This window comes from Heloderma suspectum, chromosome 4 (genome assembly GCF_057233095.1).
Source record: "Heloderma suspectum isolate Gila_16-S chromosome 4, 16-S_ref, whole genome shotgun sequence".
Classification (NCBI taxonomy): Eukaryota; Metazoa; Chordata; class Lepidosauria; order Squamata; family Helodermatidae; genus Heloderma; species Heloderma suspectum.
The window spans coordinates 56,753,055-56,825,143 of NC_139461.1; the positions used below are offsets into that span (position 1 = coordinate 56,753,055).

Genomic DNA, 72,089 nt, shown 5'->3' on the forward strand with positions numbered 1-72,089 from the left:
CGAGGGATGGGGCGCCTCCCTCCCAGCCTGAATTTCGGCTGGGTGAGGCGGGGCGCCTCCCCCCCCTCGCCTGAACTTCGGGGGGAGAACCGAAGCGCCTCCCCCCCCCACCGTGAAGCAAGCTTCGAGAACAGGTAAGGGACTTTCGTCCATCCCTAATAACAGAGCAACTGAGTAAGTCATGTGGAAATCTGACAGGGCATCACCAACCACATCACAACCCACTCTTTCCACCAGTAGCGAGAGCTTTGGTACTTTGCACATCCACAATGGAAAGGGCGGCACTGCAATTGCACGTATAGGGTGCTTCCAGAAGGAGGGCTCCTAGGCCGGATCTACACCTTGTGTTATATCATTATGATCCCATCATGGTAACACTGTATTCCTCTTGCCCATTCATACCTCATAGGACACACAATGACATTTGTTGTGGTATTTTAGATAATGTGGAACAAAAAGCAGGAAATAACACAATGGTAGTAGTATATAGAATGTGTAATGTGTCCCCACAGTTATCAGTGCACCTCAATACCGCTATAAAGCAGTAGTGTAGATCCAGCCTCCGTGTGACCGATCAGCAGGCATTGTGCAGCAATTTGGTCTTTTTACCTTATGTATGTATGTATTGCATTTCCATACTGCCCAGTAGCCAGAGGTTTCTGATCTCTTCACAAGTTAAAACCATGAGGTACAATAACATGATAAAATGTAATGTAAAACTTTTAAAAGTTTAAAACTACAATACAGAAGAATCAAAGGAAAAGCTAGTCACAGTAGAAAGATCTAAAAATACAAAAATACATTTAAAACCAACAAAAAACTGAAGAACTAAAATGGCTGGGAGAATAAAAAGATCTTCACCTAGTGGTGAAAAGACCACAAGGTAGGTGCCAGGCAAGCCTCTCTGGGGAGCGGGAACATTCCACAACTGGGGTGCCACCACTGTAAAGGCCCTCAGTGAATTTTCTGTGGTAAGAAAAAAGACAGAAGGGGTGGCAAAACAAGGGTGGTTATGAGTTGAAGACATCATCTGGAACCCTCCTGTAAAATGCCATTAATGAGTGCTATAAAAGCCTCATCTGAAAGCACCCAATGTCAGAAAAGTAACAGCAAAAAACGAACAAACCAGGTCTTCAAAAAGACAGGAAGACAACAGGGAAAACCACTAGAATGCAATATTTTGGCAGCAATGTATTCTGGATTATCTGTAATAACCGAGTGAACAAATGGTGTCAATTTCAGAAAACAGGGCAGCTAGTGTGGAAACAGCTCGATTTGTGAATCAAATACATAACAATGCATTCTTGCCTTAATATTTTAATGGATTTTACAATCAAAGCATATTTTTAACTGCAGCTTTAGGAAGCATTTAGCTATCTGCCTGTTTCTACTAGTTTATTAATCTTATCGTTCATAGTGTTGGTGTGTGTTGTGTCAAGAGAAAACACAATAGGGAATCCATCCACATCTGTAGAATTAACAACATTTACACTGGACTGAATGAGATCATCTTTTAAAAATATATATATATTCTTCAGAAAATGAGATACACACCATTTCCATAAATTATTTAGGTAGCTCTTTTAAAGTCTTACAGCTTCCTGCTAAAGGTCGCTTGTAAGTGTTGGACTCCAAAAACAAAACATATAGATATAATAACATTTGTTCAAAGTTGAGAAAGAAATGGCCAATGGCCACATTTCTTAAGATCATGTAATTGAATGGAGTCTTGGAATTCAGCAGATGACAAGTTCAAGGATGACCCTATTTTACTAAAGCCCAGTTGGAACACAAAAAGCCATCTGATTTTCAGTTTTCATGTGAAACGTTTTAGAGCAGCAGGATTAATGAATGTATGAGAATGTGTCCTTGGATTACGATGCATTCCTTCAGAATGAGAATAAGAAATATGAGAAATATTAAAAAGAAAACAAATGCTGCATTGTTAATTTCTTGCTATGTAGCTGAAATACTTGTAACTAAGTGTCCATAACATGACTTCAGTACTGGTGCATTTTCTCACAAATGCCAGGTGCATTCGCTGGAAACAGTTGTAAACAGTACATGATTCTGCTAAGAGACAGAAAAGAACATAAACTACCATTAAACTCTGTTTAGTCCCCTATAAATGCTGCGAGATCCTCTCTCCTGGAACTAACAAGATAATAAATTTAAATTGACTCACATTTCTAACATAGACAGTGGAGCTCTCTATTTATGAGTAGGTCTCTGTAAGAATATGAACAGTGTAATCTGATGTTATGTGGTTCATTTATGAAAAACTGTTGTTAGTTAAACCAAATAATCCAACTCTGTGTAATTTGAAACAAAGGCACAATGTCACAGCTGGTTCTGAGATCCTTATTTTCAACTAGCTGATGAGGGCAGTTACTGGCAGTTTGGGGAGAGTAACAGTCATCTTTGATCTGTTTATTTAAAATTATCAAATTGTGAACTTTAGAGTTAAACTTGACAAGCTTACCAGCTGTTCCATTAGATATCTTCTTGGCTAAAGGTCACTCTTATAATAAGAATGGGAATATATTATGTAATGGCAAAGCATAGCTACCAAAAGAAACTTGCACACATTCCAAACATCAAGAAAGGTTATTTTTTTAACCATCACTATATCTGTATTTCATGCCAGAAAAATCAGACATTGATGTATTTAGGCACTGCATTTCAGTGAAGGGAAAGGATTGAAACTGAAATTGATTGAGGAATCCTGTTTGCTAACAATACCTGAAGCTACAGTCACTGAGTAATTCATTCAGGGGAGTTTCTGTTTGTCAGTAGGGCTACTGGAGTAAGGTGAAGCTTGCAACCTGCTTCCTCTCATCTGCAAAGCAGTTAAGATGTAATACTTGTGTATAAAATATACATTCATTCATTCATTTTGCTCTATAGCCAAAACTCCCAGGGCTAGCATACAGAAATCCAAAATAAAACTCAATAAAATCCAGAGAAATGCAAAGAAACAAACAGCAGTCACAAATATAATTTAAGATAACAAAGACTAAAATATGAAAGACAAAAGACATACTAAAAGGATTTTTTAAAGAATATCCACAGAGATAAAAACAGCTCTAAGACACAACTGTAAGATACATCTAGGCCAGTGGAGTGTATAGTAAGATAAAAGGCCAAGGAGCATAAAAAGGCCTTTGCCTGGCACCACAAAATCAATGAAGTAAGGACTAGGAAGACCTCTCTGGGGAGAGCATTCCCCAGTTGGGGGGCTACTACTGAAAAGGCCTGCTCACACATAGCCACCAACTGAAACTTGATATGTGGGGGCATTCAGAGCAGAGCCTCTCATGATGATCTCACAGCAAGGCTGGGAATATATGGGAAGAAGCAGTGATTCATATACTATGGCCCTAATGCAGAGGTGGGCAACTTGTGGCCCTCCAGATGTTTTGGCCTACAATTCTCTTCAGCTCTAGCCAGCATAGCCAATAGTGAGGGATGATGGGAGTTGTAGGACAAAACAACTGGAGGGCTACAAGTTGCCCACTGCTACCCTGTGGTGTGAAGGGCTTTATAGGCTAAAAACCAGCACTTCGAATTGAGCCTGGAAATGAACCAGCAACCAGTGAAGATGGCACACTTACCAGTGTAATATAATCGGTTTCCAGACTGTCTTCAAAGCCAGCCCCAAGTACAACACATTGCAGTAGTCTAAATGGGAGGTTACTACCAGGGTATGGCTCCCTGAGTTCAGGCTAACCCCACTGAGGAGGCACCAAAGCTCAGTAAAAGAGCATACACTCTGCATGCAGAAAGTCCCAGGTTCAATCCTTGGCATCTCCAGGTAGGGCTAGGAGCGAATCCTTGCTGAAACCTTGGAGAGCTCCTGCAAGTCAGCGTCAATCCTGGGCTAGATGGAACATGGCTAAGGCTTCCTATGCTCCTATGCAGTTGGCATTCCAGCCTAAGCTGCGAAAAAGCATGGCGTGCCACAGAGGACACGTGTGCCTCTAATGATAGAGATGGATCTACAATCATCCCCAAACTATGAACTGGATCTTATAGAGGAAGTTCAATCTCTTCCAGAACAGATGAAACACTAATGCCCTAGATAGGTGAACTATCTCTGTCTTATCTGGAATAAGCAACAGAATTCTGGCCCTCATTCAGACCATTACTGTGGCCAGGCACTGATGAAGCACCAGCTCACCATAACCTGAGGAGAAAGAAAGAGAGAGCTACAGGTAATCAGCATACCAATGACACTGCACTCTAAAAGTATTCATCTCTGCATAACCTCACTCAGAGGTTTCATGTAGACGTTGAAGAGCATGGGGAATAAGATGGAACCTTGCACCACCCCAAAGCATTGCCAAGGAGTTGAGCAGAAGTCCCCCAGCATCACCTTCTGAAAACAGTTGTCCAGATATGGGTGGAACCACTGTACAGCCATCCAACTCAGACAACCTTTCCAGAAAGATACCATGGCTGATGGTATTGAAAGAGGTCCAGGACATTCAACAAGGACACTCTACTTGTCTCACTCCTGGCATAGGTCACCCACAGAGAAAACCAAGACAGCTTCAGTGTCAAAAACCAACTCCTAAACCCCAATTGAGATGGATCCAGAAAGTCAGTTTCATCCAAAAGTGGCTAGCCACCACATGCTCAAGCAGTTTGCCAATGAAGAAGATATTAGCCACCAGCCTATAGTTGTGAAGATCCTCTGTGTGTGTGTGTGTGTGGAGGGGGGGGGGGTTCAGCAGTGGTCACACTATCAGTTCCTTTAAAGAGGCTGGGACCACTTCCTTTCTTCAAGAGGAGTTTATAACTTCAAGGACCCAGCTGGTTTTCCCCTCTCTACGGATGTAATCAGCCATGAGGCTGACTGTTAAACCCATTGCTTTTAAAAAAAAAATAATAACACATGATCCTAAACATGCACAGCCCATGTTTACTCAGAGGTAAGTCCCAGAGAGCTCAGTGAAGGTTACTCCCAAGCCCCATAGAGTTCTGAGTAAGCATGCACTGGATCAAGTTGTAACGACGGGAGTGTGCGTCAGGTTGCAGTAGAGGTCCACAATCCAGAAATCCCTCTGCTTTCCCTGAGAGCAAGCTCCACACAGGCCTCAGGGGCTTCTTTTCTTTCTGCTTAGACAGCCTCTGCCAAATTAAGAAACCCTGTTTTAAATTTCCAGAAGGGATTAAAAGACCGCTTCACTTGTGATTCAACTGGAGAAGGGGGAAGGAAGAGAGGGAATGCTGAATCCAACAGAGCAGCACAAGCATCCAATGTACTTGTGGAGCTGCTTTAGTGTCACTGGTTTTGCCGGATTGTGGCCTCACTCTGGCCTGACATCTTTTGGGTGATGTGCTGGTGCAGCTGACAATACACCCCATCTTCAGCACGTTTCCTGGCACAACATGTATTTTGCTGGGGTCATAAATCAAGCTTAAATCCTTGTTCTCCAGCTAAAGTATTTTGTAATTCAGCTCTGGACGAAGGACTGGGTGTTGCTTCTGTCTGGCTGAGGTTTAACTAACAACTCTTAGTGATTCAATGTCTATTGGCAATATTTCATTGACTCAAGTTCTGGATTAAAAGAGTCCATTAAAAGTGTGTTCCTTCCTGGTTGTCTGGTTGGTTTGATTTGGAATTAATATTTGCCTGGCAAATTCAGTTCAGAATACTCATGGGGGCTTTCCCCCCTCCAATGCAAATTGCAGGCATGGTACTCCTGATCTGTTTTGAGACTGCAGTAGGAAGCAAAGGGTTAATGACCCCCTACTCCCACACCAGGATCTGGATCATGCCCCCACATCTGCAATTTCCTTTTTAAAGGCCCATCAAATAATTGCTAACTGTGTGATTGGCATTTTGTTTAATTTGGCCCTCATTCTCAGTAAATCTCTGGTTGCCAAATCCAAGATCAGAACTCACATCAAATCTTCAGGGGAGGGGGCAAATGCTACAGTTAAGATTTAAAATTACAAACAGAGGGGCAACCATTGCAGACACCGAAGTGGCTATCTCAGCAGCCATGTTTCCCAATCCCAAGCCAGGGATTGATAACTTTTTCTATGACAGAAAAGTGATCTAGCCAGCTTACATTGCCAACTTTTCATTTAAAAATACTGTCACTGCCCCCTGCCCCCTTGGCAGAACCAGACAATGATGCAGTCCATAGTTGGAACTTGGTGAGTCAGGGGAGAACTGGGTGGAATCTGGTAGGTCAATGACTGAGCAAAGGCAGAATCTGCCCAGCCAGGGAAAGGGGTCGACAACAACAATGAAAAAAGAAAAGCCTTTATCAAGTAAGCTTTGAAGTTTATTGACATTTCTAGACCTGTGCCAAATTTTAGTGTGAAAATAGCACAGGAAGGGCTGAAGGTTCCCAAAGGTACCATATTCAGTCCTGTTCATGGCTATTTCCACTCCTTCCACTCTGTTCTCCATCTCTTCTGCTAATTTTGGGCCATTTTATTCTTTATTCCAGCCAATCAGGGATCACACAGTAAGCATGATTATATCAGATAGTTGCATAGCCACATTTGGGTATGTGATGAAGCCAACTCATCATGAGAACAGAAAACATTGCCCTCCCTCTGAATGTACAATAGAAAAAGAGATGCACTACTCACACTTTGCCACTGGTTGTAGCCTCTCTGCCCTCTTTGCCAAAATGGACATGGTTTTTTTTGCAGGGGGGGGGGACCCCTGTGGGTGTTCCAGTTTACCTTTTATCCTTTTTTCAGAATCTGATGCTTTACCTCCCATCACCATTTTACTGCTAAGACCAGGAGAAATAGATTGTTGGTAACTCTAAAAACCAATAACTGTACAAACCAGATGGTTGCACATGGCAACACTTCAGTGTAATCCACAAACACATGTCTATGGTTAACTATGAGGAGGCAACTTACAATGGCACAATAAAAAATTGAACTATGCATTTTAGTGCACAAGCTAGAGATTTCTCTCAGTAGTCTTCGGGATCAAAGCTTCTATCAGCATTCCCATTCATTTGAATGAGACCATTTGTAAAGTCTGTACTCAGAATTTGATCTGCAGCATTTAAAAATGAAACATGTTCTCCCTTTGTGCTACTGATAACATTTCATACCACAATACGATATGCATGGCTGCCGTAAAGTAATGCAGTGTCAACATTTTTCAAGCAAGATGTGTCGTTTTGCAAGGCAGATGGTTTCCAGATCTGCTGTTGTCACTCATTAAGATAGTAAGCCAGACTTCTGTGAATTATGATACAGTAAATACTTTATATACTAGATATATTGGAGGGATTCTCAAATAATTCTCTCCCTTGGTTGCTTTAATCATTTCAACATGACACCTTGCCTTGTGAATCTGTGAGAAGATGCCAGTAATAAAACATGCAGAAGCAGCACAAAGCAATGTAAAGCCTAAGTGTGGTTTTTTGTTGTTGTATATCTTGTATGATGTTGTCAGAAAGATATCAAGGCAGAATCTGGACACCTAATACCAAATGCAGAACCCCATATTAAAGGCATGTAAAATAGTAATTTGGGGAAAGCATGTTTTAAAAAGCGTTTTGCTAGCTTGAATATGTATTAACTACATAGATGAAATGAGTTTATTAGTGAACATTAGTGTACATTGAGCATATTAGTAGGCATTCAGATTGTCTGAAAGGGCACAGATTGTCTAAACCTAAGTATAAGAAGCAGGTTAAAACATATCGAGTTGGATCCAGTAGATTGTAGCCAATGTTGGTCCTATTTAGAGTAGACCCATTGAAATCAATGGTGCTTATTAGTCATAACTAATATCCCATTGATTTCAATGGGTCTACTCTAAATAGAACTACATCTGGATCTAATCCAATAAACAGAAGGAATATCCAAAATATTATGATGCAAAGGTTGTGGATTTTCACCCTATTTTTGTTAATAGGAAAAACTATAGATGTTACTGCTTACTAGATGAACCTTTTATGAACGCCTAGATAAAGAGGTTACTTTTAAGAAGGGGTGATGATTTAGAGCTCCGTGGAGACAAAAACTACTTTTGGACTTCTGTGGCTGTGTAACACACAAACACGTGTCTATGGTTAACTATAAGCATGCAATGTACAACAGCAAAATCAAAAATTAACTATGCATTTTAGTGCACAAGTGAAGCTAGAGGTCTTTCTTGGCAGTCTTTGGGATCAAAGCTTCCACCAGCATTCCCATTCATTTGAATGAGATCATTTGTAAGGAGTCTGTACTCAGAATCTCATCTGATCTGCAGCATTTAAAAATGAAACATGTTTTCTTGCACTTGTTAAAGATCTTTTGTATACTCTCATGAGTCATGCGTACTTCTGAACATTTGTTTTTTAAAATTGTATGTATTAGTTCCATGCACATCCTTCCTTTTTTCCATGGAGCTGAGGGTGGGTTATATCAGGTCCCCAAGCACTGATCAGGCCTAGCAACTTTGGTGTCAAAGTTGGTGTCAGCAACTTTTCTGCAGCATGTGCCTTCAGATCTTCCTCTACGATCAACATAATGCATTCTAGTAATATAGAATCTAGAATATCATCACTTGTTTCCGAGAGATTTTGTAAGCACGGCTTCAACACAGGGCATGTCTTTCAGAGGGCCTTGAAGGTCAATATCTCCTATTTTAGGTATTAGTCAGTAGCTATGAGATTCTTCTGATAATGGCAGTCATTGTTACACCATTCATTCTGATTGGCTATCACACTGCACTGCCCCAAGTCTCCTTTCTCCTAGGAAGCTGTACATTGGGATCAAACATGCACCTAGAAAATACCTCATACCCAGACGAAGTCACACCATTTGTCCATCTTGCCCGGTATTGTCTGCTCTGACTGGCAGCAGCTTTCTAGGGGTGAGACAGATTGGGCCCTCCATATAGGGCTGAGGAGGTAGAAAGAGACGAAGTCCTGAGAAGACTTGTCTACAGAAAGCCCTCGCGTGACTTTCTTCTGTCTGCTTCTGTGCCTGCACGGTGAGGATGTAGCTCTCTAGCATGGGAGTTCTCCTGGGTTTTGCTCCTGCTACCTCTCTCTTTTCCATCGAATGTATTGTTGCTAGCAGGAAATCCAAAATGTGAGCTTTACCTTATTGAGACCATCACTCCTTTCCTGGGGTAGATCTTGAACTCACATCTCTTGTTTCCTATTGCCTTTTTCTTAATTCCAGCTAAGCTACTAGGCAGCTCACAGTGCTGTCCTCTGTGATCTTCCTCTAGATGTTTCTGCTCTTAGGGCACAATCCTATGGGTTGCACCCTGGTACTTGTAGGCCCCCAAACTCAGAGGCTGGTGAGTATGCTATGCAGAGAGGGAGGCGCCTCTGCATTTTAGCTAGACAGGCTATTTTTCCCATCTAGTGGAGGCTTCGGGGAGGGGGAAGAAAGGAGACTGGGGCAGCAGTAAGAAAAGGCATAAGCCAGCCATCCTGGCCTCTTCCCCTCCCTGCCCCCAGGAATGCCCCCTTTCCCCCTGTCTCCTCGGTCCATTTACTGAGCACAGAGAGGCAGCCAGTGCAGTTCTCTCCGCGCCAGCTATGAGGGGGAGGGGGAGGGGGAAGGGGAAGAGAGCCCTACCTTCAAGCTCGGAGCCAGGAAACTGAAAAATCCCTCCTCTAGGGGACATAGGATTGCTCCCTCCGTTGTTAATGTGGCCTCCAGCCCTTGTTCCTCTTACACAAGAAAGCAGCACAAACATGTTCCATGTAGAATCGTGAGCGCCTAGGGCGCTTGTGGCCTATGAATTCCACACCCAGAACTCCTCCTACTCATGTCACCATGTGGTTATGGAGCTGGTTGGCTGCTATCTGAATTGCAGTCTTTTCTTCCTTCCAGTTTGGAATGCTTTAGACTAGAACGGCCTTGGTTCAGAATTATTTATTTATTTATGGTTAATATTTAGTTACCACCTAATCTGCTAAACAAAAAACAAAGAAACAGCCCATCAAGGCAGTGTACAACAATTTAAAACAATAAAGCCCTACAACAATAAAAATAAGAACAGGAAAGACAGTGAGAACTTTTAAAACTACCCATTTTAAAAGGCTAAATTGAAAGATGAGTCTTCACACCTTTCTAAAGTCCAAGAGAATGTGGGGAGGGGGCAATCATTGTTCTTGTGGGAGCACATTCCATAGTTCAGGGGCAACACAGGAGAAATCGCTTTCACATGTGCCCAACAAACAGGCCTCTGTGGGTAATGATGATCCCAAGAGGACCTCTCCTGCATATCTTGGTATTCAGGCAGGTTCGTTCGTAGCGAGACAGGTGGCCCCTTAGATAGCCAGATCTTAAGCTATTTGGGGGCTCTGAAGGTTAAAACCAACACCTTGAACTGAGCCTGCATCTCTCTGAAGCAGGTCACTGTGGGATTCATCCAAAGCAGGCACACATCCATAGCCCCAAGGTGGCACATTTTCCTCACCGATATAACATTACAGTCTGAGTGTTGGAAAATACAGTATTTCTGCAACATGCTATCTGGAAGAGTGGGGGGGGGAGTGCTAACCTGATTATCTTGGAAGCCCCCTCAACTTCCAGATCTCAGGCAACAGAATATACAAACTGTGTGATGTAACCACTGTTGGTGCTTCACTTTAAACCATCAAGTTTGAAAAGTTAAGTAGGAAACCTGAGAGGCAAGATGGATCTTCCTGTGCCTTGTTACCACATGGGACACATCTGGTTGGCAGGTGCATGTTCTCAATATCAGGGTTGTTCCCATTGTATCTCAAATCAATTGTTCACCATATTTAATCACTGTCAGCCTCCACATTATCTGCAAAGGAATTGTTAGAGGGATCATCCCAAATGTATTGGGATCAACACAATGTTATTTTTTACAAACACTAAAAGATGTTGGTTTTAACATCTCAAGATTTTATGCAGGATTATTGCACTATGGTTGCAACCTCGTGCATATGCATATGGACTCAGTCGTACTAACTCCTAAGAACACATGCACAGGATTGCAGAACAAATGATAGAGGATGCTTTTCAGAGCAAATGCTAGTTGATGTATGAGAAACCATAGAATGAGAAGTAATATGCATGTGTGGCCTGATCTTTTTCATTCTCAGTTCAGTTACGAGTCAGTTCACATAATTGTTATTATCACCTTTATATCTTGCCCTTCTTCCAAGGAGCTCCAGCTGGCATGCCTCAAGTGTTTTTGTGCCCCATTTTATCCATACAACAATCCTATGAAGTGGGTTAGGCTGAGAAATAATGTCTCACCTACCATCAGCTAGTGATCTTGGAGGACAACAGACTGTATTTACATTTGGCATCCCATTAGCTGTTTAATATTAATATTTGGGGATACACCTGTAAACATTTAGCATATTGCATTAGCAGAATTCCCCTTCATGGATCACTGCCTTGTTGTGGCAAAGGGGCTTGCGTAACTCAGTGAAGCCATAAGCTATGCCATGCAGGGCCACCCAAGACGGACAGGTCATGGCAGAGAGTTCTGACAAAATGTGGTCCACTGGAGAAGGAAATGGCAACCCACTCCAGTATTCTTGCCAAGAAAACCCCATGGAACGTATCACAAGGCTAAAAGATATGACGCCGGAAGATGAGCCGCTCAGGTCGGAAGGTGTCAAATATACTACTGGGGAAGAGCAGAGGGTATTTCCAAGTAGTGCCAGAAAGAGTGAAGCGGCTGGGCCAAAGCCGAAAGGACACTCAGCTGTGGATGTGTCTGGTGGTGAAAAGAAAATCCGATGCTGTAAAGAACAATATTGTTTAGGAACCTGGAATGTCAGATCAATGAATCAAGGTAAGCTGGAGGTGGTCAAACATGAGATGGCAAGATTGAACATTGACATCTTGGGAATCAGCGAACTAAAATGGACAGGCATGGGCGAATTTAATTCAGGTGACCATCATATCTACTACTGTGGCCAAGAATCCCTTAGAAGAAATGGAGTAGCACTCATAGTCAACAAAAGGGTGGGAAAAGCACTACTGGGGTACAATCTTAAAAATGATAGAATGATCTCAGTACGAATCCAAGGCAAACCATTCAACATCACAGTAATTCAAGTCTATGCCCCAACCACTGATGCCGAAGAAGCTGAGGTTGATCGGTTCTATGAAGACCTACAACACCTTCTAGAACTAACACCAAAAAAAGATGTCCTCTTCATCATAGGGGATTGGAATGCTAAAGTAGGAAGTAAAGAAAAGACCAGGATAACAGGCAAGCATGGCCTTGGTGTACAAAATGAAGCAGGACAAAAGCTAATAGAGTTTTGCCAAGAGAACACGCTGATCATAGCAAACACTCTTTTCCAACAGCACAAGAGGCGACTCTACACATGGACATTACCAGATGGTCAATATCAAAATCAGATTGATTATGTCCTTTGCAGCCAAAGATGGAGAAGCTCTATACAGTCAGTAAAAACAAGACCTGGAGCTGACTGTGGCTCAGATCATGAGCTTCTTGTTGCAAAATTTCAGCTTAAATTGAAGAACATAGGGAAAACCACTAAACCATTCAGGTATGACCTCAATCATATCCCTTATGAATATACAGTGGAGGTGAGGAATAGATTTCAGGGATTAGACCTGTTAGACAGAGTGCCTGAGGAACTATGGACGGAGGTCCGTAACACTGTTCAGGAGGCAGCAACTCAATCCATCCCAAAGAAAAAGAAATGCAAGAAAGCCAAGTGGCTGTCTGATGAGGCTTTACAAGTAGCTGAGGAAAGAAGGGAAGCGAAAAGCAAGGGAGAAAGGGGAAGATATATCCAACTGAATGCAGAGTTCCAAAGAATAGCAAGGACATCCTCGAGAGTGAAGTCCAGTGGGCCTTAGGAAGCATTACTAACAACAAAGCTAGCGGAGATGACAGTATTCCAGCTGAGCTATTTAAAATCCTAAAAGATGATGCTGTTAAAGTGCTGCATTCAATATGCCAACAAATTTGGAACACTCAACAATGGCCGTAAGACTGGAAAAGGTCAGTTGACATTCCAATTCCAAAGAAGGGCAACGCCAAAGAGTGTTCCAACTACCGCACAATTGCGCTCATTTCACATGCCAGCAAGGTGATGCTCAAAATCCTACAAGCTAGGCTTCAACAGTATGCGAACTGAGAACTACCAGAAGTACAAGCTGGGTTTCGAAGAGGCAGAGGAACTAGAGATCAAATCGGCAACATTCACTGCATCATGGAGAAAGCAAGAGAATTCCAGAAAAACATCTATTTCTGCTTCATTGACTACGCTAAAGCCTTTGATTGTGTAGATCACAACAAACTGTGGCAAATTCTTAAAGTGATGGGAGTACCAGACCACCTTACCTGTCTCCTGAGAAACCTGTACGAGGGTCAGGAAGCAACAGTAAGAACCAGACATGGAACAACTGAGTGGTTCAAAATTGGGAAAGGAGTACGACAAGGCTGCATATTGTCACCCTGCTTATTTAACTTATATGAAGAGTACATCATGAGAAATGCCGGGTTGGATGAATCAGAGGTCGGAATTAAGATTGCTGGGAGAATTATCAACAACCTCTGATATGCAGACAACACCACCCTAATGGCAGAAAGTGAAGAGGATCTCAAGAGCCTCTTGTTGAGGGCGAGAGTGGAGAGTGCAAAAGCTGGTTTGAAACTCAACATTAAAAAAACTAAGATCATGGCATCTGGCCCCATCACTTCCTGGCATATAGAAGGGGAAGAAATGGAAGCAGTGACAGATTTTACTTTCTTGGGCTCCAAGATCACCACAGACGGTGACTGTAGCCATGAAATTAAAAGACGCTTGCTCCTTGGGAGGAAAGCTATGGCAAACCTAGACAGCATAGTAAGAAGCAGAGACGTCACCTTGCTGACAAAGGTCCGTCTAATCAAAGCTATGGTTTTCCCAGTAGTAATGTATGGCTGTGAGAGCTGGGCTATAAGGAAGGCTGAGCGCCGAAGAATTGATGCTTTCGAACTGTGGTGCTGGAGAAGACTCTTACGAGTCCCCTGGACTGCAAGGAGGTCAAATCAGTCAATCCTAAAGGAAATCAACCCTGAGTGCTCATTGGAAGGACAGATACTGAAGCTGAAGCTGAAATATTTTGGCCACCTAATGCGAAGAGAAAACTCTCTGGAAAAGACCCTGATGCTGGGAAAGACTGAAGGCAAAAGGAGAAGGGGACGGCAGAGGATGAGATGGCTAGATAGCATCACCGATGCAATGAATATGAACTTGAGCATGCTCCGGGAGACAGCGCAGGACAGGAAGGCCTGGCGTGCTACGGTCCATGGGGTCACGAAGAGTTGGACACGACTGAACGACTGAACAACAACACTTAGCAGAATTGTAGATTTAGGGATTTTCTTTAGTTTTATCCTACAGAGTACCACAGCTGATGTGTACATAGACCCTCTGCCTCTTTCACTTCATAACCTGATGAATTGGTCTGCTGCTTACAAAAGCTTACCATAATAAATCAGTTACAGTTTTTTACTGATCAGATGCTTTTGTCTTTTTTGGCTGGATTTTTCTGTGGGTGGAAGGGACAGGGAAACTAGGCCTGATAACCAGTGGCCTGGATCTCCTGCAGACCTACTGATTCTACTGCTTTGAGATCAAGGTTGATTTATCTACCATATTTTAAATTGTCTGCTAAACCTGTGTTTATTTTTGTTGCAGCTACAGAGATTTAAAGTGCTCCAAAGTATTTGTTTCTTTGCCCAGGTTTCCAGTACAAGGCCATTAATTTTGTTTTATTTTTGAGAGAGAACATTTAGAAACACTTTGTAAAATAAAGAAAAGCACTTTGCAAAGACCTCAGCAACTCAGCACTTTTTAAAAATAAGCCTGCAGGTCAAATCGGAGCTCCTTGCAAGATCTTGGCTCCTCTGCAGGCCAGCTATAATTTCTGTTATATTAAAATTCACAAACAGATCAGATGAACTGAGGTTTAAATATACTGACTGCCCCAATACAAGTTAAACATAAAATTGTATGGTTTTCTTCTCGATTTCTTAGATTTATAAAAATTATCTTAAAGAATGCAATTTTTAAAATTTGAATTTACTTTCCATGTGTAACCTCTGGCTGGAAAAGACATAGGGCAGGGATGCAGAGTATCTTTCAGGCTGAGAGTCAAATTCTGTTTTGGAGAAGCTCTTGGGGGCCACATTCCAGTGGTGGGTCAGGCTGAAGGCAAAAGGAGCAGGGTCAAAAAACCAAAATACTGGCATATTTTAGCTTACAGCTCTTATTGCACTAACTAAACCTTAGGAGAAACATTTCAGCCTTTTAGAATTGGGGTGTGAGGACTGCACAAAAGCCAGGAAACCGCCAAATGATTTGCCTGTGATTTGCCAGTGATGGGCAGAAAGGGGGTGGAGCCTTCTGGGGAATCCAGGCTGAGGTTCTGTACCCCCGAGATAGGGGCTTAAAGGGAACAAGGTGAAGCTTGAATTTACGCCTTCTGGGTTTTCATGCTTCTATCTACCTGAAGACAAATGGTACAAATATAATACAAAAGCCACGGTCAACTTCCCACACACTCAGATTTATTTTCTTCTATTAGGAGCAAGATTTGACCAGGAATATACTTGGGCAACAGAAATATTTCTTTCTTTGGAGTTTACACAGCTTCTGACGAATGGTCCCTGAAGCACTCCAATCGTCTCAGAATCTCTTTCCAAGTTCTCAGGTACCAATTTAAGAACTGGGTGTGGTGTTTGAAAGGAATACAGTCAGGCTACATAGTGATTAACCATAAACAAACGTTTCATTCGTCTGATGAAGCACAGAAATGTCATTAAATTCCGGAGTTGTTGTCAGATAACTTACCACTGCTTACTGTTATTAGCATTTGTTTAACAGTAATACTAATGAACTGGATTCATTCTTTTAAAAGTATATTTACTCTTGTATGAGTATATTTCTTCCTGTCCTTGCTACATAGAGTTTCTTGCAATTAATTGTATTGGATGCTACCACAACTGTTTGTACTTTACAGGTACAAATGGTCCAATGTTTACTTGAGATCTTGTGCTTTTACTTGCAAGTTTTGTTTGGTGTACATGTACCTAAATTTTTTAATATATATCACACTTATTCTTATCTTGAGTTACCTCTGCTTATTGCCATAATTGTGGGTCCACTGATTCATCCAGTGTTACAAATATAGTACAGCCATAGCTCTTGCAAGACTATAGTATATATGTAATATTTCAGTTCCAATAGGTTGTTTAGTAACTGACAACTTATTTATTTATTTACTATTTATTTCTTTAAAACATTTGTATCCCACCCTATATCATTAAGACCTCAGGGCAGTGCACAGATAAAATCAATTTAAACAGCATAAAACAATAAATAATTTAAACAGCTAAAAACATATTAAACCATTAAACAAGCTAATAGCAATTAAAATCTTAAAAAAATAAAACAGTTAAAACAGCGTGCTACCTTAGGGAATGCATTTAGCCCTCAAAGCCTTTTGGTAAAAAGCACCAAAATGAAACCAATGTATGTGCCAATTCGGCCTCCAAGGGGAGGGCATTCCACAACCAGGGTGCCACAGCAGAGAAGTCCCTCTCCCACATCTCGCACTAGACATAGTGTATGTCTTGCACTGATGGGAAACAGAGGAGGGCCCCTCCAGCGTCCTTGGGCAGGCATATATAGGGCTACATTCCACAAAACTCAAATGCATGTTATCTCTGCATTCTCAAATGCATTAAGATTACAAACCTGTGCATACTTACCTGGAAGTAAACCCCCACTGAACACAGTGAGGCTTATTTCTGTGTAAAAATACATAGGATTGCACTGTCAGATGCTGAATATGCTGAACGGCATACTCGCAATGCCCACAAGGATCTGAGCATGCAAAATGGTCCTGCCTGGCTTGTAAGTATAAAAGTAAATGTAAGCTGCAAAAACAAGACTTCATCTCCTCCTTACTTCAGCAAAAGTGCACAGGACTTTAGGCAGGACCTAATGTCACCTCTTAGGCCTTTTCCATCTTTTGTAAGAGTGCTACATTATTTACCATTTGCCAACTGCTGTACTGAGACCAAAAGCAAGAAGCAGGCTCTTTACTTCAGTTTTGATTTTCTAAGAATTGAAAACTTCCTAAACGTATTCTGCTGCAGGGGCTCCAACGAAGAGGAATGCCTGCCGCTGGCAATTGGAGCAGGAATCTGTGGCAGTATCAATAAGGGTTGTGTCGGGAGTCTGGACCAGGGAGCCTGAACTAAGGCTGCAGTCCATTGGCTGGCAGCAGTGGGATGCTGCTATGCTACAAAATTGCTCCCGTCATCAGACAACCCCAACTCTAGCTGTGGGAGATGGCGGGGAGTGGTTACACATGTGCCAACTCATGTAACACACATGGAGCAGGGATGAATAACAGTGTGATCCTATGCCTGTTGTTTACTCCAAAGTAAGCGTCACTGAGTTCAGTGAGACTTGCTCTCAATAGTAAGTCTCTTAGGGTTGCAGCTGAAGGTGCCTTAAACACAATGGGATTTAGCTTCCCAGTAACCATGTCTAGGATTGTGTTGTTGTTTTTCATTCTTGCAGCCCACATTTTCTAGTCTGTTTTTCTGGAGTTATGTGTTTTTCTGATGCCTGTTTTAAAGTTTTCCCATTTAATAAACTTGGAAAGAAAGGGGAGGGCAGACCTTATTAATTGGTGAGGTTCTCTCTCCCCCCATCCCCCTTGAGCTTGCAAATGGTTCATTTTGCTCAGGTGTCCCTAACTTTCAGCACACTTTCCCCTGTGGAATAAGCAAGCAAACTCTTAAAATACCTCCTGGCGCCAGAAGAAAGTTCTCGTGTAATGGATATCTTGTGGTGTGAGAAAATGGATTCTGCTCTCTTTGTCAATCAGGACTGAGTGGAAAGGGGAGGGGGAGAAAAGCCATTTCTTTATAAAGCAACTGTGGGAGCGCCTGAATTTTATTAAATGATGCTCTTGTTAAGATTCATTTTAGAGATGACTAGAATTGCTGGTGTTTGGTTTTATAGATTCTACCCTCCCCCTTTGAAACAAATTGGCCAAAGTGATAGGCAAACGGCAGGGGGGGACGGGATGGGACTCACATTTCTCTCCTCTCTGCATTTCAGTGGCAGAGGGGAACCTACAAACAGAAGCCATGGAGAGAGAGATCGTTCCTTTCTCTCCCAACATTGTTGTTTTAATTTGTTAATTATCTTTAGGAAATACCACAGAGAGGAAGAGGAGGGTCTTTGTTTTCCATCTCATTGCTCCCTTATCACTTTTGCAGATCGGGTTAGCCTATAAAAAGATGGTAAAAGAAAACACACACAATATCAAGAAGGGATACCATTATGAATATTTATACTTTTAAAAAGAATGAAAATGAAATGCATGAATAAAAAGAATAGTTACCCTGGAGAACAAAATGCTAGTTCCAGTGGGGGATTCTGATTCTCACATGAAAATGAGGAGGCCAAATAAAGTTCTGTAGTTACCTTACATCAGCTTTCCCCAACCTAGTACCCTCCAGATGAACACAGCTCCCATCATCCCCAGCCAGCATGGCCAATAATGGGAGATGTAGTCCAACATGTCTGGAGGGTGCCAGGTTGGACAAGGCTGCTTTCCATGCTTGCAATCCAAAGCGGGTTTCCTCAATTCCTTTGAGTTCAATAGCGCTTAGGGTTGTAGCTTTCGAGGCACGGGACCTGCAACTCTGTGTGTCCTCCATGCCTCATTCTGGGACATCCTACATCCTCCTCACTCCAATCTCCCAAGAAAGGAACACTGGAAGGTGGAAGGATGGGGCCTTTCTTGGGAGACTGGAAAGAGGGATATATGAGAACTCCATTTCAGTTCATTTTTGACCAGGATTTACCTAGCTCACACCTTCCGGACTGAACACAGACTCAGACACAATCTCCGGTCGAAGTCAGTAATTTCTGAGCTTCCAATGTGATTCGCAGACCCCCCCAAAATGTGTTCAATAGCATGTGTACATTCGAAAAATGTGCATAAAAAAATGTGTACATTTGAAATATGTGCACAAACGTGCTTTAATCAATGGGAGAAGCATACATTTCACAGAAGTGCACAATTGATATGTACATTTGGAAAAATCCGTATGAAAATCCGCATGGATTTTCATGCAAAAAGAAAAAAAAAAAAAAAGCTTGCAATCTGATAAGGACTCATGTTGGAACGAGCTACAAGATGAAATTCAGAGAACTTCGGTGACTTCAGGTTTTGCTGATTCGCACATCCCAAGGGTGAAGCCATGAATGCATGCAGAAGGTTCCCCAGTCAGCACTTGAACCAGCACAGCCTTCTTCATTTGGTGCCCTCCAGATGTTTTGGACTACAACTCCCAACATTCCTGACCATTGGGAATGCTGGCTGGGGCTGATGGGAGTTGGAGATCAAGACATCTGGAGGGTACCAGCTTGGAGAAATGTGAACTAGAAGGATCCTGGGGAGCTAAGCTAGGAAGACTGGTTTTGGAGAGCAAAGCTGAGCCTGGAATGACCCAGAGGTATAAGGCACCTTCAGACAACATAGCTTCTTCCCAAACCACAGAAGCAACAGCACCACTGCTCTTTGCAGGTGACCTGAGTGGGACCTGCCTGTGAGTAAATGTGCTTAGGATTCATAAAGGAAAAGTGATGACCCCTCTGCTGTGTGTGTTCCTAATTATTTTAGCTCCATGCCATATGTCCAGCCTTTGATGGTGCAAGGTCAAAATGGGAGGTGAAAGGGATGTTGCTGTACAGCTTGAGACAACACTGCACAATTCAACAGAAGCCCTTGGAAGCCTGCTCATCTGTGATCATAAACACACAAATGGGACTTTGAGAAATATAGGCCAGTCCATCTAAGGCTGCAAGCCTTGCTTGGGAGTAAATCCCGTCAAATTCATTGGAACTTGCTCTCAAGTGAACACACTCAGGGCTGTAATCCTAAACAGAAGTACTTGTAAGTAAGTCCCATTGAACAGAGTGGGTTCTATGTGACCATGCATTTGGATTCAGGACCTGGATCCAAAGAGCCCTGTGGTGGGTCTGGGGGGAGGGGCTAATTCTGCCCCCTACAAGAGGGGTGATTTATATTTTTCAGCCCAAGGCCCAAATTCCATTTTGGAGAAGCTCTAGGGGGACCATTCCAGTGGTGGGGGAGGTGAAGTGGGTGGGGCCACAGGCAAAAGGGGGCAGGGCTGAAAATCCAGCCTTCTCCCAAATTCAATTGTTGCCAGTTTGTACTAGGAAGCATGTCTACTCAGTGGGATGCAAAAGGAGCATCTCTACTCAGAAGTAAGGAGGTCAAGAATCAGGAGGAAGCAGGGCTGGATCACTCAGCAACTTCCTGCCCTGGCCTTCTGCCCCACATGATCTTCAATCAGCAGCTGATCTGAGATAAGTTGCTGAGAAAGGGAGCCTTTTCCCCTGCTAAGCAGGATAAAGCACTCATCTCTGATCAGGTTTTCCATCTATGTAAGAGGGAGAGGGGGTGGGGTAAGGAACTGCCAAGCAAGAAGGGGAAACTGGGCCTGGGCTTCACATTTCCTATCTCTGCCCTACAAAGACTCCTCTGTACAGCTTGGTTGACCAACATGGCAGGGCCAGGGCAGTTTTGGCTTCAGCCCCCACAATTGGACCACTTGCATCACCTGGCAACCCTGTGTGGAATAGACTACAAAAAAGGCCAATGCTTCCACTCCTTTTTGAACTGGCCTCACAAACTTGCTGGCCCTCATTAGCTTCTAAGCAAGGAAACGAGCCAACAACACAATTGCTTTGCACCTCAGTTATTTTTCAACCTGCAATTTCAGTTCTTTTCCACATTCTGTACTTCTGGTGACTGTGTGGAAGACAAGCTGCAGTCAAGGGGACCCCCACAAATTGCCACCCAGAGAGCAGCAAGTGATGAGAGCATCAGGGCAGCAGAAACAAACCCCATTTTATTCTTGTAGTCCTGATGGTGCTATGTTTTTAAAGGCGCAATCCTATGCACGTTTAGGTTGAAAAAAAACCTACCACTCCCAGCATGCCCCTGTCAGCATGGCTGGCTGGCCGGCCGGCCGGCCCATGGTGGGAGCTGTAGGCCTTTTTTCTGTCTAAACATGCCTAGGATTGCACCCTGAGTCTAAATGCAAAACTGCACATAGACTATTTTTTCCCTTCTAAAATCAGGGTTGGCAAACCGTTTTGTTGTTGTTTTAACTTACAGAAATGTAGAAGCGATTGTAAGCATAGAATGGCCCGGTGGGGAGAAGAGTAACATTAGCTGTGTGCTGAGGCGTCTAAAGGGGGGCCCCGTGAAACCATTAAGTGCAGGTCTAAAATTGCTTAGGTGGCTGCAGCGTGGACTCCCTACATCACTTGTTTGTTGTGGTTGACACGGTTTAAGCCACTTACGGTGCAAGCCTATACGTGTCTACTCAGAAGTAAATCCCATTCGTTTCAATGATGCTTACTCCTGAGTCAATGGGTACAGGATTGCTGCCTTGCCGATCCCCGCACCACCCCCGCACCTCTGCAAGCCAGTTCTGAATGAAACCAGAGTGCATTCCTCCCCTCCTCCCGTTCCACGCACCTCTCTGATGCTCAGTTTGCATGATTTCAGCTCCGAATTTCCTGTATTTGTTTAAAGGACGAATGCTTTAGTAATCCGGCTCGTGCCTCCGCGCTCACAGGAAAAGGTGAGGCTCCCCCTCCTAACGGACCAGAAGCAAGGCCGCGCTTTGCGCTTTTACGCTTTCCACCAGCCACCCCGCCCGGCGTTGTGGCGGGGGCGGGCGGGAGTGCCGAGTCTCTCGAGGTAACGTGTGCTGCGCAGCCAAATTCCAGGCAGCTGAAGCTGTCGCGGCGTAGGATCGAGCAGTCAGACGTGGCCAAGTTGTCCCCTAATACAGCAACTCCATACATAGAGAGCTTCGGCTATTGGGCGGCATAGAAATAAATAAATGTCAACTCAAAAAATTTAGAAATATATATATATAGAAATAAGCTCCCTCCCTAGGGAACTCCGTCAGGCCCCCTCTTTGATGAGCTTCCGTCGTGCATTAAAAACGTGGTTGTTCAGGCAGGCATTTGGGGTGGGTTAGGGTTTTTTAGGAAATGTTTTTATTGTAGAATTTTATTGTTTTAAACTGTTTTATTGTATGTTGTACATCGCCCAGAGTGGCTGGGTGACCAGACAGATGGGCGATTAATAAATTTAATAATAAATAAATAAAGTAAGGCCCACTAAATTCAATGGCGCTGGCTCCCAGGTAAGTGGGTGCAGGCTTGCACAGCCATAGTTGTCTGGTTCTGTTCCAGGAACAAAAAGAGGTCATGGAGACCGTTTGGCGTGAACGCAAGAGCAGGCGTCTCTGACTTGTCTAACGGAGAGCGAGAGCACCATTCATTTTTATTTCGGAAGAATTCTCGTAGCTTGCTCCCAAAAGAAACGTTTTGTATAATCGGGAACCTTTCTATCCTGTTGACGCATTTGGCCCCTTAATTTTTTTGAGGTAATCATAGGAACCGTTTTAGATCAACTAGCTGCCATAACCGACAGACAAGTTCATTGTTGGGGGTATTTCGACTGTGCTGGTCTCTTCCTACAGATTTACACCCAGCCTAACCGAACTGCAGTCAGTTCGTTGGATTTTAAAGGCGCAATCCTTTAAAGAGAAAAGAGAGAAAAGTCCTACAACTCCCAGCATTCCCCAGCCAGCCATGCTGGGGAATGCTGGGAATTGAAGGACTCCCCCCCCCCCCCAACAGGCATAGGACTCCACCCTAAGAAGGCTTAAAACAGCTTTCCCCAGCCGGGGTCCACTGCATGTGTTGGATCACAGGTCCCATCAGCTCCATCCAGCACGGCCAAAATATCTGGAGGCCACCTGGTTGGGAAATCTGGCTTAAAATTTAACTCGGGCTGCTGGTGCGCTGATGAGCGAGCCAGCTCTCTTTCTCTCTGTTTTTAACACGGACCAACTCAGCTGTCTCTCTAGACGAAGACCTCCCACCCTGCTCGCTGGTCCCTCGCTGGAAGACCTGTGATGTGCGAATGTGAACGCCTCTTTTATTGTGGCATGTGTGAAGGAGGCTGTTCGTGCCCCTTCTGGTGGTCCCACGACAGAAAGGAAGGTTCTGTTTGCCATACAGTCAAAGAGGTCTGCGTCTGGCAATAGCGCCTGGATAGACAGAGGAATGCAAGAAGATCAAACCAGTCCATACTCCAGGAAATCAAGCCAGACTGGTCACTGGAGGGGATGATATTAAGTACTCTGGCCACATAAAGAGAAGACAGGACACCCTGGAGAAGGTGCTGCTGCTAGGGAAAGTGGAAGGCCAAAGGAAGAGGGGCCGACCAAGGGCAAGATGGATGGATGATATTCTGGAGGTGACGGGCTCGACCTTGGGGGAGCTGGGGGTGGCGACGGCCCGTCAGGAAGCTCTGGCGTGGGCTGGTCCAGGAAGTCACGAAGAGTCGGAAGCGACTGGCCGAATAAACAACAAAAAGACAGAGGAAAGGCGGGAGGGAATGAGCAGTGTAGGCTGGTGGCACTGATGTCAGTGAGGCTGTGCATCCGCTCTGGGTTTCCGTCAGAACTCTAAAGAAGCTACCCAAGCTGCTGAACCCATTTGGGGGATTGAGTTCAGCATCTTGGATCGTTCCTTTAGAGTTCTGACTGAAACCCAGAGCGGATTCACAGCCCCACTGACATTGGAGCCTCCAGCGCGAGTAAGACTGCAATAGCCCATCAAACTCAATGGAATTTACTTCTGAGTAGACAAGTATAGACTTGCCCTGTAAAACAACACGTCTTGTGGCACTTTAATGACGAACACATTTAAAAGGTTGCCGTTTTTCGCACACTTGTGGCGTAAGGCTCATTTAACTTCGGAGGACTTGCTTGCGAGTACACATGCATAGGATCCGACTGCCCGGGGCTAAATTTTGGACTTCTGTAGGCGAGTGCCTTCCAGACTTCAACTCCCAGGCCATGCTGGCTGAGGATGATGGAAGTTGTGGTCCAGCACATCTGAAGGACATCGGGTTGGGGTGGCGGGGAGCCTATATGTAATCCTATCCATTCCCTCCAAGCAGCGATGATAAAATGTCTCATTAATCGTCCACAGAACTGCCCCCCCCCCCCGCGACACACGCGCATATAAAGCCAGGACGCCTCAAATAAGTTCAAAAAGAGTCTCACTGCATAACACACACATGTACTAAATACTTAGAAGTAAGCCCCTTTAGCTTCAAAAGGATATTTTTTCCAAGTTCGGCTGCTTAGGATCTGACTAAGACTTCTAAGTCCGTGGTCGTATAATGTAATGATGCATTCGAAAAGTTAAGGCGCAACCCTTTGCATCTTTAGACAGAAAAAGCAGTCTTGGCGGGGGAATCTGGGAGTGGTAGGACTTTTTCCTGTCTAAACATGCACAGGATTGCACCCTTACAATGCTATCCTATACACAAATACCGAAAAGTCGGTCCGATGGAGTTCAATGGGACTTCTTCAGGTAGGCTGTATAGGTGTTTTATACATACTTACCTGGGAGTGGGAGTAAGCCCCACTGGACACCGTGGGACTTATTTCTGTGTAAACATGCATAGAATTGCACGGTTGTCCCTTGCGACTAAAGAGAAATGTTTGGGGTATTTCACCCACAGATCTTTTAGATTTGTGGAGATTTGGGATACGATCCGCCGGGTAGTTTTCCTGCCTGCGTGGCTTTCTCGACCTGAATGGGATTTGAGGAAAAGCATTGTCCGGCTATTTGCAGTATTACTACAGGCCATCTAGAACTTGCTGTTTTAAAATGAAAATATTAGAGTTTCCTGACTTTTTTGTCCTTTTTGTCTTTTTTTTTTTGCCAGTCAGACAGACCCCTCTCTCCCTCATTTCATCATTTCCTACTTAGTTCTAGATTACAATAATAATACTAAAAAGGCCTCGTTTAAAATGATTTTCCTAAACCTCTTTCCAAGAACTGAAAAACTATATTTCCTCTTAGCAAAAGTTTGGCTGCAGGAAACCCAAACACCCCAAAGAGAAACTGTCAGTTTTGTGAGTTTTCCCTCAAAAACGGACAGGAAGACTCTACGTTTGTTTGGTGGTGGACACTCGAGTGCCCTGTCACAGCTACATTAAAATCTTGGATTTCTCCCTTCCCCTCCAGGCTACATTTAAAAATAGCTTCTCAATAAGAGCAAGGAAATGGCACATCTAGACAACGAGATGGATCTCTCTGATACTTTCTAATAATCTCTGTGATGTGAATGAGTGAACGATTTTTCTGCGCCGTGAAAGTAATCGTTTGAGGAACGTTGTTTAATTCCCTCTAGGATCGCAGAGCGGATATAGAGCAAGAATGTACTGACCGCTTCATTCCACATCAGATGGGGGCGGTTCTTCTCACATGTATGTGCACCGCTTGGGGGCTTTCTCTGCATCAAGCGGTGCACATACATGTGAGAAGAACCGCCCCCATCTGATGTGGAATGAAGCGGTCAGTACATTCTTGCTCTATATCCGCTCTGCGATCCTAGAGGGAATTAAACAACGTTCCTCAAACGATTACTTTCACGGCGCAGAAAAATCGTATGTGCTTGGCGGTGCACATACATGTGAGAAGAACCGCCCCCATCTGATGTGGAATGAAGCGGTCAGTACATTCTTGCTCTATATCCGCTCTGCGATCCTAGAGGGAATTAAACAACGTTCCTCAAACGATTACTTTCACGGCGCAGAAACCCTATGAAAACGTACGAAATTCCGTCGACTCGAAGCGCCTCTGACATAGGTGAGATGGTAGAGATTAGGTGAGATCTTAGAGACCTTAGCATTGTTGGGATCAACTACATACAGCCATTGTTAGACAATAAACCCTGTGATGTAAATCAGATTTTTTTAATTTTATTTTTCATTGTTAGAAATGCACTAGTGGTCAATTCAATTTACTAAGGTAATTGGGACCATGAAACTATCCGACCTGATCTGTAAGGCAATTAGAACAAATAATTGCCACCTGACTTAGAAACATCCCCGCCCGCCCTTGACTGGGATGATCTCTCCACAACTCTTGGAAAACAATACTATATTTGTGGAACTGTCATCAGTCTTCAACACATCAAGACACTGCTAGTAGGAAGTTAGCAGACACTTTCGGAAGTCATCACTTTAGAGAAGGATTATTAGCACCTCTGAACGTCTGGCTATATCCTGCCCCATGAGTGGATTTCTGTCATCGGCGACAGTGCGTCCACATACACATAGAAAGAAATGGCCTCAAGTGCTCAGAGTTTGGTTTTTAAAATCAGACTTTGTTTATTTTGTGGCCACATACCTGAAACCACTTTCATCGAAGTCGTGAAGTTTGACTGACAAAGATTTAGGCCTCTAATACTTACTACTGCAGTTTTAATTTTCAATACCCCCCCTTTTTTAAACGCCAAAGACTTAATCCCCCTGGAACCTGTACACCTGATCTTGAACATCCTTACGTGCGCGGAAGAAGGCTCCATTGATTACACTTGGAACGGACTTGCTGTAATCAAAAGTACATTTACTTGTTGAGATCAATCGGACAGTCAAGACGATCCTTAGGTCGCAATCCTATGCCCACTTACTTGGGAGGAAGTCCCATTGACGTCAATGGGGCTTACTTCTGAGTAGAAATGTATAGGATTGCTGGTTAGTATACTTCCTCAGAACTAAGGCTGTATATAATCCTATACTCATTTACCTGGGAGTAAGTCCCACACTGAACTCAGTAGGACTTCTGAGTAGACATGTGATGATAGCTCTGTAAGGCTGCGATCCTAGGCATACACACACACACACACCCCCCTAGGAGTAAGCCCCACTGAACACGGTGGAACTTATGTCTGAGTGAGTAAACATGCATAGGTTTGCTCCCCACCACCCCAATGAGTTCAGCGGGATAACCGTGGCTGTTTCCTGCGCCTTGCTGTTTACTCATGTTGTAAATTTTACAATTTGGGAAAGGGCACCTGGAATTCAGTGGTGGCGATATTGTATCCAAGCCCTCTGGTTTTTATTATTCTTAACACCGGACGCGTGGAGTGGGTCACCGCGAACTCTGTCTTACAGATGTGTGACCCGCGAAGAAGACAGCAGTGCTGGTTTGTTTTCAACGACCCTAGCGGGAGCTTTGAACCCGGATCGCCGTCCAGCAGTCGGTTCCCGGAGCAACTCAGACTTTTGCTTAAGAGGGAAAGATGCGCTTGCGCCGGTGCCGCGGGAACTCCCTCGGGGTTCGTTGTCGAACCAGCCGAAACATTCCGTCACTCATTCCCGGCCCCAGCGAAGAATTTATTTTGGAAGTGGATATGCTGCTGCTCAAGCGGAGAAGAAGAAAGGGGGTGTTTGGGGAGGTTCCGGGGACCGTCGCGTTTTCCTTTCCGTCAGGGGAACCTCTACTTGCCCATCTTTCCAGATATTCCACTCCGTCTCCCCATCACCACCATTATCATCTAATAGCGAACTCCGAGTTTCCCGAGTGCTGCCCCTTAGGGAGCCAAACAGCGCCATCCGGGCACAAGGGGCGGGGCGGGGCGATAGCTCAGGGACAGCACCTGCTTTGCGTGCAGAAGAGTGCGGGTTCAATTCCCAGCATCTCCAGGTAGGGCTGGGAAAAGTTCAGCCTGAAGCCCCGAAGAACTGCTGCTGCCACTCACTGCCCACAATACTGGGCTAAAGGTGCAATCCATGCCCCAGCCAGCCATGCTGGGAGTTGGAGGACTTTTCCTCTCTCTAAACACGCATAGGATTGCACCCTAAATGGCTCGATGACTCGTTATAAGTCAGCTTCCTATGTTCCTAAGGGGGGGGGGGTATCAGGAGACTCCGGAGGGGCAAGTGTGTGTGTGTGTGTGTGTGTGTCTTAAAGGCGGGGGGGGGGGGAATCCAGCGAAAGCTGAGCATGCTTAGTGGCTACCGAATACTGGCCGAACATTGAGAGGAGGGAAGGGGGAATGAATGCAGTCCTGTAAAAGGGGCTGGCGGGCAGTCTGAAGAGTGTCTGCTCCACACCAGCCGCAAAATATGAATTGCAGGGCTTCCTCCTGCTGCTGATATTGATTAGAGTCAAGAGGAAATCTAGGATCTAAAGAATCGCCTTTCTCTTCACCTGGCTATCAGGCGGCTAGATTAGATGGAAAATTACTTTTCTGATGCCTTCATTCCGAGCCGTCAAAACAGTCATGGGTTGGTTTGTTTTTTTACGTGTAAGTTTTTGAGCATGTGCAGAGTGCCTTTTCTTCAGCAAGGATGATCTTTTAGGCGCTTCTGCAATTAAGGGGCAGGACGGGGGTCAGAGCGTGCATCAATTCCTAACCACCTTGAGCCCCGGCATCTCTCCTTCTCCCCCCCCTTTTTTTTTTTTTAGTCTTTAAGCACTAAGCCCCGTCGTCTGTGCTGTGCCGTTCAACTCACGGGGGAAAGCTAAGATTTGCCATCGGAGCTTTTAAGGGCGGGCGGGCACCAAGCGTTTCCCCGCTGTTTAGAAAAATCCAGCACTTTCCTTCCCATTAATCTTGAGTAAGGAAGGAGTTCAGACTGCACCTGTATAAACAAGCCGTGGAGAGCGGGTGGGGGGAAGCTCGGCTTCTCCCTCCGATGCGTGCGTGTGTGTCTTGCTATGGCTATTCCATGGGTCCTGCTAAATAACGGGCATGCTCAGCCAGCCAGACACCTGCTCGGGAGAAGCCGAGACACAAAGCATGGCCCGGCGGTGTCAGCCCAAGTTCAGGGCCTCGCAGCTTGTGCCAAGTTCGACACAGTGTGGATTTCAGAGCTTCCACCAAATATTCTTGGCTTGGGAAACGGTTGCCCATGAAAAGGGAGAGGGAGCGAACACGAGGCGGGCAGGGAGGGAGGTCCTTCCATATAAGGCAACCTTCCCCAGCCAGGCGCCTTCCAGATGCGTCGAATTGCGACGCCCATCATCCCCGGCCGTGGCTGGCTGGGGATGATTGGGATTGTAGTCCGGCCCACCTGGAAGGTGCCACTTGCCTGATCTGAAGCAAATCCCCAGGTTAAAGAAGGGCATTTTCGAAGGCACGTTGCAAACAAAACTTGGGTGAAAACAGCAAGGAAGCCGGGTTTTTTTTTTAAATAAACTGGTTAGCCCGTGGGGAGCTGTGCCAGGAAACAGGGAAAGGAGAAGATGGTGCCAAACGCGCCAGTCTGGTGGGAAGAGGAATGGAACGAAAAGATTGCAGATGCAGGAATGAAGGACGGAGAGATCCACCTGCCGCAGCCGTCAGAATCTAAGGGACCTCCCACCCGCTCCCGCAGTCCCGCTCCCTTCCCCCCCCCCGCCCTCTATTCCAGAAAAGTCTGCCTAGCCAACGAAGACCGGGCACTGAGCCAGGAGGCTTTTTCAGAAGTAAGTCCCACGGTCACCAGCTGGGTCCGTGGGACGCGTGAGCAGTCCGATCGTATTCACATGTATTCCAAAGGAGTAAATATGAGACTTACTCCAGAGCAAGTGTGCATAGGATTGTAGCCTCGGTGCCTAGGGCTTCAAGGCGGAGGGGGGCAGCTTACAAAAGGGGTTGCATCCAATGCTACTCCTGCTTAGAGTAGACTCGTTGAAATGGAGGGGACTTAAGTCAGTCTAACATTGGATACGACCCGTTGAATGAAAGTGTTTTCAGCGAGAATTCTGGGCTGTCGTTTTAACAGCCCCGGCTTGTGTTTACTAAATCAGAATGGCTCATTCACTTCCATGTCAGGCTCCATTGCTTACTTGGTTGGCAATAAGATCCGTTCGACGTGGTTGGCTTTATCCAAGTACCTGTGTATAATACTGGGCTTGTAAAAGAATGCTTAAGAATGAACTCTTTCCTTTGCTGCTGTGGCACCCCGGCTGTGGAATGAGCTCCCTAGTGAGGTCCGCCTGGCACCTACACTGTATTCTTTCTGGCACCGGTGAAGACCTTTTTATTTTCCCAGGCATTTTAGCATTTTAGCTTTCTAGACTTTTAGCTTTGCTGTTTTGTATCTGTATTTTAAATCCCTGCACTGCTGTTTTATTCTGGTTGTATTGTTATACTGTGGTTTTAATGCTCTATATGTTTTATATTGTTTTATTGTGTGCTGTTTGGTTTTAATTTTTGTGAACCACCCAGAAAGCTTCAGCTATTGGGCGGTATAGAAATGACATGAAATTAAATAAATAAATAAATAAATTTATGAGTGGTGCCTCAGCCTACACTGGAAGGAATCAAAGCATTGTCAGCATAAGAGTTGTGATCCAGCAAATAAAATGCTTATTTATGTATTTATTTCAATGCATTTTTGCCTAGTTTCCCACAACTGAACCAAAGTGTCTGGATCTTATCAAAACTATAACATCAATATATTAAAACAATACAAAATCCAAACATACAATAAAAAGCAATCAGTAGCACTAAAAACAGTGTGAGACAATTTTAAATCACCCAAAAGTGAATCAAACACTAAATGCCTGTCAGGATGAAAAGGTTTTCGGAACCTAAAAGGAGAAAGAGAAGGAGCCTGCAGGTATCTCCAGTGAGTGAGTTCCACTACAGCTGGTGCCACCACCAAAAGGGCCCTCTTCTTGGTACCAGCAACCAGTTGGTTCCTGGAATGGTCTTGTCTGAACTAAGATTTGATAGGAGCTCAAGAGACTTTTTAATGTGACACCAGTTCTCAAAATATTTTTACATGCAGATTAAAAAACAAACATTGATTTCAATGATACTTGCTTTAAAGGTTTATCAATTGATTGGTGACTGGGTGTTTTTTTTTTTTTTTAAAGTCTTGCCATTATTTGCTTTTTCTTTCTTTTTCTGGACTGTTAAGACAATCTTTTGTCTCATGAAATTCTGTAGCATAGTCCCTATTGATCTCCATGTGATCAGGATACAGGCTTTAAAAACATACACGCACAAAGCTTGTAGGTCGAGAATATTTATAATACAACTTGGCTATGTGCTTTACTTGAGCATAATTTGAGCGAATGTCCACTTTCCCACTCAATAAGAAAATGTCTTCATGGGCCTCCTTGTCTTTACTCTCCTCTGACAATAAATGGAAACAACTGTCTTGGGGCTGGGGAGGGGGGAGAAGCTCTCTCTCTCTCTCTCTCTCTCTGTCATATACTACTACTTGCAAAAAAAGCCAAAATCTGGTTTCTTTGTTATGCAGTAGACAGTCTCTTAGTGAATACTTGTAGTTGGTAGACAATGTACAGCAGTGGAGCTGCTCATGTGCAAGAAAGTGGTGGCAGGAGAAAACACCTTCTGCTATACGAGTCCCATATATACTTGGGGCTCTGAGTCACACAAAGGTTTTCAGTCATAAGTGTGTATTGAAATAACCATCTGGAACTGGCAGGCCACATCTGGCCCTCTGCTCTGATTCCTTCCAGCTCCTGCCACCGTCTGTGCCCGGTTTGGGAGCTGCCATGCAGGATTCTCCTGTGTGCCATTGGGCCTTGGCAGCCCTGCTACCCAACCAACTTCTCTTTGTGCTGAAAGGACACCCACAGCTCCGTCAGCCTGCGGAGCTGAACCCTTTTTGGCCAAATGGTTTGTGGAGGGCGGGAAGCAGGGTTCACAATGGTATTTTGGCAAGGTCCTCAAGCACATTGCCCAGGGAGGATTCAGTTATGCATGCTGAAGGAGTGGTAGGGATGGCGGAGAATTCCCCCATGGATTTCAGTGAGGCCGAATGCACTGGCATTTGGCCCCCCAAAACCCATGGCAGAACGGCCTCCCCCCCCACGGAATCCCCCCCAGGATGAAGCTTACCGGGGCGGATGTTCCAGCGGCAGTGGCGGCAGCTGGTCTCTTGGCTGGCTGCTGTAGACTCAAATGGTAGCCGCCATTTGCATCTGGCCAGGCTGTCGTGATAGGCTACATAAGTATTTACGTAGCCTATCATGGCAAAGGCAGCCACGCAAATGGCAGCCACCACGCCATTTGCGTAGCTGCCTTTGCCGTGATAGGCTACGTATTTACATAGCCTATCACAGCAAGCTAAAAAAAACAAAACCGCGTACGCAAATGGCGGTGGCTACGGCGGCTGCCATTTGCTTTCCCTTTTTTTCACTGTTTTAGCCTATGTAAATATTTACGTAAGCTATTACAGTGAAAAAAAGGGAACACAAATAGTGGCTGCCGTAGCTGCTGCCATTTGCGTACGCTGTCCCCCCCCCGGAAGGCTGCCCAGCGGCCGGATGTCCAGCTGCGGGCAGCCCTGGCTGGCAGCTCCGCAGGATCTCCATGGAGCAGAGTTGGCCAGATTAGGATTTCGGGTGGAGGTGCAGAGCGCCTCCCCTCCACCGCAAATCACCCCGTCGAAAAGGTGACTTTTGTACATCCCTAAGGAGTGGGCTGTTGCTGCTTCAAAAAGGTCATTTAGGCCCCCTGCCAAATGGAGAAGAAGCTCTTCATCTTGTTGCAAGTTCCTTGTGATGGATGTAGCTTTACTCCTATTATCTGTACTATAGTTAGGAAGAATTGTGAACTGCCCAGAGAGCTTCGGCTATTGGGTGGTATAGAAATGAAATGAAATAAACATAAAATCTCACACACACACACACACATCTCAACAGCCTAAGTAGGCAAAAGTCTTTTATTGTATTGAATCTGGATATGTGACATTTGGTGTATTTATGTTTAATTGAAATGAATGTGCATTATGTTTGGAAAGTCCACTTTGCAATTGTCAAGCTACACACCAGACAGAGGAAGAAATACTCAACAGAGCAGCCTTCCTCAACCTAATGCACTCCAGATGTTTTAGATGTTATGTCCCATCAGCCCCAGCTAGCATATGACCCATGATCAGGAACACAGGGAGTTGTAGTCCAAGGCATCTGGAGAGGTTGGGGAAACTGTAATAGAGAGACAGCCATAAGTTTAAGGCCCCATCCACAACTTGCTTCCTGGCATGGGTGCAGTTCCCTTACACTCATTCTCGTTCCCCACCCCACCCCTTGGGGAAAATGGATTGTGGTATAGGGTTGGCGGAGAATTTCTCCCCGAAACTTCAGGGGGCCGAGCGCCAACGTGTTCGGCCCCCCGAACAAGTTTCGGGGAGAAATTCTCTGCCCCCTGCCCCCCCGGGACTTACCTTTGGCGAATGTCCCTCCCGGCGGCGGGTCCGGCCGGCGGTTCGGCGGGTGTTCGTCCGGGGTGGGAGCGGCAGCCGGTCTTTCGACCGGCTGCCGCCGCCGCCATTCCAATAAGAAAAAAAAAACGCCCCTGTGATAGACTACGTGACGATTAACATAGCCTATCATGGCTAGATTTGCAAAGTCAGCCGTGATAGGCTACGTAAATCGTCACGTAGCCTATCACGGGTGACTTAAAAAAAAAAAAAAAGCGCGTACGGATAATGGCGGCCCCCATAGGGAGCCGCCATTCCCGTTCCTTATTTGGTCGCTGTAGTCTACGAGAGCTTCGGCTATTGGGCGATATAGAAATAAATAAATAAAAATAAATACGTAAAGATTTACGTAGACTACAGAGACCAAATAAGGAACGCGAATGGCGGCTCCCTATGGGGGCCACCATTTGCGTACGTGCTTTTTTTTTTTTTTTAAGTCACCCGTGATAGGCTACGTGACGATTAACGTAGCCTATCACAGCTGACTTTGCAGATCTAGCCATGATAGGCTACGTTAATCGTCACGTAGCCTATCACGGGGGCGTTTTTTTTAAAAAAAAACTTTTTAGTTCGCGGCCGGGCGAGGTGAGGCGCCTCCTCCCCGGCCTGAATTTCGGCCGGGCGAGGCAGGAAGCCTCCCCCCCGGCCTGAATTTCGGCCGGGCGAGGCGGGAAGCCTCCCCCCCAGCCTGAACTTCGTGGGGGGAGCAGCGAAGCGCCTTCCCCCCACCGCAAAAAGCTTCGAGGACAGGTAAGTGACTTTTGTCCATCCCTAATTGTGGATCTCTCTTGGAAAAGCAGCCACCCAAGCCTACCCCATGTTTCCAAGGAAGTCAGTACAACTTTCAAACAATGGGTGAATCCAGACATAATCATCCAATGGTTGTATCCAGACTTAGAGTAGACCCATTGAAATCATGACTACCTTTAATCTTATTGATTTTAATGGCCTAACTCCATTTAACTATTTATTTGTTTATGATTTGTGTTTTCTGAATTTTTTTGTAAACCGTCTTAATTGGTCCCCCCCCCCAATAAAAGTGGTATAGAAATGCATCAAATAATAAAATAAATAATATTCCAACCTTACCCATCCTGGTGTCCTCAAGATGTGTTGGGGTACAATTACATGTTGGCTGGGGGATGCTGGGTGTTTTAGTCAAACACCTCTGGAGGGAGCCAAGTTGGAGAAGGCTGCTGTACTCCAAGTATGGCTTACTTTGACTCCAATGGGATGTGAATCCAGGTTTAAAGCATATAAACTCATTTATAAGGGTTTAATTTCAGAAAACAAGGAGATGGTAGGACAGACTCAAATTTACCTGGCAGCTAGACTTATGTCCTTATTCTAATCCCAGATATGTGGGGATGGGCTGCATTTACTCACTGATAAATGAATAGAACTCTGTACATGTTCAGTGAACCCATATTCTTTATTAACATTTCACATATTCCAATCCTGAGATTTGGCACTAAAAAAAAAAAAAAGTGTTAGGGCTCAGTTCTGTCGAGGTCTGGCTCAAATTCTTTGTGAAACGTACTCTTGAGTACTCCAAATTAATGTGCCTGTCACAGCAAAGTGAATGACAGCTAACAGGCGGATTGTGAATTCCGTAGCCATTTTTTCCAGCACCATGGTAAACTGTTTAAAAGTAAACACCTCTGCTTTCATTGGTATTTACTTCCAGGCAATAAATATGCAATTCACTCATTTACAGTTTACAACCCCTTCCTCCTACTACAGACATAGCAAAAAGCTTTTTTTTTTAGTAGAATTAATTGCTACTTAACATGTTTAGGATTGGCGACCTGTATCTTAGAAATCTGGCTGAAATAAAGGGGAATTAGGTTTGGATATTTCTCATTTTTTAAGTTACAGAATTATAATTTTATTTCTGTCTTGTGCTTGCATAACGTCTGCCTTCCTTATAAACAAAAAAGTATTTTGTAGGTACAAATCAAGGTTACAAGTCCACAGCAGGTGCAAATCTGTTTAACAGCCTACGAAGAATTTTGCTTTGGTGTCTGTCAACTAGCAGTTTGAGATGTTCTTTCTCTCTAACCCAACCCTACCCATGGTTTAGTAGGAAGTAGATCCCATGGATTTTAAAGGGACTTACTTCCGTCCCAAGTAGGAGTGCATAGGACTTGCATCTAGCACACAGCTCTGATTCACAAGGCAAGCCCAAGATCCAGTTGGATCATATATGGTTCACAAACCATATATGGTTTCACAAACTGTATATTCACAAACCAATACAGCCAAAATAGCTTGGGCTTTATCCAACGTAGGCTGTAATAGGGTAGCCATCTCGATGCTGAACACAATTCTTTGGAACCCCTTGGATTTTAACTAAAACTTAGTTCATGGATGCTTGATGACAAAGTAACATGGGGCTTTCTGTACACATCTGGTTGGCCAAAGTGGGAAACAGGATGCTGGACAAGACAGGCCTTTGGTTTAACCCAGCTGGCTCTACTTATGTTGGAACTGCACTATGGATTGAAGTCATGTCAAGTTCAAATTACCTGTGAGCGGTCCCATACATTTTTCTTCAGAAGTAATCCCCATTGAATTCAATTAGGTTAGTATAGGATTGCCACCTAAGGGTGCAATCCTATGGATGTTTAGACAGAAATAAGACCTACATCTCCCAGGTGAGGGATGCTGGGAGAGTTATAGGACTTATTTCTTCTAAACATGCGTAAAATCAAGCCCTAACGGTGCACTAGATTGAGCCAGTGTAATCGGTGGACATTTCACCCAGGGAGGTGGTGGGCTCTCCCACCCGGGAGGCATTCAAGACGAGGCTGGACAGCCACCTGTCAGGGATGCTCTGACTTGGATTCCTGCACTGAGCAGTGAGTTGGACTCGTAGGCCCCTTCCAACCCGACTATTCTATGATGCTATGATTCACCAAACGAACATACCACTCCCTAGGACGGGGCAAATTTCGGCGCTTCTGTGACCGTTCAGTTTCCAACTATATTTCTAGGTAGGATGATGATTGCGATCAACCTGTAAGGGTATTTATTCGCCTTAAAGATTTTATTTGCTGAAAATCGCAGCCTCCTTTTTAGCACCCAAGTGTGCACTGCATTGCACCCTCTCTTTCCCACCCCCGACAGTGAAGGGAAAAGCTGCCGAGATGATGCAGTGCAGGCTGAGGGCAGCATCCAATGTTAGTCCTACATAGAGTAGACTCACTGAAATAAATGAGACTTAAGTTAGTCATAACTACCTTAACTCCCATTCATTGCAATGGGTCTAATTTACGTAGGACTAGCATCGGGTACTACCCCTCCACGCCCCGAGCGCTCTTTGCGCTCTCCACCCTCCTGCTGCTGAATTTAGCGCACTCATCCCCGATCTCGACGCGCCGCAACACGCTGGGGCAGGTCTAAGGAGGGGGCGGGGAGGAGGAGGGGTGACGCGGCAGGCCCCCTCGCCCCGCGCACCGCTCAGGCAGCGGGAGAGCGAGGCGTCTTGATTCTTGCCCCCCTCCTTGCCCCACGCAGATGGTTTGCCCCGCTCCCGTTTGGCATATATAGCTCCGTCATGCCGCGGTCCCCTCAAAGTCGCCGGGAAGCTTCTCTCGGGAAAGGGGGAGGCCGGGAGCTTTGTTAGGCGGGCTCCTGCTCTCCCGCCCCGCGCCTCCGGCGTCTGGGGCTGGGCCATGTCTACAGGCTCCCTGAGTGACGCCGAGGAGCTGCCGGAGATGGACCTGAGAGGGCTACAGCTGGAATACCCGGTGCCGCCCCGCTCCAAGCGGCGTCCCCGAGGCGAGCCCTGCGCCTCGGTGGACAATTCCTCTGCAGCCGAGGAGGAGGACGACGACGACGACGACGACGAGGGGGCCGTGGCGACCTGCGGCGGCAAGAAGAAGAAGCGAGCCAAGGGGGCGTCCGCGGCGGGCGAGGGCGGCAAAAGGCAGGCGGCGCCGGGCCGGAGCGCGCCGGCGGCGGCGGAGTGCAAGCAGACGCAGCGCAACGCGGCCAACGCGCGCGAGCGAGCCCGCATGCGCGTGCTGAGCAAGGCGTTCTCGCGCCTGAAGACCAGCCTGCCCTGGGTGCCGCCCGACACCAAGCTCTCCAAGCTGGACACGCTGCGCCTCGCCTCGAGCTACATCGCCCACCTCCGGCAGCTGCTGCAGGAGGACCGCTACGAGAAGGGCTACGTGCACCCCGTCAACCTGGTAAGCAAGGCGTGGCTCCAGTCTTGGGGAAGCCCGGCGGTCTGGCTTCAGCTCCAGGGGTTAGCCCCGAGACCGAGAATGCCTCTGAACATACGCAGAGTGTTTTCCCTCGCCGCAGAGCTATTTGTTACATTTACATCCCGCCTTCTTCTCCAGGGAGCGCAAGGCAACCCGCGTGATCCTCCTCTCCGTTTTATCCTCACAATCCTGAGAGGTGGGTTTGGTTTGAGAGTCAGTGTTTGGCCCGAAGGCACCCACTGAGATTGATTGCTGAATGGAGACTTGAACCCTGGTCTCCCAGTCCGAAACTCTAACCACTACACTGGTACTGAAGAATAAGAGTGCCCACAGCCCAGAGGTTTGCAGGGCATATGATGATGTATAGGCTGGCATCTCGTGCTTCTTGAATTTTAAGCACTGGTTAAAGAATGGCCTCTTTGGAAATAGCCCCAGGTGCCTGTTTTGCTACCCAGAGGCATCCATACACAAACATGTACCTTTTGAAATTCAGGCTGACCAATATGGAATAATTCTGGGGTCGGGGAGGGAGGTAGACAGATCATGACAGAGATCATAGGTGTCTCAGGTTTAACCTGTGAAGCAATAAGAGTGCATCTTTGAAACTGAGGGACCTGCTTTGCCCTTCAGCCCATAACATATCTGAAATCTGGGAGAAAGGCTTCCAGAATAAAAGGCAACCTCCAAGCAGGCTTGGCCCCTGGCAGTGGCACCTCTCATCTAAAAGAAATCTTCTGTTTGCTTCTGTTTAGGCAAAAGCAAAATGTTGATAACCGTATTATTGTTTTTTGTTTGCTTTTAAAGAGGAAGCAGCTGAATTTCTGATGGCTTACTCCCATAGACATAAAATTAATGTCATAAAGGGAGCTGGCTCCCCAATCCTAAACAACACTTTTGGGGGGGCAGCAGATGCAACTGATTTCTCCTTTCGACTTTATACTCAGAATGCAGGCTAAAAAGAAGAAGAACGTTACAGATGTGGGAATTGTAGTAGCCTTAGAGTCATGGAAAAGCTTTATTGCCTGCGATCCGTGCTTCTGATTGCACATACCAAAAGGTGATTTAGGTGTTCATATGTAACCCTAAGCTGATGAGAGTTTTGAAAGTCCTCACTGATTGATTTACTGTGCAATCCTATACATGCCTACTCAGAAGTAAGTCTTACTGAGTTCAATGGGACACACTCCCAGGAGAAATGGGTGTAGGATTTGCAGCTTTAGGAATGCATTCTGAGGAAGGCTTGAATTTCAGGGTCCTTTTCTATGGTGTTGGAAGAATTTTCTTTGGATTCCCACCTAGAATTCTCCCTCTGTCTTTTAAGTAGTTGTGGCCAGGGCTGGCCTTAAGGGTGGGTGAGCTGGTTGGTGGATCTGGGTGCCAAGCTGAAGGGGGCACCAAGCTGAGCTTGGTGACTCCAAGTTCATTGTGTGTGCTGCCTGCAGCAGGCTAGGGCAAAGAAAAAAGCAGAAGGTCTATTTCACTTTTTAAAAAAAAGTTCTATGGGGTGTTTTGGTACTAATTATAAACATGAAGTCTCAGCAGTTAGCTTTAAAGTTTGCTGTTTTTCCAATTCCCAGTTTGATATCATTTGTTCAAAATAAATGTGACTGGGACACAACTTTACTTTGAACTTTGAGGCAACATTATCAAGCACTATATGCATTACAAATACTATAAACACCATAATAAAAGGAAGTTATAAGCTGATGGGGGGATGCTGTGTTTCCCAGGCAGGTGCTGACTGTGGCTTCTGTCAGTGGAGCAATAGAACGGGAGAAGCTGCATTTTTTGTTATATTTTCATGCTTCTCCCAGCAGCACAGCACTTAAGGCCTTGCCATTCTAGCCCACACCGCCTGCATCTGAAAGAAAAACAAAACCAACCATAATTCCCTTGCTGGATGAGCTGATAATGATGCATTTGGTTTAGCATTCTGTTTCCAACAGTGGCCAAGGAGATACTAGTGCTCGCAAATGGCGCATAAAAAAGGGCCACCTGTTTTAAACTGTCACCAGTTAAATTATAATCTCCATATCTTGTGGTGGTGGATTCTATAAGTTATGCATTGGATGAAGAACTACTTTTGCCTATCCTGACCCTACTGCTTATCATCTATTTTGTTGGATGGGCCATATATGAGAAAGAAAGGCAGAAGAAGTTCTTGCTGTTTTTCTTCACACCATTGGTGATTGATAAAACTTCTGCCATGTCTCGCTGGGGTTGTCACTAATTTCTGAATGACAAAGCCCTAGCCCAGTCTTCCCCAACCTGGGGCCCTCCAGGTGTTTTGGATTTCAGCTCCCAGTCAGCATGACCAATGGTCAAGAATCCTGGGAGTTGTAGTGCAATGATCTGGAGTAGATCTGGGGAAGGCTGCCTTAGCCTCTCCAGGTTTTCCTTGTAGGGAAGATGCTCCAACCCCTTGGTCACATGAATTGCTCTGTGTTATGTTTTCCAGCTTTGTGGCATCCTTTTTGAGATGGGGTTGAGATGCAACTAGAACTGTGCACAGTGTGTTTGCAGTATAAGTTAAGGATGATGAGTCTTGCTGCAGTCTCTCTCTATAAAAAAACAAAAACCTTTCCTAATCACACCTAACTGTGTATTTGCCATCTACTAGCTGTTGTTTTCAGTGAGATTTCCAACAGGATACAAGACCTCACTGCAAATCCCCATTACCCACAAGAGGTTAAGTGCAGCCTCTAAAATAAGAACCTACTTCAGCCTACATGCTCTGGTTTAATGGCTCTGAGGATCATAGTCTAATATATTAATGGCTCAGGTGTAGGAATACCAAAACTGAACACTTGTTTTCATGACAGTGATCTGTGTCTGGCTGAATACTATGGTATTCCATCCAGCTGTAGTCATAGGGAACTAATCACAGATAGTAACTGGTGGCTTCAGCTGTGCTTCCCCTTTTCCATTAAAACAAGAGCTATATTTAGCAAATTCAAAGGAGGTCAGATCAGCACCTTAACACAGATGTGCATCCAGAGGCACACCTGCATTTACGTCAGCAGTACATGCAGAAGGCTGTTCACATGTGCAGATTTTTCTTGTTTGAAGCGAATTGTCTGCCAGCTGGAGACACTAATGATGACAAGCAGGGCACAAAGGACTTTTAAGTACAAATATTATTGTAAAGTTAATACAGTTGTACTGTTCGATCAAATTGATGGACTAATAAAAATGACTTAACTCTTAACTTACTGAAAAGGTAATCCAGTTTAATTGTGCAATGTGATTCATTAAAAGTCAATTCTTAAAATACAGTTTTCTTGGGAAATAAATAACAGGCACCATCATAGACAAGGTATTCCCTCTTGTCTGGATGACTCTCCTAAGATGGAGCCTGTGACACACACACACATGAATAATCTAAAAGTAACATATGTCTCTTAAATTGTTCTTTTCATGTGCAAGTTTAACTGTTGGAAGCTCATAAGGTTTCTTATAATGTACATTCCATCCTGTGTAAAACTGCCATAAAAGTGACTACTACAGAAAAGTCAAAGCTTATGTTTCACTTGTTATAAGAGCTCAGTCCAGTTCTAGCTTCACAATGGCCATGTGGACTAGATTAGGCTGAAAAGATCTTATTCTTAAACACCACTTCTCAAGCCATGCACCTGAGCCATTTTGCTACACTGATTCTCTGTTTTAAAGATAATTTTAATTATTTGTAGAAAAGGTAATGTGTGAGGTAAAGCTGTGCCACCTGAAATGAGAGATTCAGGGGAAGTGCCAAGATATCTCTTGTTTACTATAAGGCATATAGGCCCTATGATATATACCTTAGTAGCTGACTGCTTTTTGAAATCTGTGAGAAAACTCTTGCTGACCTTGAATGTAGGATTATACTGAAGACGCCACCTATGAATGAATACTTATTTAGATAAACTTCCACAAAGGCAGAATACTTATGTATAATTCCTAGAAAGCTGTATTTTCTCATATATATTATATATATGTTTTATATATATAATATATACATATATATATAATTGAAATTGATATATTCAAATGTACGTAGCTACAATTTTTTTTCTTTTCCTCTTGTTTTGTTAAACTTTTACAATAAAAAGATAATTAAAACAAATATTGAAGATACAATTCAGAGACGTGTTTGGATTCTACAGAAATGACCGGGGGAGAGTATTTGAATTAGATACGCTCTGTATCGATCTAATATATTTGGCTTAACGCCTATCACTGTTTTGTGAATGGGGCTGCTGGCTTGAGCATCCCCCTCCGCAAAACCTGCTCACATGAGTGGTCTGCTCATGTGGACAATGTAATGTCAAGATGCAACTTATGGCTCTGCTTCTATGAGAAGAGAAATTGCTTGTCAGACTACCAATAATAATTTGCAGCAAAGATTTGTCTAAAGGTTTGAAGCACTAGATAGGAAAGAATATAGCATTTGTGAGACCAATATATTTTTCTGGAGTGTCTCAGGTTATTTTGGAATACACCCCCCCCCCCAGTGTTCTGACATGTGCAAAACGAAATTGTGGTTTATCAGTGTTTAGTCAGGGATGGCGGGAGAAGAATGTGATTTAAGCCTTCACAGCTTTGTTTCTCAGCAGAATTAAATATACTGAGAGAAAGTTAATACAATTGTATCTGATTTTTAAGTAGATACTTTCAAGAAACCACTTTTCTACTTGAGTTGAAAGACATCCGGGCAAATGGGGTCTAGAAAACAAATGGCAGTAGAAGTCTTGGTATTTGCGCATTGCCATTCTTCTTTCTAACATGGAATACCGCTTTAACTTACAGACATGGCCATTTGTGGTTTCAGGAAGACCAGAATCTGACACCAAAGAGGTTTCAACAGCCAACAGATTATGTGGAACTACAGCTTAGTTAAAGTAAGCGATACTCATGTTGGATATGCCTACAAACCACACTGACTTTTCTATGGACTGAAACAAACTGATGCAAAGAAATCAACTCTGTTAAATGTTTAAACTCTCTTCTTGTTCATTTGGAAGGGAAAATGCACTGAAAACATATAATGAAGGAGGAAAAAGAGTTTAGCGAACTTGCTGCTTCAGCTAAAGTGGTGTGTTTGAAAAGGTCTTTTTCTGCATCATTTCAGAACTGTTCTGAAACTTTTTGACTAACTGAAGATATACCAGAGGATAATTTTAATAGAATTAACAGCATGGACCAAAGTATAGATTGTACAAGCTAACCAAAACAGTGTTATTTGTATAACCAAAGAAAAATGGTATTCTAGACTAGCATTTAAACTCAAATTTATAATATATTTGATCTTATGTTCTTGGCAGCTATGCAATACTAAGACTACTTCCATCATCTTAGTCAACTTTTTTTAAAAACTAAAGACGAAAAGGTAGTATCTGGTTGCACCTTCACAGCCTGCTCCACAAATGCATTAAATCGAATTACTTGGACTTAAGCCACACATATGCATTCCCATTGAAGTTGGTGGGGCTAAATTTGCTTAAATGAAAATACCAGGCCTTGCCTGAGTCATGGATAAAAGTCATAGATAGCTTCTTGTTGAACTGGGGAAATTGATCATATTTTTGTGCTGGAGGTAAAGTATAGAGAATTTTCATGGGGCGCATTCAGCAAAGATGTGTGAAGTTGCCTTAATCTGAAACAGAAAGCCTGTTTTCTTGAGACTATGGAAGATGTGCTATACAAGAAAGTGGTATTTTATGACTAAGGAAATCTGAAACATCCAAAACATTTTCCACAAGCTTTCTGGTCCTATGAAAAGTTAACCTTTTATAGTGTTCCTTTTACAAATGGTGTCATAATCAGTATTTCAAATGTAAATAATCTATTTTTATACATGATATTAAAAGCTTTGTTGCAAGGATGCTATGAGTTTTTAGTGATGGTTTGATGGAAGAATCTAATAGCTGAAAAATCCCTAGAATTGAACTTAACGGCAGCATCCTTCAGTGGAACAAAGGCTTATACTACTCCAGAGAGTGACTGGGTTCAGATGATCGCGCAGCGGGAAGAAGCCATTGTGGCTTCTCCCCCCGCTCCTGTGAGTGCTGCATGTGTGACCCCATTTGCATAATTCCTGATGATGAAGCGTGGGTTGGCTTGTTGTCCGTACCCGGCATGGGGTGCAGTGGGGGTGGCTTCATACCCACCCTACAACCCATGACATGCAGTAGAGGTTGCAGGTTGGGTACGAACTCAGCCCTGCTGCGTCACACACTGGGTTCAGACGACACGCCAACCCATGCTGCATCGTGGGGGATTATGCAAATGGTGGTTGCGCACATCACACACGATGGCTTCTTTCCCCTGCTTGATTGTCCCTATATGCTGAATGTATTGATTTTATGATCTTACATGTAATAGGGAGGTGTGTATGAAAAAAAAGGAGATGTACCAATAGTAACACTTCATAGTAACAAAATTATTGGCAATATTGGTAGTAATTCTGCCAAGTAATATTGTAGTAGGTGGAACATGAAGGGGGAAATAATTCAGACTTCACCAGTTTTCAGTGATGTGCTGATTTGCAATTTAATAATGTCACTGCATTGGGAAAGCCTGCTGAGCTCCCTGTTTCTGCAGTCTTCAAGGTTAAAGCACCCTAAAATTCTTTGTTCTAAGATTAACTTGCCTCACAGTGAGGGATTGGAAGGATTACAGCAATATTTTGAAGAACAGAAAGATACGTTCTCCCTATTTTAGGTAGAAAAATAACTTTTCTTTAATATTTATGGATACTTCTATGCACTGACATAGGAGTTTGGTTCTAGTCATTCCTTGCAGGTCAGTCAGTCGGGAGTTCTCAGTTTTTTCTTCCAGTGGCAGCCCTCTTGAAAAAACCTGCCTGAAAGGACCCTCTGGAATAGTGGGGCTGCTGCCAGACAGGAGAATTGGCTTCCTACTTCCCACATGGGTAAAGAACCTTTGTGCACAGATATTTTTGGATCAAATCCTTGGGCTGCCTATTTTTTTTTTGGAGATGGCATCCTCTAGGCATAAAATAACTCCCTTTATATCATGAGTACAGAACCTCAGGCTCGGGGCCAAATCTAGTTCTCTGGGATTCCCAGTCCAGCTCTGGGATTTACCATCAGGCCCCGCCCTCTTCCCTGACCACCAATCATTTGGTGGTTTTCTGGCTTATGTGCAGTATTTTCCCCATTCTGAAAGGATGAAATGCTTTCCCCAAGGCATAGTTAGAGGCAGTAAGAGATATAAGGTAAAATATCCTGGTATTTTTGATATTTCGGTCCCGCTCCTTTTGCCTTTGGCCCAGATCCCTTTTGCTCTCCCCGCCACCAGTGAAATATGGCCCCCAAGAGCATGTCCAAATTGGAATTCAGCCCTCAGACAGCAAGAGGTTCAACACTGCTGCTTTACATTGTACAGTTTAGAACTAATTCTCAGGTGCTCTTGGCAGCATATATAAAACTTTTAAAAATACAATATGAATAATAAAGGTACAATTACAGTATAAAACACATCATAGCAAAGATTAAGCAATTTTAAATAATCTTTAACAATCTTTGCTTAATGTTAAATAATATTTAAGATCTTAAAAAATTTCAGGTGTTAAAGCCAAACACTCAGTTCACTAAAAAGCCCCTAAAGGGCCCCTAAAAAGCATGGCAAAATTAAATAAAAAAATATAGTGCTGTGCAGAAAATTTCTCCCACATTTTTTTGACCATTCTCATTTGATTTGATAGAAAAGAAATTGCTTTTGGAAAGAAATTCAAAGGAGGACAAATTTTGGAGAAATTCTCATGGGTTGGGTTTGGGGTTCTTGTGCTTACCTTACTTATGATGAGGTGGCTGAGGACCGTGTGCAGGTGTCCTGTCATTCATTGTACGGTCATCTTTCTAGCAGCCTGTAGTGTACTCTGCTTCCCGCACTTCAGTTAAAACCATCATGAGGAAGACATCGTGAGGCAATTTCTCCTATGAGGCTTTCTCGCATCAGAAAGAGCAGGTGGCCTGGAAAGATGTGTAATAGAGAGAGAGAACTCGCACAGCAGCCTCGGCTACCTCACAATGATTAGGTAAGCTCAAAAACCAAAAGAAATTCAAAATTCTGCCTCAGGAAAGTGGAAGCCTCAACACAGTTGATGCTGTTGCCAGTTACAGAAGCAGTGCAATAAATCAAAAACCCTTAGGAAAAAAGAAAGAGCCTGTGCTATGACCCCTGCCAATAGTTTGTTTGTTTGTTTGTTTGTTTACAATATTTATATACCGCTCTACATCAGAAGATTTTGGAGCGGTAAACAACATGATAAAAGAACAAAACAGGTTAAAAGTTAAAAGTTTTTCAATAGTGAGCTCTATCAGTGAGAAACTGTTGGAGAATTTCGCCTCCCCTAGGAGAAATACGGTGAAATTGTCCCCCCAGTTTCTCTGCCCACAAATAGGCTGGAGAATTTTGAGAGGCCATTTGTGCACAACTTGACCCTCCCACTTCCATCTTGTTCTCAGTGCTGGTGAGCCTCTCTCAGAAGCATTTCACAAAGAGGGTGCTCTCTCAGAGAAGGCCTGCTTTCTTGTTGCCACCCCCTGGGTCTCACTTGGCTGTGGCACTCTGAGAGAAGTTATTGAAGTGCTCCTAGTTTTTATTAAACAAGAGAAGGTTAGAATCAATGGGACAGCCATTGTGTTGCATAGATCTACCATAGAGTTTAAGCTCTGTGGTAAAAGAATGTGAAGAGTGATTTCTGCTACACCTGGGGAAATTCTGTTGGTGAGAGTTGAGCAATGCAAGATTTACTAGTTTGCATAGTACTTTTCTATGTCTGTCCCCTGCAGAAAAAGAATCTGAAATAGCTAAACTTAAAGATAAGTTCTTTTTTAAAAAGGCTCTGTAACTTTTTTTGTTTTAGTGAGTGAGACGGAGAAGTTTATTCAATGATTTCACTTGGGTGCTGTGTGATAAGCTTATTTGTGGGCCTTGGATATATTCTGGAAATAAGCCCAGCTGTAATTGGTTAATGACCCTTAGAGATTGGAAAAACAAGGGAAAGAATGGAACAGTTTAAACAGTCTTCAATAGACTGAGTGGAAAAAGATACTGAAGCACTTAATAGGGTTAGATAGAGGGGAGAAAAAATATGGAAATTATTTAAGTTTTGGCTTAAAATAGAACATGTCTATGAAACAATTACACAAATATTACTTGTGTTTATTTAAACAGCTCTTCTAATAAAAAAGGAAAATACTTGTATTTCACAGAATTCTCAGTCTGATAAGGAGTTATGCTTTCTTCTTAAAAAAAAAACCCTCTAGGGATGCAATCCTATGCATACTTAGACAGAAAAACAGTCCTACAATTGCCAGCATTCCCCTGGGAGTTGTAGTACTTTTTCTGCCCAAACATGCATAGGATTGTGCCTGGAGGTGACACCTATCCAATGCACAGCGGGAGGAGCGCAAAGGGGATATTCTCCTCCACACTGCAGCTTCCCTGCATTTGTGGCTAGATGGCCGATTTCAGCTGTCTAGCTGCAGGACATCAGAGCATGGGGTTGACAGGCTGGACAACACATAGGAAGCATCATTCCGGCACTTCTGCACTCCCCTTTCTGCCCTCGGGAATGCCTCCTTTTGTCCCACTTCACACTGCTCTTACAAGCACGGAGCCCGGGGACGATCTGCGCCACCTACAAGGGGGCGGGGAGGTGGTTCCCTGGGAACTGACTTCAGAACGTGGGCTCCAAGGTCGGTTCCCAGAAACTGACCAATCCTATGGCCTTCTAGCCGCAGTCTAGCTGTCATAGGATTGTGCCCTAAGGAGACTTTTCCACAACTTGCTTTAAATGAACTGTTAAGATTGAGGTGGTGAATGGGCCAATCTGTCCTACTTGCCACAAATCCAATGAAGTCTGCCATTCCTCCCAGTGTGAATTGGGCAATAAAGTGCCACATGCATAGCTAAGGGAACAGTTTCTGGTAACATGCGTAGAAATCGTATACCAGCATATACCTATCACCGTGAAGCAGCTGCAATTCTAACTGCCATGGTATCTTATGCATGCTACAGTAGATGATCTCCTCACACATAACCCTTTGAATATGGCAAGGAATACTGTTCTAGGTTCTCCTAGACACACACACACATGTGCAATCCTGTGCATATTTACTGAGAAATAAATTCCATTGTGTTCGATGGGGCTTTCTTTCACGTAAATGAAAGATTGAAGCTCTAGTGTGGTATCAGAATTTGCAAACCTTGCTTCAGGCAAGGGGTACCCTTGTCCACATATCAAGGATGTAGGGGAAAGGTGACATGGTCTGATCGTTCAAAGGATTATTTGGCTTGGTTCCTAAGGTAAGTTAACTTAAGGAAGTTTATGGAAAGAAAGCTTCCCATCCTTTCCTTGCCCCTACAGCCTCTCTGGATGGCAGGGGTCGCTCTTGAACAATATGGGATAGGATGTGAAGGGTACAGGGACAGGAGAGAATTGCCTCCAGTCAGGCTTGGTTCCTAAAGTTCACTTGATGTTCACAGAGGGAAAGTCCCCCCCCCCAATTGTTTAGGAGTGCCCTCTGACACTCTGGAGAGGCTTTATGGGGGCTATAGGTGGCTGAGGGAGGGATGGGAAACTTTCCCTCCATGACTTATCTTAGGATCCAAGCCATTGTTTTCACATGTACAGAACCACTGTGGGCAGCATTTCTTTACATCTGACCTTTCTGGGTGGGAAAAGTTACATTTTGATTGAGTAGCGAGGGTGGTCCCAGAACAGCCCTTCTGCTCTAAAAATGTTCAATAATAATCCTTTTATGGAGAATTTGCTACTAGCACATGGGTGCTCATAACGTAAACCACAATATCTAAATGCAGAATAAAATGTATGTGGCTTTTAAGAAATATCTTAAATGGACATGCTGGAAACTCAACTCTTGGACTGAGCAGGATAGACACACATTCTGTGCCTCATGGTGGCCTTGGAAAGTAACAACCTCTTGGCCTCTGTTTTCCATGTGTAAAACGTAGCTTGCCCGAGAGACTTGTTGTAAGAATGAAGACAATGCTGGAACACTCTGACTCTGCACATGTTTTATCTTTAAAACTTCACACTTCAGTACAAAGTAACTCCATCCATGACTCTCACTGTCTGAATTGTCATGTTAGAAATCTGAGTTTGGATGACATGATTTCATGCCCCAATTACAGAGATAAAGGACCTGTTAGTATACTTAATTTGTGTTGTATTTTCAAAACTAGCATAATATTTCTGGTCCCTAGAAATGGAGGATGTTCCCCTCTTATTGTTCACGGGTCAACCATGACTTAAGAGACCTAAAACCAAGAACTGCTCTGCAATGGACACATACAAATGGATGGTATCTGTTGTATTTTTGGTGCCACCTTGTGGCTCATGAAAATTGCCATAGATGTAAATAGAGAAATAATTGTTGACCACCTCAGGAAAATCTCAAGCAATAAATCAGCTGAAAAAATGTTCTTTATTTACAACAGTACTTTTTAATTTAGGATACATCTTCAATTATATTTTAATGGTCTTTTAGTTCATTCTTGGCTACACTAGCAAGCTCTGGCTTGCCATCCTTCTAGAGGTCCTAAACAGTCCAAGCATGACTATCTCCTAGAAGAGAAACAATCACCATTTCCCACAGCAAGCACTGGTGCTCCTTTATCAGCAAGGAGTTCTTTTTAGGGTAGTGCAATGTTTACTACTATTGAAGTGTTTCTGTAAATAGTTTTAAAACAAGAGCTTTCCTAAGGACGCAGGTTTACTCTGAGATAGTATACAAATGCTTTATTCTCCTGAATGGATTAAACCAGCACCCCTGATAAAGAGATGTAAGACTTGTAATGTCTTGGGCCAAGTAACGTGTGCTCTGTGAACCTTCTAAGTTCACACAGGATAGTGCCCCTGCCCCCCAAAGAGATAGCCATGGAAGTGTGTGTGGCTGCCTGCTGCCAGGCTTAAAGAGGGGCCCATGCAAACGATGCATATGCGTCTGCCCAACTTTCAATCTATCTATGCCTTGATTTGATCTGTATGGAAGAACTGGCCTCTGTTCTAAGGCAGATCTCATATCCCGTGTATAAAAAGACTGGGGTACAAAGTGACAGTTCTCATTAATGTAGGTAGGATCTCTTGTGTACCCGGTTGTTGTGAACATAGCATAGCACTGGTATAGCCAAGCCTTCCCCAATCTGATATCTTCAGGATGTGTTGGAGTGTAACTCTCATCATTCCTAGTCAGCAGTTTGGGAATGTTGGTGTAGCAGTTATAGAGAGTCAGATTAGGGCCAGTATCCAACTTTATCATTCTGTTTGTGCAAATGCTGTTGTACTAGCAGAAACTAGGTTCTGAACTATGCGCAAGAGAAGAATCCAACTAAAATTATGTTTATGCAAGCACAGTTGCACAAGCGGTTGTGCATTATGCTTGCACAAACCATTGGGCAATCAGTTACGCATTCCACTTGCACAGTCAGTTTTGCAACAGAAAGATTCAGTGGAGTTCCACTACTGCTATTTGAGTTAGCAGAATGACACTGTTGGATAGTGCCCTAGGATTAGGAAAACCTTAGTTGAAATCCATATTCAGCAAAGAAGTGACTGTTGACCAGTCACCATCTCTCAGCCTAAATCAACAGAGAGGCTTGTGAATTAAAGGCTGTGTATGTGAGAGAGACCCATATGCACCACTCTGAGCTCCTTAAATGTAATAAATAATGCCCCCTTAGTGGATTGGTGATGCTTAGGGTTTTTTGTACATCTTGATGATCACTGTCCTCAAAACCATTGGTGAAAAGCAAAACTTAACATCTCTCATCAATCCTCAAGAAGAGCGCAAAGCAGCAGGTAGAAATATTGCCAATGTGAATCAACACTGCCCTCTGGTGTGTAAAATGCTACAATACCAATCTAGCGTTCAATTATTTATTTAGTACATTTCTAATCTGCCCAATAACTAATGTTCTCTGGGCAGATCACAACCAGTTTAAAAACTAAAATGCCATTTTAAAACACAGTTAAAATATACAATATAAATATTTAACAGAATAAAATACAATGTTTGTGTTTCGTTACTGGTGTTTGCTACTTAATTTCAGTTATTGTTGTTGTTGTTTACATTTCTATACCACCCAATAGCCAAAGCTCTCCAGGCGGTTTACAAAGATTACCATATTACTAGATTTTTACTGGATTTTTAAAATCTAGTATCTTAATTGTTTGCATTAATTAATAAAAAGCCAAGAGTATTTTTTTATTTATATGACAATGTATACCGTTCCAGTCTGGTGCTTATGAAGCTAAACCTTGCTCATTAAGAGAAACAGCAACTGGTCTGGGCTTGATAATTAACCCTATTCAAAAACCTGTCAACTCAACTTTTAACTCAGTTAAAAGTACAGAACAATATATACTAGCAATACAAGCCTATCTTAAGCTAGACAACATTTTCCACCTCCTTCTACTTGTACCAGTTTGATCTAATTAATGTCCATGGAATCAAACCAGTTTGAGTCTATTGTGGATCACAGCCAGACAGTGGAAATGATATCTCTTACAGCTGTGTCTCTCAAACCATTTGAACTTGGCTCCCCCTGACCTAAACCTATACCTTTTGTGGAGATCCCAACCTATCAGTTAACTATTCTAAAATTAATGAGCCGAGATTCTGCTGTGTGCAAGGATCTGTGGATTGGGGCAGTAATTGACACTGACATTAGAAGAATAGAGTAGGATACCTCTGAACTCATAAAGCCAGGCACATCACTTTGGGATAATGGGGCAATCAAGATTCAGTCACACACACACACACACACACTCTCTCTCCAAATCCAATATGGACCAGCGAGGGTCCACAGCCAGGAGCCATTAAGTCTACTTGAACGAGGTCTTATCTGGTGGGGGATGAAGGTACCACCTTCTTCGGGATTCTATCTTTCTATAGAACTTTGTGCCTGCCCTCTAGAGGCTGACACCACAGTTTTGCGACAGAACTTGTTTCGGAGTACTTGGGTTTCGTTTGTTTAACAAAAGGTACAGAATAAAAGGAGGAAGCTCTCACAAGACATACTGACCAATATTTTTCAAAATTAAATTTAAGACTGACATCTTTTTTCTTCTTTTGGGGGGAAAAAACAAAATCAAAGGTAAGTGACGGTTGACAAAAGTTGACAGATTTAGGGCGCAATCCTATGGGGAGAGGTGAATTTGGAGGCGACCACCTATCCAATGCAGGGCAGGAGGAGATCATTCCCTCCACACTTCTCCTGCCCTGCACTTGTGGCTAGACAGCCAATTTTGGTTGTCTAGCCTCGGGAAGGCAGAGTGGGGGAGGAGGCTGCCGGATGACACACAGGATGTGTCGTACTGGCATTTCCGCCTTCCCGGCCCCAGAATGCCCCCCAAAATGCCCTGTTTTGGCCGCTCTGCACTCCTCTTCTGAGCGCAGAGTGTGGGACTGTTCCACATTGCCTGCGAGGCAGCACGGAAGAGGGGGAAGGTCGGTTCTCCGGCAACCGACCTCGGAGTGTGGGCTCTGAGGTCGGTTCCTGGAAAACAACATATTCTGTGGCCATCTAGCCTCTGTCTAGTGGCCATAGGATTGTTCCCTAAGTTAGTATTCCCTACACACATTCTTACATTTGTGTAGAGCAAGGGCCAAGAAATGGACACAGATGAGTGCTTTGGGAGGAAAAGTAGAGATGCATGAATTGCCCATGAGCTCCAGAAAGCTTTGCCAGATGATTACCTCAGACCTTTGCCTGTTGACCGGCATATTGTAGTGATTTCCAGGGCTTTTCTGCTCACTTTCTTAAAGGCATTTTAAGAGATTTGATCCTTACCCTGGTGCTGCTGGAGCAACAGTTGATTTCCAAGACACTAGACTACAGCTAACTATCACGATTCAGTCGTAGCTGCATCAGACAGTCACTACTTTCATTGCTGCAACTTAAGCTAAAAAAGGATATTGTAGATCTGGGGGGAAAATGCAGGAAAGGGCAACTAGAATGATCAAGGGGCTGGAGCATCTCCCCTATGAGAGAAGGTTACAACAGCCGGGCTTGTTTAGCTTGGAAAAAAGAAGGGTAAGGAGAGACATGATAGAAGTCTACAAAATTATGCATGGTGTGGAGAATGTGGATAGGGAGACATTTTTCACCGTCATAATACTAGAAGCCAGGGTCATCCCATGAAGCTGATTGGTGCGAGATTCAGGACAGATACAAGGAAGTGCTTCTTCACACAGTGCATGGTTAAACTACGGAATTTGCTACCAAGATGTAGTGATGAGCACAAACTTGGATGGCTTTAAAAGGGGGTTAGACAAATTCCTGGAGGAAAAGGCTATCGATGGCTACTAGTCTTGATGGCTATGTGCTACCTCCAGTACCAGAGGCAGTATGCCTATGTACACTAGTAGCTGGGGACCATGGGTGGGAAGGTGCTGTTGCACTCATACCCTGCTTGTGGTTTCCTCGTTGACGGTTGGCCACTGTGTGAACAGAATGCTGGACTAGATGAACCCTTGGACTGATCAAGCACAGCTCTTCTTATGTTCTTAAGCTGATCACATAGAATCATAGAGTTGAAAGGGTCCAATTAGGCCATTGAGTCCAACCGCCTGTTCATTGCAGAACCCCAGTTTAAAGCATCCTTGGCAGATAGCTGTCCAGTCTTTGCTTGAATACCAGCGACAGAGAGCCCAACACCTCCCTAGGCAGTTGGTTCCATTGTCTGACTGCTTTGACAGTTAGGAAGTTTTTCCTGATGTTCAGCCAAAAACTGCCTTCCTGTAACTGCCCATTATTTCATGTCCTACAGTCTTGGATGATAGAGAACAGGTTGCGGCCCTCTTCCGTGTGACAACCCTTTAGGCACTTGGAGAGTGCTAACGTATCCCCCTCCCCTCAGTCTTCTCAAGGCTAAACACATGCAGTTCCTTTTATCTTTCCTCATAGAACTTAGTTTCTAGTCTGATGAGTTAGGCACATGGTCCCCTTCCAGTCCATTGCATGTCTTCCTATGGGGGCATGGCCAGCTGGAGAACCAGAATTGGGGGACCAGAATTGGGGTTCCAAATGGGCCAGATTTGACCCACAATCCTGAGGTTTGAGACCCCTGGACTAACTACTGCAGCACTATCACAGGAGCTGGAAAGTTCTATCTTTTGGAAAGTTCTCAGTTTCACCAATTTGTTCCTGATTTCAGGGCACTTTGCGGCCTTGGGCTAAGGACAAAATGTTAGCCCCTCAATTCCATCTACAGAAGCCAGTTGAATCGCAGTTGACTTTTCAGTGCTGGTGATGGGACAACATCCTTCACTGCACCTGAGGGCAGCAGGCTAGCTTAGGGGGCACAAGACAGGCTGCATGGTACAGTCAGCTTTGTCCTCCAACACAGGGGAAAGGCTGGACAGCCCCTGCCTCTGTCCCCTCCACAACACCCAGCATGTACCACCTAAGGTGGTTGCTTCATTCTGCCTAATGGTAGGGCCAGCCCTGCCTGATTTTATTTGCCTGCCCCATTAGCAGTGCCAGTCTGCCTAAGACTTGACTTAGGGAGGCTCCCTTCTTGTGAACTCATGCACTCCCCCATCTGAGAGTTGGCTGCTGGTGTCACTGTGGATAGCACCCATGCCTCCAGCTTTTGACCACTGAAAACAGGGATACTCTTGCATACTTGTAAGTAGCACCTCTTTCTGCATACCAAGAATCGTTGCCTAATGCATCCTCCTTACCGCTACTATTATATATTGCTGAAGGCTATTTTCTGCCAATTGCATGCTGAATTCATTTGGTCTGCAGTGGCTTCTTGAGCAAATATTGGTTTAAAAGCAAAGGTAGTGTTAGTTTTATTTGGGTTAAATATGTAGTAGAAAAATAAAATTATCCTATGAACCTCCAGCAGCAGTGTGTGAATGGCATCCCATGCACTATGTAATTTGTAATGCACTATATCATTCCCACTATCATTTCTCATCTTTAGCCAAGAGTGCTTTATGTCATGGGTGGGCAGACTTCAGGCTTGAGGGATCTACTTTGTTTTTTTACTCAAACTTTGAGATCCACCAACCAGATAATTCTGAGCCCAAGAATTTTTTTGAGTACCAGAACTGAATGGGACTTCCACACAAAAATCCACCCCAGGTTACACCAAAATTGCATCATTTTAGCAATATCATTTAGGGTGGAGAATCATGTTATTGCTGCTAAAAAAAAAATTGAATTCAGAAATCCTTGCTGATTTAATGCAAATCGCCTGGAGTTGTACCAGTAGATCCAAGAGCTTTTCTACACAAAGCTGCTAATCGGCTGTTAATGGGCTGTATCTACTTTCAGTTTCATCACAGAATTGAGATCCAAGCTCTACATGAACAGCTTTTCTTTTCCTGCTTTTCTGCTACATAACCTCTAGGTGGCACTGTGGTATAGCAGAACAGTGCAAATACACAAGTGAAAAAAGAGGGTTCTTTCACTTTCATAATTAAATGCCGCATTTTCCCTGCTCTAAAAAAATCACGGAAAGTCCTTGTTAGACACAGAAGTGAAACTGGAGGATCATGACATCATCTAAAGAACCCAGAAACAACCATAAATAGGGAATGGCAAGCACATGATAGATACCTCATGTAGAAAAGCCCCAAATCTACCGTCTGCCCACCCATGCTTTATGTAGCTGAAACAGCACCATCCACACACGAGATATCAGCAGGCTTGGGGGCACCCTGAGCTTTGCAGAAATGTGCTCAGTGGCCACAAAAAGTGGACTGTTGGGGCAGGGAACCAGAAAACTGGACGGAATGGGAATGAAATCAATAGAGTGGCTGTAATCCTGAACAGGAAGCATTCCAGAATTGCAGGTTCCACTTGTAGTGTCAGTGGTGCAGCTAGGTAGTTTTAGACCCTGGACGTAAGGGTCTTATTTGGGGGGGGGCCTTAGATGGCCATGTATATTACTTCAGTTGTGAAGCACGCAACTCACATTTCTCTTCCCGCACCTCCCTCTGCCTTTCCATGCTTTAAAACTGGTTCTACGTTTCTGATGTTAGAACAATGATTAAAACTAATTCCCAATCCTGGTATAAATACATACATACATACTGCACGTGCAGTTTTGCATTTTAAATTCAAATCATAGCAGCATCACAACTACAGGAATAAAATGGGGTTTCCTTCAGTACCTGCTGCTCTCTGGGTGATCATTGTGGGTGGAGGGGCTGGACTGTGGGACCTTGAACTCTGGCTCTGGAGTCCAGTCCTAACTGCACCACTATGTGGTGTCTTAGGGTTGTATCCAATGTTAGTCTAACTTAAGTCCCATTTCTTTCAATGGGTCTACTCTAAGTAGGACTAGTATTCCATAACATTGGTGTTCATACATGTATAATTGCATGCCTGTGTAGAAGAATGAGGGAAAAGGAGATGCCTCTTCAAAGATTTAACTTCTACGGATCCTGGGGAGGTGGCTGAAACTAACTTGCACTAACCATTTTCAAAACAGGTATCCCATGTCTCTTTTCTAAGTGCAAAACAGGGACAAAGGTGGGGCAGTGATCTACTAAGGACAGGTACCAGAAAATAGAGACTCTTTAAACAGGGCTGGGTGAGATTTTTGTTTGGTTCATATTTCTGATAATATCGTTCCAAAATCTACAAATTTTTACATAAGTAGGATGGAAAGAACTTGGGATTATTCTTTTAGAAATGTAAAAGTGAATTTAGGAGAAACCTAAACTGACAGATTCATCCGTTCAGGCAAAGATTTTAGTGTACTTAGCTCTTAAATGTCTGGGTTTGAATCCCCGTGTATCATCCATGTTTGTGGTGCAGAATTAGGGTTGCGCTCTCTCTATCTCTCTTTCTCCCTCCAAGCCCCTCATCTAATGGCTACATGGCAGGTATAACAAGGTCCTCTCTATGATAGGAATAACTGTTCCAATTGAATTTGGCTGGTGCTGACCGGTGACAATTTCCCAAAGTTGCAAATTTCTTCATAAACAGGATGGAAAGGGCTTGAGATTCAAAAGGTCCATCTGCGGGAGAAAGCAAAACTGACAGTTTCATCCATGTCTACTGTTAAATAGGCATGAGTGGATCATATGGCAGTATCCATGGAAGTTATTTCTGAACACTTAACTGAACACTACAGTAGAATCACATCATATCACACAAGTATTTAAAAAAAGTAAAGTGCTTACTTCTGACTACATTTTCTATCACATTCTGAATCTTTGAGATTTACCCAGAATTGCAGGTGCAATCTATTAAACAATTACAATATAGTAGTTTACACTGCCTATTTCTAAACATAAGGTACTGCTACTTGCTAAAATGTACTTCACATATTGCTTAGGCAGAACAACACATTTCAGACTGAAGCCTGATGTATCTGGAGAAATGACCAGTGACTAGAGGTAAGAAAAGCATCTCATTGTGTCTGTGTTTTAAAACGGATCTTTTTAAATTAAAAGAACAAACAAACAAACCTCCTTCCTCATTCAAATATATAAAATCTTCAGTAGTGGACTTTCACATTAACAAAAACTTATTCTCTTCTGTCAGAATCAAATTTTGTGTGGATAAATAGGACTGCTATAGGTTTTTATTAAGGCCTGAAAATTCCACGTTGCATGCAGTTCTTCCTTTGTGCAAGAGAGGGTAGTCTTAACCCACTAATATATACAGGACACAGGACAGCAGATAACACATGTGAAAAAACTGTTAATTTATCTTGTTACATCTGGCTATAAAAGTGGTGTACATTGAAAATTGACCTTTGCTATTCATTTTATGAGAGAAGAGAGAATACTCTGCAGCTTCTAATGTCTGAAGGAAAGTTTTATTTTTTTTTAAAGAAACTTCTTGCAAAGTTTATCCTAATGTAATGCAAGTGTGTTTGTGTGCGTTTTGGAGAACAAAATACTATAAAGCTCATGGCAAGTAAAAGATCTAACATGGGGCCCGGCTGTCCATGTATATCTTCTATGATTTTATCTCCAAACAGAGGCTGTTGACCTTAGTTCATTTTTAAACCCAAACTAAACACATTTTTCTAATCTATATGATATTTGGCCACTGTTCCTCCTTTTGTGGTAGTTCTGACAACAAACTGACAATCACCCCCAGCTCCCCCACTTCTGTTTCACATGACAAACTTTATTACAGAAACTCCCATCCAAGACAAATGATACAGGAAGATAGGATGGTTAATGGTACTGAAAGCTACTGAGCAATCAAGGTGAATGAGTAAAGCCACACTTTCTTTGTCATTACACAAAGGCTGTCTATCAGAGCAACCAAGGTTGTTGGGCCTGAAACCAGATTTAAATGGGTCTAAAACAGTCTTCCCAACCTGGTGCCCTCCAGATATTTTGGACTTCAACTCCCATCAGCCCCAGCCAGTGTAGCCAGTGGTCTGGAATTCTGGGTATTGTAGACCAAAACATCTGGAGGGCATTAGGTTGGGGAAGGCTGGTCTAAATAATGGATGTCATCCAAAATCCACAGGTGGGCAATACCTTTATTGGGATCAACCAAAATTCCACAAAACTGTGTAAGCTTTTGAGTTCTCCAGAACACTTCACCAGACTAGGAAGCCGAAAAAGCAGGGGCCTGGGGAAGAAACAAAGTTCAAAACTTGGGCTAGGTGTTATAGCCCTGAGGTCCGCAGTTTAGATAAAACCAGTCTCAAAATAGGTATTTGCAGTCTGAATGAATTAGTCAGTGGTTGATGTTGCAGGTATCAGATTACACCAAGCAGGAGCAAGGGCTGATCTCCATTTCTGAAAACTTAAAGGCTGGCTGTAACTCTGACTTGCCTCTTGCCTTGGGCAAAACAAACAGGTTCCTGAAGTGGCATAGAGAAGAAGTGCAGAGTCATCCAAGAACACCAGGAGGTGTGCTGCCACCACCCATGCGAGCACCTTTTCCTAAAAGCAGACATTACTGCTGGGTAGTGGGGAAAATCATCTGGGTCCAGGAGAGGCTTCTTCATAAGATTGTAAGAAGAGCCATGCTGGATCAAACCAAGGCTCTATCTAGTCCATCATTCTCTTCACACAGTGGCCAACCAGCTTCCTGTGGGAAGCCCACAAGTAAAACATGAGTGCAATAGTACTGTGGCAAATTGCCGACTCTATTGCTGACTTTAAAGGACTCAGGAGCGGCCTCACAGCTCGCTCCTGCACTGAAGTGAGGAAGTGGGCTTCACCTCTTTAAACACCTCTTCAGCATCATCAGGCTGCACTAACTCGTCTCAAACTCACTGAAATAAAGGCAACCAGAAGGTCCTAAGAGAACATCTTGTAATCATCCTGTATTAAAGTCGGAGCAGCTGTTCAACCCCTGGTAAGCTCTTGCGGACCTTTTCTAAATTACCTCAAGCTTTGTGAACACATTGGCGACCATATGCCATTTAACCCTGCAGGGAACAGGATGCTGGACTTTGATGGCAAAGATGCCATAAGTGGCAAAAACGCCATAAGGCTATTGCAAGCAGCCTCTGGGGCCCAGTAGGGGGCACTGCTCCCCTTCTGCCATTGGAGGAGTTGGGACAGCAGTGAGTGGCAAATGGGAAGCGCTGCCCAGTTGGCAGCCATCTTGGCTAATGAAATAGGCTCCAGGAGGAGGGGTGGGGGTGGGATACAGCCGACTCCTTTGAAGGCTCAGGCTGGAGCAAGAGATGGGGGAGGAAAGGAGTGTGGGAGAAGGGAGAGGCTAGCGGGAAGGACTGGGGAGGGAGTAACAAGGCAGATGAGAACAGGCAGACCAGGAAGACAGAAAGGGAGACACAATGGGACAGGAAGAGGTCAGGGGAAGTGGTGGAGGGGGATGAGTTCCTAGCATAAGGCTTGGCTGGACTGGGGTCTGAGCCTCTAGCTTATTTCGTCAAGCGAGGGGTGCACAGTTCCTAGTGCGGCCCATGGAGCAGGCAGGACCCCATCAGTGGTATTGTGGAGCCAGGGCTCACAGAGATGCAGTGCTGACCCTTTTTTAATTAGCAAGGATGCAGATGTCATCGGGCCTGTAGCCAGGGGTGGGCTGGAGGGCCTCCCCCCCCAATTTTTTTATCTGCCCCCTAAATTTCTTTTACAAACAAATAATTAAAAAACAGATTACAATTTTGTCTTTGAAAGGTCTGCAAACCAAATGAACTGCCCCCCTGCTACTTTTTTGGTCCTCCCCCTGCCCCAAACCTTTTAGGCTGGCTATGGGCTTGATGCCATCTGCCACTCCTTTCAGACTTCCCTGTTCCCTCTCCCTCTGAGCTTAGATGCAACCTTCATAGTAGCTGGGAGACAATGGATTTTCCCAGCGAGGATATATTGTGACCACTTGTAATGCAAAGTATTTTGGGGTGAGGTGGAGACTGGTCTTGAATGGGCAATTATGACCCCATTAGCTTTACAAAAGACCTGCTCTTGCTGGAGATGAAAGCTTGTGGAACTGGTTCGTTAATATGGGTCAGCACAGCTCCCCATACGTTTGGACTCTCCTTGGTAGGCATGGCTATGGGGACTGTCATGATGAGTGCCTGCACTTAAAAATTTACCAGTATACCACTGGATCCCGTCCACTTTTCCCTGCATCTCAGCTGATCTGCGGGCCTGTGTGTGGTGGGCAAGATGGGGTGGGGAAAATGCTGTTCTGTTCAGGTGCTGCTATTAGCAGTGCTTGGACTGTGATCTCACTGGGGACAAGTGAGGGATGGGGCAGGTAAAAGCTTTTCCTAACTCCCAGCAACCCCACTTCAAGATCATGGTTTTCCCACCACTAGCAGTGACAGTGAAACAATTACGCTGGTAGAGAGATTGATGGGTGGTGGGAGAGGCTATTGCATCTCCAAATCTCCAGCAATCCCTAGATCTCAGCAAGCAGGGACGGGAGGTTTAAACCTCTCCATCTCTGTTTACTGAGATTGTATTTATTTATTTTAAACATTTCTTGGCCGCTTTTCAGGGCAGAAGCCTCCCAAGGTGGCTTACAGCAATGAAATACATAAAAAACTGTTAAAATATTAAGGGTGCAATCCTACGGAGATAGACATCAGCCTCTGAACTCAGAGGCTGATGCCTATCCAATGCAGGGTGGCCGGAGTATGGAGGGGATCGTCTCCATACTCCAGCCACTCTGTATTTTCGGCTAGATGCACAATTTTGCACATCTAGCCAGGGACAGCGAAGAGAAAACTCCCTGGAAAAGACCCTGATGCTGGGAAAGATTGAAGGCAAAAGGAGAAGGGGACAGCAGAGGATGAGATGGCTAGATAGCATCACCGATGCAATGAATATGAACTTGAGCACGCTCCGGGAGAGTGCGCAGGACAGGAAGGCCTGGCGTGCTATGGTCCATGGGGTCACGAGGAGTCGGACATGACTGAACGACTGAACAACAACAACAAGCCAGGGACATTGGAGCGGGAGAGGAGGGAGGCTGCACGGCACATAGGAAGCCTCATATTGAGGCTTCCGCTCTTTCCTGCCCTCCCCACCCCAGAGGCTGCCCCCTTTTCACCCTTTCCAAGCACGGAGAAGCAGCTGGCATGGAGAGAACTGCGCTGGCTACAAAGAGGAGGGGGAGGGGGCAGGGAGTGCAGTTTCTGGGAACCAAGGTTGGAGCCCTGGCTGGCACTGAGCTTGGTTCCAGAAACCGAAAAATCCTATGGCTCTCTAGACAATGTCTAGTGGCCATAGGGTTGCTCTCTAAAAGCGATAAAAACAAACACAGTAAAATAACAATAAAAACAAGAATAATAGTCAAGAATAAAACCAGCAACAACAATGGCAATAACAGCAACAAGAGCAGTCATATCAAGAGAAGGCCATGGTAAAATAATATGTTTTCAAGGCCTTCTTAAAAGCCTGCAGTGACAGAGCATGGCAGACCTCCAATGGCAACTTGTTCCAAAGGTGTGGGGCCACATCAGAGAAGGCCCTCTCATCATGTGTGATCACCCACGTGATAGTTCTCACAGGTGGGCAAATGAGAAGGGCCTCTCTTTCTGATCTTAAAGAGCGGTAGGCTGATATGGGTGAAGGCAGTCCTTCAAGTAACTTGGTCCCAAACTGTTTAAGGCTTTAGAGGTAAAAACTAGCACTTTAAATCGGGCTTGCAAACACACTGGTAACCAGCGCAGCTGCTGCAATATAGGCATTATGTGTGGGGGGGCACACACATCCAACCACTTCATCCAACACTGGATTCAGCCCTTGGGGTGGAAAGGGTTGTGCACCCTACCCTAAAGGGGGGCAGGTGGTTCTCATAAGGGGAAGCTCTCAGGGCAAAATGTAGCCTCAAGTCCCTCATTAGGGAGCTAACAATGCCACTTTATGGAGGGAGGAGATTGCCAAGACCCTCCCTGGGGCAACTTCTGCAGGGCAGTGTGGTGGGCAAACTGACTACCAGCTACTACCTCACATCTACGAGCTATCATCCAGATTCTTCCCAGGCACCAACGTTCTTTCATTGGAAGTGTATTTCTTTTGCACCAGGCTCTGGCTGGTGCAGCTCAGGGTTTTAGTAAAAAAGAAACACGTCAATCCTGCAAATCTGAAGTTTGCCCACCCCTGCTGTGCATGGAGCTGCCACTGTTTGCAATGCAAATGACATGGCAATATCATGGGTGGGTCATCAAGGACATAGATGTCTCCTTAACCACATGGTTACATGTTCCTTCCAGGCACCTCTCAATTAAGGATGGACAAAAGTCCCTTACCTGGTCCCGCAGCTTGCTTCGCGGTGGGGGGGAGGCGCTTCGGTTCTCCCCCCGAAATTCAGGCCGGGAGGGAGGCGCCCCATCCCTCGCCGCTGAAATTCAGGCCGGGGAGGAGCGCCCCGTCTCCCTGGCCGCGAAATAAAAAAGTAAATTAAAAAAAACAACAACACACACACGTGATAGGCTACGTAACGATTTACGTAGCCTATCACGGCTAGATTTCCAAAGTCAGCCGTGATAGGCTACGTAAATCGATACGTAGCCTATCACGGGTGACTTCAGAAAAAAAAAAGCGTACGCAAATGGCGGCGCCCATGGGCTTCACCATTTGCGTTCCTTATTTGGGCCCGGGTAGTCTACGTAAAGATATACGTAGACTACTGCGAAAATAAGGGCAACGCTATTTGCATTGCCCTTATTTTCGCCGTAGTCTACGTAAATCTTTACATAGACTACCCGGGCCCAAATAAGGAACGCAAATGGCGGTGCCCCAGGGAGCCGCCATTTGCGTACGTGCTTTTTTTTTTTTTCCCCCAAAGTCACCCGTGATAGGCTACGTAACGATTTACGTAGCCTATCACGGCTGACTTTGGAAATCTAGCCGTGACAGGCTATGTAAATCGTTACGTAGCCTATCACGTGTTGTTGTTTTTTTAATTTACTTTGCAATGGCAGCAGCGGCAGCCGGTTGGAAGTCCGGCCGCCGCCCCTGCCCCCGCTGAAACGCCACCGAAATGCCGCCGGGACCCGCCGAAGAGAGGGACATTCGAAGGAGGTAAGTCCCATCCCGGGGGGGGGGGCAGAGAATTTCACCACCAATTTCGGGGATCCTGGAGATTCGTGGAGAAATTCTCCGCCATCCCTACTCTCAATTCAAAGTGCTGCTGACCAGTGCTTATAAAGCTGCAGATAGGCTAGGAACAAATGGCCATGGCTCAGTGGTGGAGGACATGCTTTGCCTGCAGAAGGCTCCAGTTTGAATTCCCGGCATCTCCCGGGAGGGCCAGAAAACCCCCTGGAGAGCCGCTGCCAGTCAGTGTTGACAATATGGGGCTAGATGGACCAATGGCCTGACTCAGTACAAGGCAGCTTCCTGTGTTCCATAGGCACACCTCACATTTACCTCCTCCCATATGGACCTTTCCCCCTTTCTAAGACACCTTTTAAGAAAGCCAGCAGGGGATGAATCTACATTTTAGGGTGTCCTTTAAGATAAAGGTTAGGGCATATAGGGAGAGGGTACTTTCTGTCCGTGTGCAAATTCATTCTCTAATATTGACCCTATCTGAATTTTTAAGTCATGCATTTTAGAAAGAAATTTAGGAACAATGTGCAATTAGTATATTTTTGGTAAGGAGTGGAGAATTTAATTAGCCTCAGAATTAAAAATAGAAGCTGCATTATTTTCAGGTACAAATAAAATATCTTGGCTTCCTATCCAATTAACCTTGTTATGGCCTACAATTAGGAAAAAGGCACTTTTGCCTGATTAGTGATGCTGGAGCAAGATGAGATGGACTAAAATGAGTTTGGATTTGTAAGAATCCAACGTGCGGAATCCACTGTGGACTGGACTCCTGAGGCCACATGGAATCCATGGACATCCGGACCTTTTTCTTTTTTTTTTTACTTCCCTGAAATTTACACAAATTCAATCATCTGAAAATATGCACGTTTCTGCTGAGACCAATGCCCATCCTGGAAAATATACGCAGGGAAAAGTTAAATGGAATGGGGGACAATATGCTAAATGTTACGTTCTAACGTAAATTGTTGTGAACGCTCTTAAGGAATTATTTGCGTATTTTTCTGCATAACGGAAACAAAAATCAAATCCATCTGTGAACAGATGCCAGAATGAACGACTCCACACAATCCACGAAACACACATGGGATGGATTTCACAAAATTTGGACAGCCCTACCTGTGATTTATATATCCTGTTTCTTATTTCTAGTACCATCTCCAAGATGTATAAAAATAAATTAGCAAAATGTGTGGAAGAGAAATTCAAGAGTATGGAACCATTGTAGGTACTATATTCTCCATTTTTGTTTGCCTATACCACTTGTCTGCCCATCAGTTCCTCTTTAACAAGACTATTAACTGTAAATGTTTACATTTTTCCACCATAGAACTCTATACCTTGAGGGACTGAATTTTGGCTTTCGGTACTGGCACCTACAGTTAGAAGAAGAAAGTTTACTTGCTTATGTATTAAGGAAATGTGTGTCATTACATTTCTCTGCATCAGATATTGGCAGCCTGGGCACTCTCTAATAAGCATTTTTGATGATTTATGGTGTCACCAGAGCACCTAAATTACAGCATTCGGCAATGAACGCCCTGCTTAAATGAGAAGGGGATGCATTATGGAAAGCAAAGGTTGTTTTTTATGCATTCATTTCAAACCCACAAAGTTCACTGGGTTCAAAACCTACTTGCACACATTCTCACATTCCTTGTATTTTACAGACAAGAGGTAATGATCCTAGCAGTGACCGCCCTTTAGCTTCAGTGAAGTGAAAAATTGAGGAGTTGTTTTCCCAAGTAATTTGACTCTGTACAGCTGGATCAATAGTCAATATTTCCAGGATTTCACTGCAAGCCAAACATTGCCTTCACATCATTTTAATCACTAAACATTTCCCTGGGACCATCTAGGCAAAGAAACCTCTGGGATGTAAACATCGGAAAAGAGCTCAAATGAAACTGGTTCTTTTTCATGCAGTTTATGGAAATGGACAAACTTAAACTGATTGATATAGTATGGTTCTCAAAGTGAGAGGATGCAAAGACAATGGCTAAGGGAAGCATGAGCTCTTGCTCTGAGTGCATCACATAGTACAAGTGGCCCTGTATCCTACCAAATCAGTGGTGCAATGAAGAACCTATTCTGTGTACTGACTGCAAGTGCTTGGCATAACTGGGGTGAGAGTCATATAGGGTAAGTTCACACATCCATGTTCATTACTTGATGATGACCTACATGTGGGAATAGGTCCATCATAGATTTAACACAAACAATGTAAGGTCCATATAATTTCACATCTCTTCAGATGTGCAGTAACTGAAGGCAGAGAAAGGAAGGGATGTGTGAGCCTGCTAAGGGGGCAGGGATGGCCAGTTCATGATTTGTTTGTTCGTTTTGCAGGAACAAATCTCATGTCCAGAACTTCCTGGTGCATGCCTGCTTGTTTCAAATTGCATATTCTTGGAGCAGTATCCAACAGTATCATTCCACAAACTCAAACAGGGCTAGCAGAGCTCTGCCAAATCTGCCTGTTGGCAAGCAGTTGCGCAAGTGTGATGTACAATTGGTTGTGCAAGCGTAATATGCAACAGATTGCACAGCTGGTTGTGCAAGCGTAATGTGGAACAGAGCTTGTGCAAATGTAACTTTAGCTGGATTCTCCTCTTGTGCATGCTTCAGAACCTAGTTTCTGCTAGCACAATGCCATTTGTGCTAGCAGAATGACACAGTTGGATACTGCCCCTAACATATGAGTGAGCATATGTATTAGAGCACATGCCAAGCTGAAAGTGGCTAGATGGCTTGCAGATGGAGCATCAAAGGCTGTGAAAACTATATTTCAACCTAAAGTGCCTCTTCCACTATGTCAACAGATGTAGGGATTGGGCCCAGCACCTCTGCAGAAGCACCCCAAGGAGTGGGAACTGATTCAGAATCAGATGAGGAGGAGGGGGAAGGGATTGTCAAGCTGCCAAAGTCACAGGAGATTGGTGAGAGTAACAGAGAAGAGTTTGTCTAGATGCAGACAAATCGGTTAGATAATAGCCAGGCAGGGCCCTCGCCACCCATGCAGGATCTTAACAAGGAGGAGGAGGAGGAGGTTAGAAGTAAGGGATCCAAGAATTAGAAGTCAGGTTAGGAGGGAGGAGTAACGCCAGCTCATCAAGCATTCCAAAAGGCTGGCTGCCCAGGAGAGGTCCCTCTGGGAAGACCCACCCTGAGGGCGAGATTGAGAGAGAGACTTGGGTTGTGAAGAGACAGTTGGAGGCAGTTTGATTGCAACTTTCTACCATAGTGCATTAACCAAAGATAGCTACCTGTAGCCTCATTAGTGTTGTATTATGCAAAGCTGACTGGACAACTTAGCTCCATGTTGCTGCTTGTGGATTCTGCTTGTAACCTGAGGCACTGTTGATCTGGCAGTGGCTTACATAATAAAAATAATTGACTGTAAATCTATCTTCATAGTGTGACTACAAAAGAGACCAGAGGCTTGGCACTTGACACCAAGCCCTCCTTCAGCTCCTGTGCTGTATCCCTCCTCTTCCTGTCTTCACCCCTTTTTGCTGTTTCTTTAATCTGCTTGAGAATGTGGACAGCTTTCTTTGGGTCACTGTGTCCAAAGAGGTACATAGCCTCCTTTCTGCTTAAGTGGGTGACATTCCTATCAAAGCAGCTGATTTGGGTACACTTCCTGTCATTCCTGGAGGATAGATATGCAACCCAGGTGCTATAAAATGAGTATTATCAAAACTGGTTGGGTTCAAAATGCGAATTAAAAGCCCCAGGTGTAAAGTGTCCCCACACAAGATTTATATACACACACACACACACACACACACATATATATATATACATATATACACACACACACACACACACACACATATATATATATATACACACACACACACACACACACACACACATCACCCAATAGCCGAAGCTCTCTGGGCGGTTCACATAAACTAAAACCACAGCAGAGGTCATCCCACAGGGCAACCAAGTAGGACTGTACGAATTACTTACCTGCCATTCCGGTGGGGGGGGGAGGCGATCCGTCCCTTCCCCCGGAATCCTCGCCGGCTGGCTCCGCGGCAATTCCATGGAACCAACGGCTGGCTCTGAAGCTCCAGTGATACAGCTGTCATTGCCGTATCGCTGGCTGGACTGATGTACTGTGGACTAGGGATGTCAGAGAATTCTGCGACGGATCTCGGTGAGGCCGAATGCCAGTGCATTCGGCCCCCCGAAATCCATCACGGAACGGCCTGCCACCCCCCGCCCCCCGTGGATCCCCCCCGGGACGAGACTTACCTGGGGCGGATGTTTCGGATGGCAGCGGCTCCAGCGGCAGCTTCGGCGGTGGCGGAGTCGGCTGGTCTTCTGACTGGCTGCCGCCGCCGCCATTTGCAGTCTGTGTTTTTTTCCCCCCATAGATGTGATAGGCTACGTAAAGACTTACGTAGCCTATCACATCTGGGTAAAAAAAAAAAAAAGCATACGCAAATGGCGGTGGCTACAGCCACCGCCATTTGCGTTCCTTATTTTTTGCCGTCTTAGTCTATGTAAATATTTACGTAGACTAAGATGAAGACAAGAAAGGGGAACGCAAATAGTGTAGTGGGCGCTATTTGCGTTCCCCTTTCTTTTCTTCGTCTTAGTCTACGTAAATATTGACGTAGACTAAGAGGGCGAAAAATAAGGAATGCAAATGGCAGCGGCCGTAGCTGCTACCATTTGCGTACGCGGGGTTTTTTTTGTTACCCAGAGCCCTCCGTGGCCGGAAATCCGGCTGCGGACGGCTCTGGCCTGGGCCTGGCCGGCTGCTCCACAGAGCCACTGCAGAGAACAGCCGGCCGTCGAGGAGTCCAGGGGGGAGGACCGGATCACCTCCACCCCCGTCGAGGATTCCGGGGGGAAGGACAGAACGCCTCCCCCCCCCATGAACAGAATACGCGAAAAGGTAAGTCACTTTCGTACATCCCTACCGCGCATGCAAATGGCGTCCGGCGTAGCGGATGCCATTTGCGTCCCTGCTCTTTGACGTGATAGGCTACATAAATCTTTACGTAGCCTATTGCGTGAAGGAACAGGGACGCAAATATGCCACAGCCAGCCAGTGAGGATTCTGGGGGGAGGGACGCATCTGCATATATGCACATTTTTGGAGAGGAATAAAAAAAGCACAGCTGCCAGGGCCCTTTTGATTTTGTGCATTGAATGAATTGAGAAATGACACAGCCACGCTATTGGGCGGAACAGAAATGCCATACCCAAGAAATATATACATGCATACATACATGCATACATAATACAAGGGGCAGTGTGGTCTTGATCTCTTGGTTGTGTGATGTCATTTTGTGTGTTTGTGTTTCGGCTTGGCTGGGGTGACTACTGGGCTGTGAGAGAACCAAAAGGACAGCCCAAGAAATATGCCCATGATGGTGATACCACTGTGATACCACTGTCACACTAGCAGGAATTATATGCTATATATATCTGGAGAAATGGGAAGTTCCTTTTCCAGGTGCCGCAGGCATGGTGCTATACCTACGTAATTCTTTTCACCACCTCCTTGCCAGTCACGCAGACTGGAAATGCACACAAACCTCATTTGCAGCAATTATGCTTCAAAGGTCCGCATAGTTAAAGCAGTGGTATTCCCCGTAGTAACCTATGGCTGCGAGAGCTGGACCATAAGGAAGGCTGAGCAAAGGAAGATAGATGCTTTTGAACTGTGGTGTTGGAGGAGAATTGTGAGAGTGCCTTGGACAGCAAGAAGATCAAACCAGTCCATACTCAAGCAAATAAAGCCAGACTGCTCGCTTGAGGGAATGATATTAAAGGCAAAACTGAAGTACTTTGGCCACATAATGAGAAGACAGGATACCCTGGAGAAGATGCTGATGCTAGGCGAAGAGGAAGGCAAAAGGAAGAGGGGCCGACCAAGGGCAAGATGGATGGATGATATTCTGGAGGTGACAGACTCAACCTTGGGGGAGCTGGGGGTGGCGACGGCCGACATGAAGCTCTGGCGTGGGCTGGTCCATGAAGTCATGAAGAGTTAGAAGCGACTGAGTGAATAAACACACACATCAGTGCTGGTGAAATGCGCACATACCTGATTTTATGTATTTCTGCTTCTTGCATTTCTGTGTGACTGTCGCAGTGTGGAAGCCATCACAACCACCGCCCCACAAAACAAAGGTCACCATGTCTCATAGGAAACAGCTGGAAGACCTTCATGAGTAGGAAGAATTGTCAGGCAGGGCTGGAGTTTCTTGTGGCCCACTGAAAGTGCAGTGCATTTTTTAAAAGCTCTCCTTTTTCCCTCATTTTCTCATTATGATTTAACTGGAGCTGTATATATCAGACTACTGTGTGTGAGGAATTTAACCAGCAACACATCCCAATGTTGAAAAGAGAAGACAGAAATGTGCCTTTTCTGCACAGCAAGAATTACTCCAACCCTCTTACCTCTATGTTCTGAAAAGTATTCTCCTCGCCAATAACAAATAGTCAGATTGCTGCTGGACTGGGTATTTGGGTACCGTTGTTGTTGTTGTTGTTCAGTCGTTAAGTCGTGTCCGACTCTTCGTGACACCATGGACCATAGCACGCCAGGCCTTCCTGTCCTCTGCTCTTTCCCGGAGTGTGCTCAGATTCATATTCATTGCATCGGTGATGCTATCTAGCCATCTCATCCTCTGCCCTCCCCTTCTACTTTTGCCTTCAATCTTTCCCAGCATCAGGGTCTTTTCCAGGGAGTTTTCTCTTCGCATTAGGTGGCCAAAATATTTCAGCTTCAGCTTCAGTATCTGTCCTTCCAATGAGCACTCAGGGTTGATTTCCTTTAGGATGGACTGATTTGACCTCCTTGCAGTCCAGGGGACTTGTCAGAGTCTTCTCCAGCACCACAGTTCGAAGGCATCAATTCTTCAGCGCTCAGCCTTCCTTATAGTCCAGCTCTCAGAGCCATACGTTGCTACTGGGAAAACCATAGCTTTGATTATACGAATCTTTGTCGGTAAGGTGATGTCTCTGCTTCTTACTATGCTATCTAGGTTTGCCATAGCTTTCCTCCCAAGGAGCAAGCGTCTTTCAATTTCATGGCTACAGTCACCGTCTGTGGTGATCTTGGAGCCCAAGAAAATAAAATCTGTCACTGCTTCCATTTCTTCCCCTTCTATATGCCAGGAAGTGATGGGGCCAGATGCCATGATCTTAGTTTTTTTAATGTTGAGTTTCATACCAGCTTTTGCACTCTCCACTCTCGCCCTCAACAAGAGGCTCTTGAGATCCTCTTCACTTTCTGCCATTAGGGTGGTATCTGAGGTTGTTGATAATTCTGTGGCAATCTTAATTCCGATCTGTGATTCATCCAACCCGGCGTTTCTCATGAAGTACTCTGCATATAAATTAAATAAGCAGGGCGACAATATACAGCCTTGTCGTACTCTTTTCCCAAGTTTGAACCAATCGGTTGTTCCATGTCAGTTCTTAACTGTTGCTTCTTGTCCCTCGTACAGGTTTCTCAGGAGACAGGTAAGGTGGTCTGGTACTCCCATCACTTTAAGAATTTGCCACAGTTTGTTGTGATCCACACAATCAAAGGCTTTAGCATAGTCAATGAAGCAGAAATAGACTTTTTCTGGAATTCTCTTGCTTTCTCCATGATCCAGCGAATGTTGGCGATTTGATCTCTAGTTCCTCTGCCTCTTCATAACCCAGCTTGTACTTCTGGTAGTTCTCGGTTCACATGCTGCTGAAGCCTAGCTTGTAGGATTTTGAGCATAACCTTGCTGGCATGTGAAATGAGCACAATTGTATGGTAGTTTGGACACTCTTTGGCATTGCCCTTCTTTGGAATTGGAATGTAAACTGACCTTTTCCAGTCTTGTGTCCGACTCTTCGTGACACCATGGACCATAGCACGCCAGGCCACTGTTGAGTGTTCCAAATTTGTTGGCATATTGAGTGCAGCACTTTAACAGCATTATCTTTTAGGATTTTAAATAGCTCAGCTGGAATACTGTCATCTCCGCTAGCTTTGTTGTTACTAATGCTTCCTAAGGCCCACTTGACTTCACACTTGAGGATGTCCGGCTCAAGCTCAGTGAACACACTATCATGGCTATCAGGGACATTAAGATCTTTCCTGTATAGTTCTTCTGTGTATTCTTTCCAGCTCTTCTTAATCTCATCTGCTTCTTTTAAGTCCCTGCCTTTTTTGCCCTTTATCATGCCCGTCTTTGCACAAAATGTTCCCTTGAGATCTCCCATTTTCTTGAAGAGATCTCTAGTCTTTCCCATTCTATTGTTTTCCTCGATTTCTTTGCATTGTTCATTTAAGAAGGCCTTCTTGTCTCTCCTTGCTATTCTCTGGAACTCTGCATTCAGTTGGAAATATCTTCCCCTTTCTCCCTTGCTTTTTGCTTCCCTTCTTTCCTCAGCTACTTGTAAAGCCTCATCAGACAGCCACTTTGCTTTCTTGCATTTCTTTTTGTTGGGGATGGATTTCGTTGCTGCCTCCTGAACAATGTTATGGACTTCCGTCCAGAGTTCCTCAGGCACTCTGTCTATCAGGTCTAATCCCTGAAATCTATTCACCTCACCTCCACTGTATATTCATAAGGGATATGATTTAGGTCATACTGGAATGGTTTAGTGGTTTTCCCTACGTTCTTCAATTTAAGCCGAAATTTTGCAACAAGAAGCTCATGATCTGAGCCACAGTCAGCTCCAGGTCTTGTTTTGACTGACTGTATGGAGCTTCTCCATCTTTGGCTGCAAAGTACATAATCAATCTGATTTTGATATTGACCATCTGGTGATGTCCATGTGTAGAGTCGCCTCTTGTGCTGTTGGAAAAGAGTGTTTGCTATGATCAGCGTGTTCTCTTGGCAAAACTCTATTAGCCTTTGTCCTGCTTCATTTTGTACACCAAGGCCATGCTTGCCTGTTATCCTGGTCATTTCTTGACTTCCTACTTTAGCATTCCAATCCCCTATGATGAAGAGGACATCTTTTTTTGGTGTTAGTTCTAGAAGGTGTTGTAGGTCTTCACAGAACCGATCAACCTCAGCTTCTTCGGCCTCAGTGGTTGGGACATAGACTTGAATTACTGTGATGTTGAATGGTTTGCCTTGGATTCGTACTGACATCATTCTGTTGTTTTTGAGATTGTACCCCAGTACTACTTTTCCCACCCTTTTGTTGGCTATGAGTGCTATTCCATTTCTTCTAAGGGATTCTTGCCCACAATAGTAGATATGATGGTCACCTGAATTAAATTCG

General features: G+C 44.5%; 1 protein-coding gene across 1 annotated transcript; it reads left to right on the forward strand.

Annotated features, from left to right (window-relative positions):
* Positions 1–36,804: 36,804 nt before the first annotated feature.
* On the forward strand, positions 36,805–43,194 carry MSC (musculin). The gene is made up of 2 exons (XM_084848041.1): positions 36,805–37,323; positions 42,127–43,194. Exons 1-2 carry the CDS (start codon positions 36,805–36,807, stop codon positions 42,211–42,213), a joined length of 606 nt encoding a protein of 201 aa, XP_084704167.1. The 3' UTR covers positions 42,214–43,194.
* Positions 43,195–72,089: the final 28,895 nt, after the last annotated feature.

Excerpts from the sequence above, each read along its gene's own strand:
- MSC (XM_084848041.1), top strand. The coding sequence starts at position 36,805 with ATGTCTACAGGCTCCCTGAGTGACGCCGAGGAGCTGCCGGAGATGGAC. Across the intron at positions 37,324-42,126 it reads ACGTGCACCCCGTCAACCTG|ACATGGCCATTTGTGGTTTC; the intron begins GTAAGCAAGGCG and ends TTTAACTTACAG.